At 36.7% G+C, this 62,249-nt stretch overlaps 5 protein-coding genes and 2 long non-coding RNA genes across 11 annotated transcripts in view; 3 read left to right on the top strand and 4 right to left on the bottom strand.

The window, feature by feature from the left end:
* LOC140851695 (uncharacterized) overlaps positions 1–794 on the bottom strand; it is a 1,776-nt gene extending 982 nt beyond the window's left edge. The window contains exons 1-2 of the long non-coding RNA XR_012134445.1: positions 329–794; positions 114–226 (exon numbers count right to left, since the gene is read on the bottom strand). This is a non-coding gene — a long non-coding RNA (uncharacterized lncRNA). The remainder of the gene's footprint in view (positions 1–113; positions 227–328) is intronic.
* Positions 795–2,697: 1,903 nt separating this feature from the next.
* LOC140851676 (uncharacterized) lies at positions 2,698–4,738 on the bottom strand. The gene is made up of 3 exons (XR_012134397.1): positions 4,237–4,738; positions 4,022–4,134; positions 2,698–3,171 (listed from the first exon to the last, which is right to left on the bottom strand). It is a non-coding gene; the product is annotated as an uncharacterized lncRNA (long non-coding RNA).
* Positions 4,739–5,851: 1,113 nt separating this feature from the next.
* On the top strand, positions 5,852–8,540 carry LOC105052013 (actin-101). Of its 2 annotated transcripts, none has more exons than XM_010932692.4 (5): positions 5,852–5,991; positions 6,847–6,920; positions 7,011–7,404; positions 7,487–8,100; positions 8,282–8,540. In XM_010932692.4, exons 2-5 carry the CDS (start codon positions 6,861–6,863, stop codon positions 8,345–8,347), a joined length of 1,134 nt encoding a protein of 377 aa, XP_010930994.1. In that variant the 5' UTR covers positions 5,852–5,991; positions 6,847–6,860; the 3' UTR covers positions 8,348–8,540. The 2 variants fall into 2 exon arrangements, with proteins under 2 accessions (XP_010930994.1, XP_010930993.1); XM_010932691.4 differs by having other exon boundaries at positions 5,853–5,991; positions 6,850–6,920.
* A 9,019-nt stretch (positions 8,541–17,559) lies between these two features.
* On the top strand, positions 17,560–18,241 carry LOC105052012 (histone H3.2). The gene has a single exon (XM_010932690.4). It carries the CDS (start codon positions 17,639–17,641, stop codon positions 18,047–18,049), a length of 411 nt encoding a protein of 136 aa, XP_010930992.1. The 5' UTR covers positions 17,560–17,638; the 3' UTR covers positions 18,050–18,241.
* A 2,555-nt stretch (positions 18,242–20,796) lies between these two features.
* LOC105052011 (VAMP-like protein YKT61) lies at positions 20,797–34,332 on the top strand. Its single transcript, XM_010932689.3, has 6 exons — positions 20,797–21,223; positions 24,670–24,767; positions 27,926–28,030; positions 28,624–28,689; positions 33,194–33,280; positions 33,875–34,332. Exons 1-6 carry the CDS (start codon positions 21,010–21,012, stop codon positions 33,923–33,925), a joined length of 621 nt encoding a protein of 206 aa, XP_010930991.1. The 5' UTR covers positions 20,797–21,009; the 3' UTR covers positions 33,926–34,332.
* Positions 34,333–34,624: 292 nt separating this feature from the next.
* Positions 34,625–55,358, bottom strand: LOC105052010 (uncharacterized). Of its 4 annotated transcripts, none has more exons than XM_010932685.4 (7): positions 54,587–55,357; positions 52,293–52,371; positions 50,836–50,990; positions 49,013–49,136; positions 48,721–48,918; positions 36,963–37,034; positions 34,625–35,729 (listed from the first exon to the last, which is right to left on the bottom strand). In XM_010932685.4, exons 1-7 carry the CDS (start codon positions 55,045–55,047, stop codon positions 34,917–34,919), a joined length of 1,902 nt encoding a protein of 633 aa, XP_010930987.1. In that variant the 5' UTR covers positions 55,048–55,357; the 3' UTR covers positions 34,625–34,916. The 4 variants fall into 4 exon arrangements, with proteins under 4 accessions (XP_010930987.1, XP_010930988.1, XP_010930989.1 ...); XM_010932686.4 differs by having other exon boundaries at positions 48,733–48,918; positions 54,587–55,354; XM_010932687.4 differs by lacking the exon at positions 48,721–48,918 and having other exon boundaries at positions 54,587–55,358.
* Positions 55,359–57,389: 2,031 nt separating this feature from the next.
* LOC140851755 (soluble inorganic pyrophosphatase) lies at positions 57,390–60,667 on the bottom strand. Its single transcript, XM_073243867.1, has 9 exons — positions 60,507–60,667; positions 59,478–59,605; positions 59,353–59,381; positions 58,976–59,041; positions 58,648–58,755; positions 58,384–58,449; positions 58,180–58,300; positions 57,911–57,992; positions 57,390–57,696 (listed from the first exon to the last, which is right to left on the bottom strand). The coding sequence occupies exons 2-9, from the start codon at positions 59,599–59,601 to the stop codon at positions 57,654–57,656; spliced, it is 639 nt and encodes a 212-aa protein (XP_073099968.1). The 5' UTR covers positions 59,602–59,605; positions 60,507–60,667; the 3' UTR covers positions 57,390–57,653.
* Between the last annotated feature and the right edge of the window lie 1,582 nt (positions 60,668–62,249).

Genomic DNA, 62,249 nt, shown 5'->3' on the forward strand with positions numbered 1-62,249 from the left:
ATCTCAGGTATAATAAATTCATCAATCTTAAATCCGACGATGCAAAACCAACGATGCAAGACCAACAGCAAAATAGCATATATATAATAGTGATCATGTACAGAGATTCTTACCTTTACCGGTGACTGATCCAAACACAGAAATCGATGTTCTTCTTTGATTTATGAATTTCTTTAACAAAATATTCCACTCGATATCATATGCAGACAATCATCTCTTCATAACCCTGATCAATATAAAGATCACATATATGGAGAAAATTATCGATAATCGACCTGATAACACAAATCTAGGATCTCTCTTAGGATTAACCAAAATTAGGATTTACCTAAGTATCTGGATCCTCCACTGATCCATAAGACTTCTAGAGAGAGAAAATCCATGAAGAGAGAGAAAATTCTAGAGAGAGAAAGTAGAGAGAGAAAGTGAAGAGAGAAACTGGAGAGAGAAACTTTCGTATCCTTCCGATGAGGCATTCATGATCGAGATCATCAGAGGTCCTATCAGGGTAACTCAATATGAATCAAGTGTTACAAATTTCGAATAGGATCGAACTGGGATCAGATCTACTGCACGAATTTCGGAGCAACCTCAGATCATCTTATTTTCATCTTCAAGTTTATTCTAGGATTCATGATGCAATCAGAGAGAAAGAAAAGATCCTAGAGAGACAAAATCCGTAAAGAGAGAGAAAAGTCTAGAGAGAGAATCTAGAGAGAGAAAATATAGAGAGAGAAGGTAGAGAGAGGAGAGAGAAAAGAGAGAGAAAGAAGAGAGAAAGGAGAGAGAGGAAAATTCTCTCCTTCTTCTTCTTTTTATTTTATTTTATTTTATTTTTATTTTTATTTTTCTCTTTCTCTTTTTCTTTTTTTTTTTCTTTTCTTTTTCTTTTTCCTTTTTCTTTTCTTTTTCTTTTTCCTTTTTCTTTTCTTTTTCTTTTCTTCTTCTTCTTCCTTTCTTCTTTTCTTCCCGCGGCCTCCCTTGGCTGAAACAGGGGAGGACCGTGAGGTCCCACCCCGGTGGCTCGGGCTCCGATGGCTTGGCCGGAGATCCGGCAACAGGTGGAGGCGGCGGTGAGCAATGGACGGCCGGCGGCAAGGTTCGGCCGGCAAAAATCAAAAAGAGATCGGAAAAACAGGGGATTTCTTGTTCATGGATTTTTCGGCGAAGACGGTGGCCGACGGCGAGGCTTTGGGCCAGGGGAGAAAGGGAAGAGGGAGAGGAAGAAGGGGAGGGGCTTACCTCGAGCTCCGGCAGCCGAGAAGAACTCCGACAATCTTTTTCTTTTCCATCTAAGAACCCGCGGATCCTTTTGAAAAAAAATCCCTCAATCTCTCAAAATCCCGTGATAAAAACCTAAAGGAAGGGGAAAGGGGATTTTATAGAGGAGGAATCCGGTTTTTACTCGGATTCCCCACTCCTTTTCACGGTGGGAAGAAGACTCTCAACGGGAGTCTTCTTCCTCCCGATTCCTCTGTTTTTTTTTTTTTTTTCTGGGTCGTTACATTCTCCCCTCCTTAAAATAATTTCGTCCTCGAAATTAGGTTATGTCGTTTGAGATATCTATTTCAAAGTATACATTCTTCATGTCATTCTCAAGCTTACAATAATGTCTTTTATTTCTCATGATCTTGTTATAACAAAATTATTTAAAATTTCAAACTCATCCCTTCTTATTGATTTCTCAACTTTTTGAAGAACTGTAACATTTTAAACTTGTATTAATATACCACCGTTATTTGTCTAATACATTTCACTCGAAATTCATAATTATCTCATACTACCCCTGATAAATAAAGATCAAACATCGAGCACTCTTTACCATCATCGATTTCTTTCTTCACTTGACCTTCTAACAAATTTTATATGTAGACTCTCATCTTAAGAAAAATCTCAATCTTCTATATCAGTTCGAGTAACAATATTAAATTTTTAAAAAAAATATGAGATCTATGTCAGGACATTCTAAATTTGAACTAATATCAGAACTATCAAGCTATTAATAAACTTGAGATATCTAAAATTTTTTTGGCATTATCTATAATGAAACAACCTACTAACAAAAATTATCCGACTATGATCAGATTAAAAATTATTCTTTATTAACAACTAATGTATTCCATAATATCTTCAGAATCAAAGAATTAATATTTCTAATCAATTTAACCCACCATGCTTTTGCTGCGCACTTTGATCTTAATTTATCAATTTATATAATTATATCAAAGATAAAAATATCTTTATATGTTAGATCAATCCAGAATAGATCCAACCTTCAAATTTCATATAAGACTTAGGGCAAAATTTTAAGTTTCTTCATCTTTACTACCTTTGGGCATAGCATATAAAAATTAAATCTTGATCTACTTCCTATATTTGAAATTATTGTATAAGTTTCATCACTCTTCAAGAATCCAACATATCTAGAATCAATTGGAGTTAACCTTAGATTTACCTTACAATCATTTAGATATATATATATATATTTTTTTTCAAACCAATCTTTAATGATCAAAATCTTAAACTCTAATATTATCAATCATACTTTAGTGATTATAATCCCAAAATTTTGATATCACTTATATGACAATCCCTAGTGACCTTAAACTTGGCTCTAGTACTATTCTGTCATATCCTAATCACTTATATCATTGTCTTCAAATGAACGTAACCTAAGCTCTAAGCTCAGATGCCACTCTGTCACATCCTACTGATCTTACATAAAGTTTTAATATCTCTTCATAATCTCTAGTGATCTTAAACCTAAGCTTTGATATTATTCTATCACATCCAAATCATTTATATTGTAATCTCCAATGATCATAACCTAAGCTCTGATATTACTCTGTAATATTCTAATCACTCATATCATAATCCCTAACGATCATATCCTATGCTCTGATACCATTCTGTCACGCCCCGAACCCAACACCCGGGTCGGATACGTGATGGCCGCACACTCCTTAGAGCAAGCCCTAAAGAATATGCAAGGCCAAAATAAATCATTACAATCTTATCAACCATAATATTTAATTTCAACAGTAATTCATAAAACTTGCATAATAACAATTAACATTCCTCCAATTCTCTGATCAGATACTATGACACTCTATTTATCCTTCTGCTCACCCGTAAATCCAAGCCATAGCCAATCTAAGTCATCCTGCAACTCTGAGAAGAAAAAGAAAGATGAAGGGGTGTGAGCTTTACAGCCCAGTAAGAATTCCCATATCACACTGATATAGTAATATAGTCTGAAAATAAGGATAAGCAATAAAATATAAAATCTCATGTTCAATGTCCAGAATAATGCAAACATTCATAAATTTTCTGTCTTGTCAAAATAGATGCATCATCATATGTTAACCGGTGAAACACTTTTGTTCAACAATTGTTTCATATCTTATCTTTCATTTCTCCTTTCATAATCATATGATTTTTAACCTTTTCTTGCTGGCTCTGGACTATCCAAGTCTATACCTCAGTCATCATCCTGATCGAATCCACTTAAAAAGTCTTTCAAGACTGTCCCAGGATGAGCTCCTGGCCGGCTGTCCCACGTACCAAAGCCCGTGAGAGGCTGTCCCAGGCATAAGCTCCTGGCGGGCTGTCCCAGGCATGAGCTCCTGGCCGGCTGATCCACCTGTAAGCCAGTGGGGGCTGTCCCAGGCATAAGCTCCTGGCGGGCTGTCCCAGGCATAAGCTCCTGGCCGGCTGTTCCACATGACAAGGCTAGTCCATACCATATATCTCTTTCTTTTCATTTAATCATTATGTGTTGCTTTCATCAATCAATTCTGTCTTGCATTATGATCAATTCAGATATGTCATATCCATATAATCATGCCATCAATCTCTGATACATATATATTGACATAACATACTCATGCTCAAAATCAAATAACAGTATCTCAGGTATAATAAATTCATCAATCTTAAATCCGACGATGCAAAACCAACGATGCAAGACCAACAGCAAAATAGCATATATATAATAGTGATCATGTACAGAGATTCTTACCTTTACCGGTGACTGATCCAAACACAGAAATCGATGTTCTTCTTTGATTTATGAATTTCTTTAACAAAATATTCCACTCGATATCATATGCAGACAATCATCTCTTCATAACCCTGATCAATATAAAGATCACATATATGGAGAAAATTATCGATAATCGACCTGATAACACAAATCTAGGATCTCTCTTAGGATTAACCAAAATTAGGATTTACCTAAGTATCTGGATCCTCCACTGATCCATAAGACTTCTAGAGAGAGAAAATCCATGAAGAGAGAGAAAATTCTAGAGAGAGAAAGTAGAGAGAGAAAGTGAAGAGAGAAACTGGAGAGAGAAACTTTCGTATCCTTCCGATGAGGCATTCATGATCGAGATCATCAGAGGTCCTATCAGGGTAACTCAATATGAATCAAGTGTTACAAATTTCGAATAGGATCGAACTGGGATCAGATCTACTGCACGAATTTCGGAGCAACCTCAGATCATCTTATTTTCATCTTCAAGTTTATTCTAGGATTCATGATGCAATCAGAGAGAAAGAAAAGATCCTAGAGAGACAAAATCCGTAAAGAGAGAGAAAAGTCTAGAGAGAGAATCTAGAGAGAGAAAATGTAGAGAGAGAAGGTAGAGAGAGGAGAGAGAAAAGAGAGAGAAAGAAGAGAGAAAGGAGAGAGAGGAAAATTCTCTCCTTCTTCTTCTTTTTTATTTTATTTTATTTTATTTTTATTTTTATTTTTCTCTTTCTCTTTTTATTTTTTTTTTTTCTTTTCTTTTTCTTTTTCCTTTTTCTTTTCTTTTTCTTTTTCCTTTTTCTTTTCTTTTTCTTTTCTTCTTCTTCTTCCTTTCTTCTTTTCTTCCCGCGGCCTCCCTTGGCTGAAACAGGGGAGGACCGTGAGGTCCCACCCCGGTGGCTCGGGCTCCGACGGCTTGGCCGGAGATCCGGCAACAGGTGGAGGCGGCGGTGAGCAATGGACGGCCGGCGGCAAGGTTCGGCCGGCAAAAATCAAAAAGAGATCGGAAAAACAGGGGATTTCTTGTTCATGGATTTTTCGGCGAAGACGGTGGCCGACGGCGAGGCTTTGGGCCAGGGGAGAAAGGGAAGAGGGAGAGGAAGAAGGGGAGGGGCTTACCTCGAGCTCCGGCAGCCGAGAAGAACTCCGACAATCTTTTTCTTTTCCATCTAAGAACCCGCGGATCCTTTTGAAAAAAAATCCCTCAATCTCTCAAAATCCCGTGATAAAAACCTAAAGGAAGAGGAAAGGGGATTTTATAGAGGAGGAATTCGGTTTTTACTCGGATTCTCCACTCCTTTTCACGGTGGGAAGAAGACTCTCAACGGGAGTCTTCTTCCTCCCGATTCCTCTGTTTTTTTTTTTTTTTTTCTGGGTCGTTACACCAAAACAAAAGCTAACCATGAAAGATGCTCTAGGGCATCCATTTCATGCATACCAGGGTGTAAACGAGCTGAGTGGAGCCGAGTGCCAGGCTCGAGTTAGAAAATAAATAGGCTGGTCTCTGCCAGCGATGAAGGGGTTGTTGTTGACTGGTCGGCGTGACCGCACGGCTTTTCCCTCGTCGACCGCACGTTCCCCCGGGCCCAACCCCAGGCTGACGTGCGAAGAAAATCCAACGGCCAATATCCTCCCGATCGCATCCCATCCAACGGCCACCAATCCCTAATGCGCGTCCGTGCCAGGTAATCCACACTCTGTCCACTCCTTTTTTTATGGCTGCGCCGATGATTTCCCACAAATTTAGTGGAAGAAAATTTTGGCGTAATTTCATTCGAAATTTTCTCCACGCCGTCCAGCTCTCTATAAAAGCCATCGCCTCTCTTTCCTCTTTCGTGTCGTCATCCCTTCGGCCTTGCGAGAGAGAGAGACAGCGCTCTGTGACCTTCGCCCTTCGAAGCGGAGGCAGCGGAGAGAAATCTGTGCCTGAATCGCCTCCATTTTTCTTCGGAACAAAGGTCAGTCGATCTCTTCTCTTCTATCTCGATCTCTCCATTTGATGGAGAACATCTTCGATCTGAGAGGCTCTGTAGCTCTTTCTAGAGTTTCGTAATGGATCGCTGGAATAATGGGGAATCGGTGGCTTTTTTGGATCGAGAGATTGGAGATCGAGCTCCAATTCAAAAGGATGTTAGGTTGTCAGGACTTTCTTTAATTTTAATTATTTTCTTGGATCTGCTACCTAGATCGAGTGAACTGGAAGCAAGATCTGGAGAAATGTTGATGATCCATTGATTTGGGATGCCTTTTTGTTCGAAGATCTGGGGGATTTAGTGGTTTGTTTGACGGATCCTTGAAAGTTGTTCTTTTGTTTTTTAAATACTTTGTTTGTTGCCATGCTTTTATCTGATTTCTTTATGCATGAAGTTTTTCTTTTGAGGGACAATTTCTGCTTATTTGAGGCGGCATGCTCCCGCTATACTGTTTTGATTTGGGTGAAGTCGATCGATCTGTTGTTTCCTGTAACATGGATGTGGCTGGGTAGATGTCCTAAGACTTGCTTTTTTTGAACGCTATATTGATCGCCGCACGTTGTTACGTTCTATGATCTTTTGGTCCCAGCAGGAAATTAATTGGTGCGGAATTTTAGGTCGCCATTGAATATTAATTTGAAATATTTGACATTTAACATCAGAATAAGATCAGCATTTCTTGTTTCCAACAGAAATTTGCTTATAAATGTCTAAATGTGTTTTCAACTAATGTTTACAAGTGCTTGTAGCAAAAGACGAGTTTTTTATGTTTCAATTTACCAATGAAATAGAAGGTTTATATCCATCCCTGACAATGGTATTTGCGCAATGCTTGTTTAGCAGATATTTAGAAGATGGCTGATGCCGAGGATATCCAGCCTCTTGTCTGTGACAATGGCACTGGAATGGTCAAGGTCAGGCAATTAGTCCCATCTCTATATTATTCCCATAGGATTGTTATCAACTGCCTGGGTACATAGCCATGTATATTATTCATCCTGCAGGCTGGTTTTGCTGGAGATGATGCACCCAGGGCAGTTTTTCCTAGCATTGTAGGCCGACCTCGGCACACTGGTGTTATGGTTGGAATGGGCCAGAAAGATGCCTATGTAGGTGATGAGGCCCAGTCCAAAAGAGGTATTCTCACCTTGAAGTACCCGATCGAGCACGGCATTGTTAGCAACTGGGATGACATGGAGAAGATCTGGCATCACACCTTCTACAATGAGCTCCGTGTTGCCCCTGAGGAGCACCCTGTGCTGCTCACTGAAGCTCCTCTCAACCCCAAGGCAAACAGAGAGAAAATGACCCAGATAATGTTTGAAACCTTCAATGTGCCTGCCATGTATGTGGCTATCCAGGCTGTTCTCTCCCTCTATGCCAGTGGCCGTACAACTGGTAAGCGTAGTTGGTCATGAGTGAATTATTCTGCCTCGAATGTCCTTATCTATCTGAGTTAATTAAACTCTTATGCTTTCAGGTATTGTGCTGGATTCTGGTGATGGTGTGAGTCACACTGTCCCAATTTATGAAGGATATGCCCTCCCACATGCCATCCTTCGTTTGGATCTGGCTGGTCGTGATCTCACTGATGCCTTGATGAAGATCCTTACTGAGAGAGGTTATTCCTTCACTACCACTGCAGAACGGGAAATTGTCAGGGACATGAAGGAGAAGCTTGCCTATGTTGCCCTTGACTATGAGCAAGAGCTGGAGACAGCTAAGAGCAGCTCCTCTGTGGAAAAGAGTTATGAACTGCCTGATGGGCAGGTGATTACTATTGGTGCAGAGAGATTCAGGTGCCCAGAGGTTCTCTTCCAGCCATCCTTGATTGGTATGGAAGCTGCCGGAATCCATGAGACCACTTACAACTCCATCATGAAGTGTGATGTGGATATCAGAAAGGATCTGTATGGCAACATTGTTCTCAGTGGTGGTTCAACAATGTTCCCTGGCATTGCTGATCGTATGAGCAAGGAAATCACAGCCCTTGCCCCAAGTAGCATGAAGATTAAGGTGGTTGCCCCACCTGAGAGGAAGTACAGTGTCTGGATTGGAGGTTCTATCCTTGCTTCTCTTAGCACTTTCCAGCAGGTAAATACCGATACCTTCCCCACATGGGACTTCTCCGTTGTTATAAAGCAACCGAATTACCATTTCATCAGATGTCTGTGTCCTTTTTATCTATATTTTTTCCTTTGCATATTAAAATTGTCATGCATATCTGTTTCCAACTTATGTTACACTAATTTGTCTGTTCATTATGGATCAACAGATGTGGATATCCAAGGGAGAATATGATGAATCTGGTCCTTCAATTGTTCACCGGAAATGCTTCTAAATTTTCAGGGTTGGCTGGTTGTCTCCTCTCTTCGGACGGTTTTTGAGTTTGAGTCATGTAAACTTTTCTAGTTGTGATTGTTGTGTCTTTCTCGTGTCTTTCTCGAGGGTCTTTTAAATTTGCTTCGGTCATGTGTACTTTTGACACCATCAATATATTCAGTGGATGCTATAAGATCACGACTTCATTCTCATTTTGTTGCAGCCATGTAGGATGCTGTGGTTTGATAGTACTAGCAGAGTATTTAATTACTGGACTTGGTTTTTGGTTTTTAGATGTAGCAGCTTGTTGTACCCTTCAATTTGATTTTGCTTGCATGTTAATATATTGTATGCTGAAATTTGGTGCTTTCAGCTTTGAGGCAGTGAATTTATATTTTACACCTAGAAATATATTTGTGATAGCTTGTATAAGTTGTACATGAAGGGCAAGATATATGTTGATTGAACCCTATTTTTGCCAATGATCCTGTCTGGAACATGTTTGCCTACCCTACTTGAAGGTGTTATTCATGAATTTCGGATAGATTGGAATGTTGATCATTAACATAACAGTTGGTGTTTTGAAATAACCGTGGAATGTCCATGATGTAGCGTATTGCAACTGTTGCATTAGGATGTGGCAGGCGGTGTTTTTGCTCCCTTGCCCATCTGATCTAGTGAATGAAAAATGTCTTTTGCCGTAGAGGGACCATTTGGCAGCACATCTTTGGTAATGAAAGGTATGGTTTGCTTGGTCTAAAATTGCGGGACCACAAGGGCGTCATCCATTTGGCAGTACATCTTTGATAAGCGGTGGCATGGATTGCTTAGTCTAGAATCATGGACCACAAGGGCATCATCCATTTGGCAGCACATCTTTGATAAGCGATGGCATGGATTGCTTAGCCTGGTATTCTTTGTTTGGGAATCCATTTGATTGCTCTATGTGGGGTCATGTTGTGACTGCTTTCAAGCAAGGAGAACGTTGTGTACTCTTCAGCGGACCGTAACCCGGCTTTCTTGAACCACTACTATGCCAGTGGCAAAACAGATATTAAAGACTTTGATGAACCACCCATACCCTGCATGGCGTACGAAAACCGGCGGTACCCTTCAAATGATATGCAGTGGCGACAACAAGTTTTTCTATTCCCTACGGTTCTGGACGCATGTGGAACGATCAAGAAAATGCTTGCCGTGGTATTCATGATGCTTATTTGAGATGCAAGCACGTGCCAGAAGCACGTGACATCATCAGGCATCACCTGAGGCTTAGAGATAAAAAGGTAATCTTAGTTTTGGCAACGTGGAAGGCTTAGATACAATCCGAACCTCCACCATACCTAATTGTCGGCAAATAATGCCCCTTCTGGATTGGGATTTGGGAGTTGGGTCACAAGTCTGAATCTGAAAAAACAGAACCATCCAAAGTCGCAGCTTGCGGTTCATCTTTCACCACCGGCCTTCCAAATCATCCACTCTGCCGTTGCGGGTCGGCTTGTCTTTTGCTTCAAGAATTCATCCTGGGGTGTGAAACCCATCATCTGGTCTTTGACCTACTCATTTGGTACAGGGCCGGCCCTAAGGTGGGTTGAATTGGGCAACCGTTCTAGGCCCTAATTTTTTTAATTTTTGAATAAATAGATCCATTAATTATCTCAAACATTTTTTTTTTTTTGGGAGGGATAAGCCAAACGCCTTTTTCTCTTCGGGCTTCTCATTCTCCCAATTTATCTCAAACCACCATGGTACCAGCACATCTCGGGCTCCCAGCAAACAGTTTTTCCTCTTCTCAATAGTCAACACTAATCTTTTTTATCCCAAATTTCATTCTCTAATTCTTTATTATCTTTTGATCCCAAACATCCAAACCCAATCTCTCTTATTTCTTGATATTTCTCACACTCTCTCTCATTCTTTCTTTCTTGTTTGATCTCTCTTGAGACTCGATTTTTTTTTATCGTATACAAATAATCGAATCTCACTTATGGTAAATTATCTTCTTTAAATCTAAGATCTTCTCATTTCTACATTTTCTAAGTCATTCTCATTGAATTTTTTATTCTCTTATGTGAACATCATAGATTTATCTTCTATCTGAATAAGTTTTTTTTATTTTATTTTGAAGTGAAAATTTTGTTAAAAATAGTTGAGAAAAAAAAAATCTAAAGGAAGAATGGATTTCTACGTTTTTTTTTTTTATATCTTTTTTTGGTCTATTTTAGAGTATTTGAATTTTTGACTTATGCACATTTTTATTGTTCAAGAGTTGGAGTCTTTGAATATTTTGGGTAGGAACCTAACTTTGGTTCTAAAGGAGTTTGTTAATATTTATGGTTATAAAGAGAATATTATTTGCATAATTATTTTTAAAGTGATTGATTAATTATCATATTTTATTTTTCAGATTTAAATTTTTATTACGATTACAGTAACTCAAACTCAAATTTTATTCCATCAAAAAGGTCCTCAAGCAAGTTCTATTATTCTATCAAAAGGCTTTAAATCAGATTCTATTGTTCCAAACTTCAGATTTATTGATTACTAATTTTATCTAATATTTATTATTTTATTTATGAAAATGATGCCTAGAAAATATTCTTTGGGTCATGAAAAATTTAAGAAAAAAAGAAAACAAGAACAATTGACTCAATCGTTAAAAAGAGATTTTGATAAATTTATTATAAGTAAAAAATATGATGTAGTTGAAAATTCAAATAATGTTGCTAGTGAATTTGTCAATGAAAATATAAATATTACTTGTGAATTGGATAATGATAATAATATTATTAATAATGATAATAATACTAATGATAATACTAATAGCACAGATGATCTCATTAGTGGTGATAAAAATTTAATGAATAAAAAATTAAGTGAATCCAATACTTTTGACATTTATGATCCTAGGATATGGGATAATCTTGATACAAATTTTAAAGATTTACTAGTTAAAAATGATCTCAAAAGAGATATTAATATAAAATTTTTTCTTGATCAATATAATAGAGATATCTTCTTAATACATTACAACCGAACTTTACCAAATGAAGAGCAACATGACCAAGAATGGTTAGTGTATTCAAAAGAGTTAGATGAATTATTTTATTTTTGTTGTAAGCTATTTAAATCAAATGATAATATTAGTAGAAGTCAATTAGCAAGTGATAGCTTTAGAGATTGGAAACACCTTAGTGAAAAATTTAAAACTCATGAAATTAGTAATGATCACATTTATAATATGACCACTTGGATTGATTTGCAGAATAGATTTAAAAAAAATCAAATAATTAACAAACAAATTCAAGAGCAAATTAATAAAGAAAAAAATATTAAAAAAAATACTATAAAGAATAGTAGCTGCTGTTAAATTTCTTACTCAAAGTCCTCTAGCTTTTTGTGGAATAAATGAAAAGATTTATCTAAATAGTAATGATAATTTTTATGATTAATTGAAATGATTGTGGTTTTTGATCCAATTATGTAAGAACATCTTAAATGTATTCAAAATAATGAAATTCAATATCATTATTTTAATCACACAATTCAAGATAAGTTAATAATTGTATTAGCATCTAATATAAAAATAATAATAATTAAAAAAATTAAAAAAATAAAAAAATTCTATTATATTTGATTGTATTTCAGATGCAAGTCATCAAGAATAAATATCTTTAATTATACGATGTGTGAATATTTTAAAAAGATCAATAACAATAGAATAATATTTTTTAGAATTTTTAAAAGTGGATAATATATTAGGATTAGGTCTTTTTTTAATGAATTATAATTTATGGTAGAAACTCTTAATTTAAAAATTGATGATATAAGAGGACAAAGACATGACAATGGATCTAATATAAAAAGAAAAAAATCAAAAAGTATAAAAAAAATTATTAAAAATAAATTCTAAAGTATTTTATACATCATGTGCTTGTCATAGTCTTAACTTAATATTTTGTGATATGGCTTCATCTTGCAGTAAAGCTAAATTTTTTTTCGACGTGATACAACGTATATATAATGCATTTTATGATTTTATAAAGAGATGAAAAATTTTACTTGATAATATATCTAATTTAATATTAAAACCATTGACACAAATATGTTGGAAAAGTTGTATTGAGAGTATCAAAGCAATAAGATTTCAAACTCCACAAATAAGAGAAGCTTTATATCAAATAGTTAAAATTTGTTAGGATCCAAAAACAAAGAGTGAAACTGAATCTCTAACGACACACAGGCTTGAAAATTTTAAATTTTTATTAGAAATAATTATTTGATATAATATACTATTTATTATTAATTTAATTAATAAAAATTTACAATCTAAGGCTAAGTGTATAGATGTTGCCATTGATCAGTTAAAAGAATTAGTTTTATTTTTTGAAAGATATAGAGAAATTGGCTTTATTTTTACCATGATTTCAGCTAAGAAAATTACAAATAAGATGAAAATTGATCATATATTTCGTATAAAATGTCAGGTAAAAAAAAGATAATTTGATAAAAATAATAATGTAGATATTGAACAATCATTAGAATAATCATTTAGAGTTAATTATTTTTTATATTTAGTAGATCAAGCTATCTTTTCATTAAAAAATAGGTTTGAATAATTTTAATTATATGAAAATAATTTTGAATTTTTGTTTGATTTCAAAATATTAATTTCATTGGATGAAAAAAGTTTGAAAAAATTTTATCTTAATTTTTAAAATATTTTAACAAATAATAATCATTATGGTCTCGATGGAATTGATTTATTTTCATAATTAAAAGTTCTAAAAGCGGTTATGCCAAAAGAAAAAAATACTGCTACGGATATACTTAATTACATTAATGAAATGAATTGTTATCCAAATGCATCAATTGTATATAGAGTATTATTGACCATATATGTCATTATTGTCTCCGTTGAAAAAAAATTAAAATTAAAATTATTAAAATTATATTTACGATCAATGATGTTATAAGAAAGATTAAATGATTTAACTATGCTGTCTATTGAGAAAAAATTATTATTAAATATTAATTATAAAAAAATTATAAAAATTTTTACATCACAAATGTACGTAGATTAATTTTTTAGTAATTATTAATATTTAAAATATATTAATTTTTAATAAAAAATATTTTATTAATTTTTTTATTTGGCCCCAAAACTAAAAGATGTCAGGACGGACCCTGATTTGGTAGTAGAGTGCAGTCTGATTATTGCACGCTAATTGCATGTAGAAAAGGTACGCTCGCTTGGCTCTACGCTGCAACCTGCGGGGATTGTGTTGCGTGGGGGATGCATGCCCTATGAGCTTCTTGTACCGTCTGTACCCTTATATGACTCAGCACTGTAATATTGAGGAGTGAACCTAGAAATGAGCGTCTAAAGTTCTCGATGCAAGTATGGTGGTCTGCAATGTACTGCAACCAATACCAATTCCACTCCATTGCGAAACTAAATATTACGTCCACCATGCTGAAACACCTGATTCCCCAATCTTTTACGGATCATGTTTGTTATATTCATTGATTCTTGACAGAGTTTACCAGCCCTACAGATACTAACTTGACAGCTCCACAATCAACTGACCCGCTACATTGGACAAGAAATGTGTGGGGTGCACCGACTCCTCTGCCGTATGGCTGGAGGATTGTTCGTTGAGCGCTCTACTGATCATCTCCTAATAATTAGTTTTAGTTCAGAGGGGACATGGCAGTTGGGTCTAGTGCCAGCAGTGTGGGGACAAACTTTATATCCCATTCTTTTTAGCTAATTGAACCAAATCGATTGTAATTCTATAAAATTCAGGTGAGATTCCTTTTTTAGTTAGCAGAGAAACACACTTTATCAAGATAACTATAATTACTGAAAATAATCATGAAAGAGCTACAATCATATATCAATTTTATCTTCGAGCAATTTTTTTTTCTTAAGTTGTGGGATATTTTTGATCAAAACCTTACTATAATTTTTTTAAAAAAATATTTAACTTTCGCCAACTCATCTCAAAATTCGAACATCGTTGCAGGCTTTGTACACCGTATCTAACAAACTTTTTAGGAACAATTGCATTGTTATAATACTCTTCACGAACTTATATGCCAATTGGCACATCAAAAATAGACATTGGATAAGAATGTTATGGCCATCGAAATTTGAAGCTTGCAATTGAGTCATGGATGTGGTATATACAACCCCAAAATGTTGTTGGATCCCATTTGGGACAGAGATACTATTTGGATGGCTAAGGTTGGGTTGAGAGTAAATTCTGATTCATCCAGCATTTATATTCCAACTCTAATTCATCTTGATTGGAATTTGTCTAACCTAACCCAATACTAAGTAAAATCGAACTTAATTAGAGTGGTCGAATTGAGTTGAGCAGTGTTAGACCATTTTAATTTGGTTACATTAGGTTGAACAATGAACTTAATATAGGAAAAAAAATATTTGAAATGATTTTGTTATATCAATAGTTGATGGTTGAGGTCTTAATTAATTATTAATTCTAATGACATGTTTTTATATAATTTAATAAGGCTAAGAATATGATTATATATATATAGAGAATATTTATTAATTTATTGGGTTGAGCTATGGTAATGCTAGCTAGATTCGAGTGTTAGGTTGAAGGTTAACCCGACCCAACTTATTAATAGCCGAGAATTTTGAGCCCCAACCCAACTCACATTTATAAAATCTCAACCCACCCTATCCAATGAATCTGTTAGGTAGGCAAGTTTTAGTTGAGCCCAAACAAAATTGCACCCTTAATCATTAGTTATCAGATTGATCCATGATAACCTTAATGATCCTCTTGAATCAACTAAATGAAAGAAATTAAACCTATATCTCTTGTGCCAACCCGAAAAAAAAAAAAAAAAACTCAGGCAATTGGCATTTTTGAAATTCTCAATTTTTTTTTTCAAATTCTCAAGGCTTAACTTAAAACAAATATTTTTTTAACAATAGATCTCAATAGCTTGTGAGGATGTGGCTATAAGGGTATGTTTAGAAAAGACATTAAGTGTGGTCTTGCAGCAGCAATATAATACTTGTTGTTGGGTATAAAATAATCCCAGCCGAAGTTCGTAAGAGGCCAACCCTCCCAAAACTTTCTGGCTTCCAATCTTGTGCGGCATCTTTCTGAACTCTCCCAACTGTCCGAGCTTCTATAGTACCATTCGGACTCCTCCAACTGTCGACTTTCTACAGTGTCCTCCAGATTCCTCCAACGGACGAACTCTTATCGTACCCTTCGGACTTCTCCAATAATGAGCTCCTTCAGTAGTCTATCGGACTGCTCCAAATGCTCTCTGGGCTTCACTATCAGCCGATTTTCTACAGTGATCGACTACTCTCCGAATCTCTTCCAGACTTCCTCCTGTCATGATCGACTTTACTCCAAGTTTCTTCTGGACTTCGTCAATGTTCGGGCTTCTCCAGCAGCAGGACTTCTACAGTAACCATACTCCATCCAAATTTCTACAGTGGTCGACCGTCTTCCGAATTTCATCCGAGCTTCTACAGTAAGCGAATTCCGTCCGAACTTCTATTGCAAGTGGACTTCAGCCGAGCTTCTACAATAAGCGATCTCCATATGGACTTCCACGGCAACCGGTCTCCATTCGAGCTAATACAGTAAGCGGCCTCCTTCTGGACTTCTGCAAGAATCGGACTCCATCCGAATTTCTACAGCGGATGGATTCCAGATGAACTTCTACAACGGATGGGCTCCAGCAGCCGGATTTCTACAGTGACCGACTGTCTCCGGTGTCTTCCATACCTCTCCAGCCATCAACCTTCAACAGCGCCAGCCGAACTTCAACAGTGCCAACCAGACCCATCCAACGGACAAATTCCCTCCGGACCCCTCCAGCAGTCGACCTTCCACAGTGTCCTCCAGACTCCTCTAGCGGACGAACTTCCACAACGCCTTCCGAACTCTTCTATCGGTCAACCTTCTATAGTGCCTTCCGAATTTCGCTATCGGTCGACCTTTTGTCAGATTTCTCATGCAACCGGACCTCTCCAGCGGATAGTCTTCAGACAAGCTTCTACATCAGATAAATTCCAGACGTACTTCTCTAGTAATCGGACTCTAGTCGAATTTCTCCAATAGAAAGTTTCCGTCCGAACTTCTACAGCAGATGACTTTCATCTGCAGCATCAACGCCTAAGGCACCCAACAACAGTTAACCGTCAGCAACCTCGGAAACATCCAAGCTTCTCTTAGATTGCTGAGACAGAGAGCTTTTCCGCTCCACAAACGTCCCAACCGAGCTTCAGCCGTTTGGCTCGAACTCCCCGGCAAGTCGCGACAACGGACACCACTTCACTCTCTGTAACAAACTCTACGTGATCCCACCACTCTTCGGCAAGTCGCGACAACGGATACCACTACTCTCCGTAACAAACTCCACGTGGCCCTGAACAGCCCACTACCAAGCAGTTACGGATGTCGCTGTCAATCAGTTATGCTCTCCGTCTAAAAAGAGACTCCCCAGATACGTTCTCCTCGAAGCTCTAAGCATTATCTCTAAACTCTGCTAAAATCCCATTCGAGTGCTCTATTTTTATTGAAGCAGAGTACTGACTCGAGCATCGGAGGGTCTTGTCGGAGCACCCCCAATTCCGATTTAGACTTTTTTACAGGTTCCGACGGCGATCGTGATCTCCTCGACTCTAGTTTCTCCGATATCGATGAAATTCTACATCAATACCTATAAAAAGAATAAGAATGCGACTTATATATCTTGTAACTTGGCAAATCACATAGCACACGAGCACAACGCAGATATTTATCAGATGTACAGAAATTAATGGTAGTATCTTGTAGATTATCAGCTATCATACAAGTCCTTTTTTTGCATTACAATATAATCCTACATTCGATAACACAAAAACTAATTAAAAATTGCGTAAAGGAATTATTATCACCGGCTCTCCCGCCGTTTCTTCGGGCTAACGCGCTGGAATTTAATGTATTTTTTTGATATAACGCGCCAGAATTTAAGAAATCAGAAGACAAAGCATCCGAAAACAGAGCCGCGCCACGGATCGCGATCCGCGTGCTCCAAGTAAACGAGCCCTCCACCGTTCACCGCAGACTAATCCAACGATCCAAATCAACGCGCGCCAACTCCCCCGAAAGTCCCGAATTTCGAATCCCCACGGATCTCCGCCTCCCCGTTCCACCGCGTCTACAAATATCCCCTTCGCCTCCCCGTAGTCCTTCCATATCTTCTCCAAATACCAAATCCCTAATCTTCGAATTCGAAACCCTAACCTTCTCTCTCATTGGTGGAGATGGCAAGAACCAAGCAGACAGCCAGGAAGTCGACCGGAGGCAAGGCCCCCCGGAAGCAGCTGGCGACCAAGGCGGCCCGGAAGTCGGCTCCGGCTACCGGCGGTGTGAAGAAGCCCCACCGCTTCCGCCCCGGCACGGTGGCGCTCCGGGAGATCCGGAAGTACCAGAAGAGCACGGAGCTTCTCATCCGCAAGCTCCCGTTCCAGCGCCTCGTCCGGGAAATCGCCCAGGACTTCAAGACCGACCTCCGCTTCCAGAGCTCCGCCGTCGCTGCCCTCCAGGAGGCCGCCGAGGCCTACCTTGTTGGTCTCTTCGAGGATACCAACCTCTGCGCCATCCACGCCAAGCGCGTCACCATCATGCCCAAGGATATCCAGCTTGCCCGTCGGATCCGTGGTGAGCGGGCTTGATCTCCGTTCCCACTTGATGCTCTCTAGCTTTTTAGGTCTCTTTCCATGTAATTTTTCTTTCACTTCTTATTGTTTCCTTCTGGGTTGCTTAAAATGTGAACTGGCGGTGATCTGTTTGTAGAAATGATGCGAAGGAAGTGGGTGTATGTTCAGTTCTGACGAAATCTTAAAGCAACGGATGCTTACTGTCAAGTTTTTGTTTGTTTGAATCTTTTTAGATTTTTGAGCTTTTTGAGTTTCCTCCACCGCTTCTCAAAGGAAAGAAAATAAAAGAGAGATCAAACCACAGAGAGAAAAATAGCAACCCAACAGAGCCCATACAGTTGCAAGACATATCACAGATATTACAATCGTATAGCAAAAGATGAAGCTGGCACCTTGAGTGGGAAAACAGCAATCAACTCTGAGACACAGTAAATAGCGATAGGAAGCGGGAACGGTGAAAAGAACCGTATGCCAACCATTCGGAGTCCATAACAAGCTGCAACGATAACCACCGTTAGCGAGAAACGAACGGTCCCCCGGAAGAGTATCGTAGTAGTGAAAGTAAACCATTAGTACGAAGAACTGAAACAATGTATAGGTGTCAAAAAATTTGTTATGGAGACGGATGCATTCCCAAATAGCCTGACCCATGAGAAGATGGTAACAAAGGGCAAACAATATAAGATAGACCAGCTGCATGTCCTGAGAACTCATTGCACTGCAGTTTCACAAAATATACAAATCTACTGAATGCATGAGACACGCGGAGAAAACCAGCAAGGAAACATAAGTGGCACAATGGGTGATGCCAACAAGAAGAAACTAACGACGTGAAGGTTTGACTGTAAGTAATCATACAAGTGAACTGTTCCTGGATCAGCTTCAGAAAACCTAGGAAAACCAGTGATAGGACACGAAAGAACCATATCCCGAAAACAATATAATTGCGAATAGAATCCCAATAGCCACTCCAACAAAGACAGAGCAAAGGATAAGAGGCCCTTATCCGAGTGTGGGTTGTATTTTTCGTGTGAAAGAATAATTGATCTTCTTCCACAGCATAAACTGTTGGATCATGCTTTGCACACTTTTCAAAGCATATATTGATTTTTGTGATATGTGCTTTTGGATGGAAGGAAGAAGTTGGCATGCTTTAAAGGATGTGTAAAGTAGGATGTGTAAAGTGTAATCTAATGATTCATATTATAAAAGAAAATCAACTATTCTTTCACATGAGAGATATATGTTATATGTTTGTTATCCCAACAATGTTCGGAGAAGCATAAACCTTGAAAAGTTGGATTCTCGTCTCTCATTCAATGCACAAATTATGCTTTTTGTCAATTCGTGGATGGTTCCATAATATGTTAAATATCATGCATAAATAATTAGTAACATGCGTCATGTTAAAATTATTTTATCAATTATATTTTGGATCATCCAATAAAATATTATCATATCATTTATTATTGAAAAAAATTATTATTATTTAAGTTTGATTAGAATTTTTGAATAGAAAAATATTGACTTTAATCGCTAGCAGATAATTTTTGTTGGTTTGAATAAAAAATATTCATTTTTTTGGATGATGTGGTATTTTTTTATTATATTATCCAATATACATATAGTATAATGATTCTAACTAATAATCTATATAATAATAATAATAAAACGATATATGAGTATTAAAAGTAACATTCTGTGTTGACATATAAGATTATATGATAATTTCTCGCAACGTCACGTATCAAATTTTATTTTTTATATTTTTTTAAAATAAAAAATATAAATATAAATAGTATGATAAAAAAATTCGTATAATAATAGCAAAGAGATATATGGATATTAAAGGTGGTATTTTGTATTTATTTTTTATATTTTTTAAATAAGAAATAAAAGTATAATCAATATGATAAAAAAATCTATCTATATAATTTACATAATAATAATAAAGTGATACACAGGTATTAGGAGTGGCATTCCACATTGACACATAAGATTATAGAATAATCTCTTACAACACCACATATTAAGTTTTATTTTTTTATTTTTTATATATTTTTAAAATAAAAAAATATAAATATAAATAGTATAATAAAAAAATAAAAATCTATATAATATCTATATAATTATATAATAATAGTAAAACAATATACGGGTATTAGAGGTGGCATTCTGTTGTTGATACATAAAATTATAAGATAATTTCTCATAATATTGTGTCAAATTTTATTTTTTATATTTTTTAAAATAAAAAATATAAATATAAATAATATGATAAAAAAATCTATCAATTTATATAATAATAGTAAAACGACATACGGGTATTAAGAATGTCATTTCATATTGATACATGAGATTATAGGATAATCTTTCGCAATGTCACATGTCAAATTTTATTTTTTAAGATTAGAAGATTATTTCAATCTAACCACCATCTCAAGCTTTTTTTGACAAAACGAGGTATGATTTTATTATTTCATGTCATAAAAAAATATTATTATTATTGATATCAATTAAACCACCCCCACAACATGGGGATTGAATGCTAGTTTCTTCGGTATGTCCATAGTTCTACGTGCGTGTACATTATCATACTAATTGTTAGTTGTTACCGACCAACATCAAGGTCATGGACACAGCAACGAATAGTTGGAACGAGAGAATTAGCACACATTGTTCTTTCACTTGCTAACATGTGAATGACCCTGTTTAGCAAAGCCTCGTCGCAATTATTGTACGTCTGGAAGTGATTTCATAAAACCGTCGTTCGAATGATCCACGAAACGGTTCGATACAGCGCCGTAGCGCACCACTCTGAAGATACCAAATCCCCCAAATTCCTCAACGCCACCGACGAAATCAGATAAGAAGCACAGTGCGTATTTTTCCCCCCAAGTTCCCGGTAACAGCTCTCGCTCTCTCGTCGCTCCGACGAGACCGGAGAGGTTACCGCCTCCGATCCGTCGACGCCAATGAAGATTACCGCCCTGCTCGTCCTCCGATGCGCCATCTCCGGTGGCGACTCCTCCTCGGGGCCGTCGGATCCAGTGGTGCTGGCCAACGCCTCCGATGTGAGTCATTTCGGCTACTTCCAACGGGCCGCCGCCAAGGAGTTCATTCTCTTCGTCGGCCGCACCGTCGCCAAGAGGACGCCCCCCGGCCAGCGTCAGTCCGTCCAACATGAAGGTTTTCTCTCTAGATCTCTTTCTCCCCCTCTACTAGGATTTCGTTCTTGTTAGATTGTTATCTAAAGCACATGTAATTCTGTTCTTATATCTGTTTCGAATTGCTGCCGCAGTTTATTCTTGTCTAAATCTTGCAAGGTCGTGCTGAGGAACGAGGATCTTGTATTTTTTTTTTTTTTTTTTTCAAAAATTATTCTGCTGATCCACGGTTTCCTATTGATGTAGAGCTGAATCTTGAACACGTATAGCTCCTCTCTTCTCCAAAGTTGATGTAATTTTATGGGCCTTGCTTTTCTGTTCTTTTCCCCTTCTTTTCATTGGCTGATGCCGTTTCCCCCAAAAAGTTGGCCGCTACCATGATTAGGTGGAAGATACGGCTTAAGATGTGCTTCATCAATTAGCTATGTCTGATCAATGCCATTATTCACTGAAAAAGCAAAGTGAGGTTGGTGGAAATTCTGTTGTTTCCAGTGGTGCGTGTGACTTGGGATGATGTAAACGATGGACAGTAAGAATGACGTTTTACATGGATATATGGAAACATGCATACTAAAAGTGTATGTTGGTGGCATTGAATGCATGTATTGTGAGGGAATAATACAAACTAGTTACTTGCTTGCGGCAGTAGGCATTTATTGAGGGTCAGTTCTAAGCCCTGACTTTAACTGTTGTTAAGGATGTTCCTCTAGGCATATTATCTTTATCAGTAGTAAGAACTTATTGCGATCAAGGACCATATGAATGTTAAGTTGGAATTATGAAAGGAATTTCTGATATAAGATCATGATCCTTTTGGGTCATAGATTTCTTATCTTGATTGTGACGTGAATGTGTTCTGGCCTGCAATTATAATCAAGGAATGGGAGATTTCACCAATAAATTTCCCATATCTTTTCTTGCAATCTCTATCCATGTAGCATCCTACATCTTTCATACATTTCATACATACATTAAACCACCTCTCTTTATTGGAGCCTCCTTTTGGATCTTGTTGTGTTCTCTATCATTTTTCTTCAATTTGTGCAACTCCTACATTCTCTATAGAAGGAAGTTATGCAAAAAAAGAATGCTATTTGGATATAGGTTTCTGGATTTTAAAAAGGATGAATTAATTACCAAGGGGGAGTTGAACCTAAAAGCTGAAGTGTGAAAAATGTCAAGGGGGCAATGTTATGTTGATATCTGGTCTAAAAGGAAGCTGAAATTTGAAATCCTAATAGAAGGTAATTGGTAGGTATTAAGAAAGAAAGGTATCCATGATGACAAGCATCAGTTGTTATGGAGAGAGAAGTGCATCCCAACTCAAAATAGGTCTGTCTTCGGTATCAAATTTTTCTTTGGACCAGCCAGAGATGAAATATTGCTAATGTCTGAGAAAATGTGCTTTCATGCATATGTTTTGTAAATATTATCGTCTTGATTAATGAGTAAAAGGTTAAATGCAATAGTGGACTCATGGAAGAAAACCTTAAGGGTGTAGAAAGAGGAAGCAAAAACATAAATTAGCACCTATAGAAGTTGTAAGAAAGGGTTTAGAAAATGCTTACCATAACACCAAAGTTACCTATTACAATTATAAGCACTGGTTTCAGGCACTTGTGCTTGTGTTTCATTCAAGAGAAGAGTGGATTTGATGGACGTACATGATCCCACCAACCAATGTTGGTTTAACACTTGAACTTTGAAGTTGGTTTGATACATACACTTCATTATGGTTTTTTTTCTTTCTTTTCTTATTTCTTTAAAGAATGAAATAGAGTGTGTCTATCATAAGCAAGATGTGATTAAAAACAAAGAAAGAGAAGACATTGAAGGAATTGGTGCTTGAGAAGTCACTAGGGTGAGATGAATTATGTGACCAGACTTGAAAAGATAAGGGGCAGAGACTTGTTGCCCATAACCTTTTTTTGCATTATAATGTAAACAAAAGTTGGCAAATGACAATTCATGAGGGTAATCCAAATAGCTGGGACAAGGCTTGGTATTTATTGATGTAGGACATTCGAGGGAAGGGGATCTAGAAGGGTTTAGGATATGATTGAAACCTAAAAGGTGCTGGAATTTCAATTGCAGATCTGAGTTTTCAATAAAACTGAACTAGAAAGATAATATTTTTGAAGAGACCAGATAATGGATTTAGGATTATAGAGCTTAAATTTAGATTTTAAGGGTTTATGCAATTAAATATCTGAAATCAAGTGCTTGCTGGAATATTCTGAAAGAAAATCAGAAGTTTATATGATCAAAATATAATGAAGTGAACTCAAAAGACAGATCATTAAGAGATGAATAAGAGATAAGGGAGCAAGACCAAAGAAGTCTCTATGTCATTAAACACAGAAAAAACTGAAGGTAAAGGGAAGGGAAAAGATAATACCGGACTTGCTCTGAATCCCACCTAGGGTTTGAAAGCCCACACTTTTATTGCAGTATCACACTGCAAGAGTAAGGCAAACTGAAGACTCCATTATTTCATTCATAATCTGCATAAAGTCTGAGCACATCAAACCCTAAGAGTCCCTTTTTATAACAAAACAGAAACCCTAATTCATCTCTATTTTCATATCAACCCTAGAATCCAAAACAATCCATTAAAACCAAATTTTAACCAGAAAATAAAAGATATAGAAAAAGATAACTAAACTAAATCTAATAAAATATTTAAGTCACAGCACTGTGATGCAACATGGCATGAGCTTGGATCTCCATCACTTATGTTTGTAACTTTATTTGAAGTGTGTGGTTTGTGGACGATCTGTGCTTTATTAGGTAGAGATGGTTCTTGGCTCAGGTTTTCAGGTCTGAATTAGTGAATGAGCTTTAGTAACTCATGTATTAGGTTGTGTACTTGTCCGTGCCAGGTCATGTTAAATTTTTTGAAGATCTAGTTTGCTCTAACAGATATTTTTAACACATTTCACTGTAGACCTATAAGCATTTTCCATGATTTTATACTTAGCTTAATGGAATACTTGAGAATGTCTCTTAAAAATTAAGGGTGTTGACATGGATTGAATGTTATGATGTGAATAGTTATATAGACCACTTATCATGTCTTCCTCTTTTTTTTTCTTCCTCCTTTTAGGATTCAGGCCGGCCACTTCAAGGTTCCTAGGTATTTGGGAATATAAGTTTAGCCCAAGCTGATATTTCCTAGTTGCACTAGCCTGACCCACGAATCCCATGGTATTTTTGGCCTAATCATCCAAATTGGCCCCTCGAGTTCTAATTTTACAATTGAGGAATCCAAAAAAGGTTGAATGATATTTAATTTTTTTCAAATGTTTGGTTTTTGTATTTGTTGAGTTTTCAAGCATTTGAGATTAACATATGAATTCTGTAAGCTTTACTGGATTTTTGTGGGGGATGACATTGGCAGACTTGTAAAATTGCTAACCACAGTTGAGGGATTATTTTAAAATTGCTTTTGTTTGACTTTCCTTGTAGAGTATAAGGTGCATTCTTACAACAGAAATGGTCTATGTGCATTGGCATTTATGGATGATCATTATCCTGTGCGAAGTGCATTTTCTCTCCTCAACACGGTAAATACCTGATGCTCTTACTCACTGTATCTATATCTGTTTTGTTATCGGGAAATGGTGAAATTTTAGCTTTGCAATAGATTACTTCAGGAATAATATTGATTAGCTGGAACTGGTAAAATTTTAGTTGCAAAATTGTTTTTGGATTATGTTGAAACTGTAGCATTTGATGGTAATGGTATTACTTTCACCTTCCTTTTAATTCTTTTTTGTACTTTTGGTTTTATTAGTTTTATGTTAGTTTTCAGATTTGTGATTCTTCATTTCAGTTTGATCGACTATACTTAAATTGAGTTTTCTGTATGGAGATATTCTTAATAAGTTTTCTATTCTTGGTGATCTGAGCCCGATATAGCATATATTTTTTTGTTGATCATGGTAGAAATTATAAAGGATTTATAAAGTGAAAAATGTGTACTTCTCAATTGAATATGTGGCCATGGGTAGGCTTCCTGGAGCACGATCTCCCTACCAGCATCTTGGTGTTAAAGATTATAGGTGATATAACACTTCCTATGCCATTCAATCGAGACAAGTTATCTTGAAGCATAATGAATATATTGTTATCATATATCTCGGAACAGCTAAAAACCTTAAAAAAGGATTATAGTGATTAATCTGTCATTAAGCAAGCCTTATCTCAACAAATTTGGGGTCCACTGTCAAGTGCAACTCAAAGTTGAGGAGGCTTCATGGAAGGATTAATCAAATTTTACAACTCATTGTCAGCTTGATATCAACCCTCTTATATTTAGTAAGTGTATGAGTGAAAATTTTCGGAGGGGGAGGGAGGATGATGTTTGATCCACACTCACTGCAATTTGTTTTATTTTCTTCTATCAAGGGAGGATGCAGAACATTGGTGAAAGTTACCGCGGAAAGAATGAAGATTGTTTGTGTTGTGGTTTGAATTTATCCATGCTGAAGTGAACAAAGAATGAAGTCACATACGTACATTTAGGGTGGAAGGAGGAAAGGAGGAAGAATTTTCTATGAGGAATGTAAATTTCAATTAAAGAATGCGGTGCATTTATGTATCCTCTTAAGTTCTTAGCAATCAGAGCAAGTTGTGGATCTATGCTTGCTTCAGCATTAGTTCCATTTGATTATTCTGTCAATTTGATTAATATGTATGCTGGTTATTTAGGCACTTATTTTGCAATTATGCTGCTTGACATTTCAGCAGTTAACACACCTTCAGTAGGAATAGGAGGAATTTTTTGCAGGCTAGCTGTGCACCTAAGCACCAAAGCTTCTAACTGACTGCATGATGGAATATCAGATTAAAGTGGACTCTGAGTGGGCAAATTTATTTGATATTTAGAATGCAGTACTATTTTGTTTGAGACTTGTGCCTTGCTAGCTTCTCCAGTTGCCTGCCCCATTTCTTTCCTGGATAGGTCTTCCTAGAAACAACACTACAGTTGATATCTTAATAGTTGTGTTCAATATCTTTAACCTTGATTTTTCCATTCTACTAGCTACTGGAATATATTGCATCATTACAACCAGTTTTTTTTTTTTTTATTACAATTACCTATATCTTACTGTAAATTTCTCTCTATTTGCCCATCTTGTATCTTCTGCCTCTTACCATCTTGCTAAGAGATTGATGCAATCCTGGTGGTGTGGCTTTTTGCTTTATTAACTTTTTAAACATAAATCTTATATTGTGCAGAAGAGCATGTGCTTGAGTCTTGTTTCCCACATTCCAACCTCGGTGCATAGTTTCTTGTTCCCTCCCCCTGGCCAGATCAAGCTCATTATATGCTCTTTGCAGCCACAATCCACTTAAGGACTTAAAATTAACAATCACACCTAAATATTTCTTAAGAAACATTAAATCCAGACAACCTTTCAATGCCAGCCTGAAGATGTGAGTCATGATAAGGGAAAATTGGAGTGCTATCTGACCAAATATGAAATATTTTCACAGATTACCAAAGTATATGTGATGTCGAAGGTTTACTGCTGCTTGCCCTTGATATGGTTGTGATTTAAGGTCGTCCATTAGTAAGGATTCAAAAGCACAGTTCAGCTCAATGTGTTTATTGATCCTCATTCTCTTAATTCTTATCAACATTAAAATTTTTTACGGCAACCTTGATTTATTGAATATAGCTCAGATTAGAAGACTTGTCTTGATGTTACTTTTTGATTTCCCCACTTTAGGGTCTTGATGTTACTTTTTGATTTTCCCCAATTTAGGCTTTCTCGTGGATAATAAATCGAGCCTTTATGAAGCATTTTCGCAAGATTAAATTTAAATTCTAGAAGTGTTGACTATTGAGTAGATTTTGATATCATATGCTCCACTACCTTTACTTTTGTTTCTTTACTTTTTACTGAACTTTAACTTTTTTGGAAGGCATGACAATGCTGAGACTGTACACCCAAAAGTTTCAACTTTTAGATACAATATACCCTAAATGGCACAATTATTAACTTCTTTCCCTTTTTCTCTGTTTGTTTTGTAATTTTGCTGACTTTTCATTGTTTTCTGACTGGAACTTTGATCTTGGAAAAAACAGCCGAAACTGTAGAACATGAAGCTTACTTGCCCCAACTGGATTTCGCATTGCTTCAGAGTAGGAAGTCATGTGCAGTAAAGTTTTGATTCAAAGTTTGTTTCTCATGGAAGGGACCTCAGCTTCATGAACTGCCTCTGCACAGACACATGCATGAACATACATACAAACACAAACACACACACTCGGGGGTGGGCCCCTCCGTGGGGGGGGGGGGGGTGGTGCGCGTTGTTGGGGTGGGGAGTGGGGAGAGAGATGGTCCTTAAGTTTCTTCTTATGATATGACAACAAAACAATATAAGCTTGGCGTGTCGTCTTGAAAGGTTCAGTAAGTTGCAAATTTTGCCCATGGTGGTGAAAATTTTATTGTTAGTTTTTCGTTGACAAACCCAAAGTGGAAGAATGACAAGACAATATATCTTGAATATGATTTTTTTTTATTGGATTAACACCTGCCAGCATAGGTGCTTCTGTGCCTCTGTGTTATTTATGCCTGCAGGACTTTGCCAGTATCTGTAGTTGCATGCGGCTACCTAAAGATTTTTCATATGGATCATCTGATTTGCAATGCTCTGTTGCAAATAACTTTGAACTTTATGAGGCTTATGAAGTTATGGAACTGCTACTTAGGTACTAGATGAATATCAGAAGACTTTTGGGGATTCATGGAGATCGGTACAGACAGATGCTGCTCAATCATGGCCGTACTTAAATGAAGCGCTGACAAAATTTCAGGTTTGTGTCATTTCTTTGACATTTTCACTTACAAGTAGTCAATTGCAGATTGGAATAAATTCTGTACCCGTTCTGAAAAGAGTTTTTATCAGTTATGTGAACTCCCAAATACCTGTACCCTTAGTGGAGGTGGAGAATAGGGTCTTGTTAATTTTTTATTTTTTTAATTTATTTTTTTATGTCATAGGGGACTTGAGACTTGTGCCTCTAAATTTCCTCTTACATATTTCTGGAACTTGTGAAAAATTTTACTTCCTATCAAAACAGTGGCCTGATCCTGAGTTTTTGGTTTTAGCTGAAACAGAATTTTCTTTGCTATCAAGTTTGGGGACTTATTCCTCTGTATTTCCTCCGCAATCTTCTGAAGAGTGTGAAAGCTTTTACATTTACCCCAATCAGTGGTCTTGGTTTATACAAGATTATCTTTGTCTTTCATTTCAATCATTTCTGTTGTATGCGCGGCATACATAAAATATGAGTTAAATATGAGTCTTACATATTGTTCTGATAAATTTGCTTCTTGACATTAAAAGATTGAGGTTTTTAAATAATATGTAACTGTTTTTACTGTATGTGCATTGTGTCTTCCTTAGGACCCTGCAGAGGCCGACAAGTTGCTGAAAATTCAGAGGGATTTGGATGAAACCAAAATCATCCTTGTAAGTATTAATTATGAACTGCATGGATCAAAGCATGATGTGTATTTTTTTTATTTTTTTTCCAAGAAGGAAAGGAAGCAGCCATTTTCTTATTGACTAACCATGTAAGGAAGAAAGTAGGAAATAACTGCTCCTCTGCTCTTATTCCCTGAAGTATGTGAATAAAGAAATAAATGGGACACAAATATTGCTGGCCAGAATACTATAACTTGGGTTGTGTGTTCATGATTAGTCACATTCTTATAATTTTATTCATGAGAATGCATTCATATATAAAATATAGTTTATACTTTATACATCTTTTAATGTTTCTTTTTATTCTCATTTTTGAGGGAAAAGTTGCTGATGCTGTTAGAAAAATACTTCTAGAGTCTTCATAAACGGGGACCTATTTGTATGAAAAGATGCCAAGGAAACTGATGTTATTACAATTTCTTGACTTCTGTATTAAGAGGTTGTTTAGAGCTTTGTAGTCGAAGTTGCACTGGAATTCAAGTTGCTACAACTCAAGTTGTAGTAGTTGGCTTACAAGCAAGCTCACTTCTTATGTTTGGAAGAAAGTTTGGGGACGAGGGAAGTCTTTGATAAAACTTCTGTCAAACACCTTGCAAGTAGATATTGGTTGAAGCACTCAATGTACATGGAGGTGAGGGTGTTCTAGACAAAGTCTGTAGAAGAGAGGCGAAACAAAAGCTCGATGGGAGGTAAGGTTGGGATGGGGCACCGGAGAGGAGGGAGACGATGATGTGAGGTGGGGTGCCAAGGCTTTGATAGAGATGGAATAGAGAGTTATTGTTTTTTAAAAATTAAGATACCTACTCAAGCGGCTGCAACTCATCCCACGGCTATTTTGACTGCAAATCAACTTACCACAAGTCAGTCCTCAGTTGCAGTTGAATGAGTAACTCAATTTATTATGCAATTGTTGCCCGCAACCAAATAACCAGGCTGGTCCACATCTGCAACTTGAGTTACATACAGCTCCCCTTATAGAAATCCAGATGGCCCCTAAGTACAAGGGCTTGGTACATGCTGAAGTGGTGATAGAAGAAAGTGCTATTCTAGAAGAAAAAACTTTGATATATCATCCTTGTATGAAAAAACTATAGTAGGGTGGTTTTCTTCAAAGACAATACCCAGTTAGGTGTCCTTATTTGATCAAAAAAATAATGCGCTGTCCCAATGATGCACTTGAGCACAAATAGAAGCATACGGAAGGACACATATATACCAATACAGATTTTCTTTTGCTTTAAGCTGAGAAAGGCACTTGGTTAAAATAAGGGAATTAGGAGGGGCCTGAAAAAAGTTAGAATGAGAGGCTCATGGAATGGAGGAGCAGGTTGCAATTGTGATTTGTTGGGCAAAGCTTTTCTATACAGCTTGTTAACTGAAGAAAACCCTTTAAATAGATCAAACAGCCATGTCATGACTCCTTGTTATGACTCAGCTCTTTCATCACTGCCCAAATCATTAAGCCAATATGTCTTTCCTGCTATCCAAAGAAGAAAGAAAAGAGTTAGAAGCTAAATGAACTAGAAATATTCTTTGCAAATGGTGATAAATTGAAAATTTTCACTAAAATCTATCCCCTGCACTGAATCCACCACGACTGATGAAAACAAAACCAGAATATGAATTGAAATTTTTCTCAGTCATCTTTTGTCACTTGAGTATTGTGTTAGTACTATTTACAGTGATTTGAAACCATAGAACCTAAATTCAGTTTAGGTTAATCTAATCACAAGCAAATTTATGAGAAGCATTAAAGAGTACTTGGGCCTTAATCCCTCACAACTCTGTTAATACATGATTAATTGGTCCAATGACTTGTTTTGTCTATATGCTACTATCATCGCCTTATACTTGTCATGCTCACCCAGAATCATATGATAAAGCTAAAATGGTGATATGCTTGGATCTCAAGTTATGACCATTAGAGATTCTGTTTTTGTGATACACAAGAAGATAAAAAGAAACTCTAATTGGAATAAAATCCCAAGCCTTATATGACATTTTAAATCTAGTCATATAAATGTTCACAGAGCCCATCTTTAAGGTAGATGGATTTTGGGCAATGTTATGTTGGTGTATCAATGCTTCCTTTGTCGAGATTGTGAATGTATTGGTATGATCTGTAAATAAATTTGGAAAAAGGATGCAGTTATCATCAATGATTTTAGTTCATTACTGTTGATGATTTAAGGATGAGATATAGGGAGTAGTAATACTCAGAAGTTCAAGTTGCATCTCTGTCATCCTTCTCCAAACTTTGAGGGGGTTTCTATTCAATAAATCTGAAGGTCCTTCATAGTGTTCCAATTCCCCTTTCTTGCTCACTTGTACATGATGCTTTTAAAAGTTTGTTATTCATGACTTGGTCATATATGTGGCAAATGATATCTGAGCCATTCATGATCAATATCTCCAGCACGTATCTTGTAAAGAGTTTCAGGGATCTAGGCCTCCATAAATAATCCATCTTCAGAACACTCTTTACAACATCTCCTTGGAGGAGTGGGGAATAGGCCAAATGAAGTGGTCATAACAATGACTAGAGACTAAAAGTTAAAGAAACAGAGCTAGGGACTGGACTTATCATTAATTGCCATCAAACAAAGGACCTGAAGGTGATTTCTAGAATAAGATCACAATTTGACTGGATGGCAGATGAGCACTAGGCTTTTTTTTTTTTTTTTGGGAGAAAAAAAGGTGGTTGTTTTCCTGTTGGGCATTTCATAGAGAATCCTAGTTTTGTGTTACTTGGACTCTTGCATCTGGCTCCAAAAATTCATGTCAGATATGTACCTGAGTTAGATTCGTATCATGCACTTGGATACTTATGAAGTTCTTAGGTTGCTGCTTTCAAAAATGAGTGAAGAGTTGAACTCTTCCAACAATGAAGTTCAGCCTCTACTTTCATGTTAGAGATGAGTATTAATTTTTCTTTTTTAGTGGTTGACAATAACGGTGCAAAATATTATTTTTCTTATATATTTAAATGAACTAGGATGTTTGAATAAGAGACATGTATACTGAGAGGCTTTAACAAACATTATCTCGTAATGCTTCTTTGTAATGTTTAAACAAACAATTTTAAAGGTATAAACATAATTTAGTTAAAATTATAGTTTATCCTACATCTCCCATTATCTCTTTTTCACTCTTGTTGAGTTAGACACTTGGGCACACGTCCAAGTCTGATTCTTATTAGTTGCATCAGTGCAACACTGAGTTTTTGAGCTTGGAACCTCACCAATTTGGGTTGGACCTGGTAGGTCCAATCTCCTCATCATGGCTGTTTGTGTATTACATGATGGTCGTGATGGAGTAGGTTCCACATAGTATGAGGGAACATGTGTTGCATGGGGCCCTACATGGTCATCCTGCAATACATGGACAGCCATAATCCACAGACTGGATCTCTCCAGTTCAATCCCATATATAGAGAGGATCCTGATTCATAACTTTTTTTGTTGATATCATCATATTTGACTTCTGCACCTAAGTACCATGGTGTCATACACCTTTACATTGACAATGGTCTCCTCAATGTTTTAATAAATAAAGCTTTTGCAGTCAGCATGTCTTCGTAGAATTCTTGTCTTTTGTCTGCTTCCGAACTCCCCCTTCTCCTTTTGTCTCTGTGTGTGTGTGCGAGAGAGAGAGAGAGAGGATTTTCTTCACTCAAAATCTTTAAAATCCTTATGGATGTTGATTGTCCAGGGCCCAGGCACTGCTTCAAGAAAGAGAACATCATGCTTTGTCCCTGTTAATTCAAGTTTCTTGTGTTTGTTTAGCAAGGTTCTCAAACTTCAAGGCACGGTTTTATTTTTGCTGGTAGGCATGAGTAGAGAGAAAAGCACACACTGTCTTTTCGGTTTTGGATATCCTGGAACTTTCTTAGATATGTCTCACTTCATTTTAGTTTGCAAGCCTGATGGCTACAGTAGGAAGCCATTACTCATGGCCAAGGCTTGTTAGCTAATGGTTTTTTGTGATCAAAGTTTTTTTTCTTTGGAATATCTCTTGTTAAGTTTGTGGTATGTAAAAGTTAGCACCAAGACCTATTTGTCACATATAATTGCAGTGTTGATATTTGTTGGTTTTGGTTAAATCCATGCTACTTTTCATCTGTCTTTTGCTCTGATTCTGGCTTTTCTTGCAGCAAATTTTGTTTTGTTTTTTGTTTTTTTTTTAAAAACGTTTTTAAAGTTCCTCTAAAGAGAGAAAGAAGACTAATTAAACAAATGGGCAATTTACTGTGATGGATATGAAAACTGAAGGATGCACGCCAATTACATGTACAAGGGGTATAGAAGGATGTTGAATGGTTGTTTATCGTCCATTCCCTATTTTGATTCGAGATTACACAACAAAACAAGAGATGTTGACATTTTGTGAGAGCCCACTCTGAGATATTCATATGTCCATTGGATATAATGACCATATTATGTCATTCTGGTTAATTGGTTCTCATTCAGGTCCATTGAAATTTATGCAGCACAAGACCATTGATAGCGTGCTTGCACGAGGGGAGAAATTGGATAGCTTAGTGGAGAAAAGTTCAGATTTGAGTGCTGCTTCTCAGGTATGTATGCATATGGGCACTAGCTTCTGTACTTTTTTATTCAAGTGCCTATAGATATAAACAGGAATTAATGGTAACAGGATGCTCCATGCCTCCCTGTTTCTTGGATCACATGCCTCGAAGTTACCTTAAACTTCAGGTCATCCGGATGTATATCCATCCAATTGTCTGATCACCACTGATGTGATCCTCACAAAATTATCTTAGGATTTATGGCGTCATGCACACCGTAATTGTGGGAAGAAAACTTGACAGAGTGTATGGGTGGATGGTGAGGGTGTTTTGAGCGTAAACAGATGTCAAGTCAGTCACTTGAGGTTTACTCCAAGTCAGTCTAGCCCTTGTCATTTCATTGTTGCGTCGATGCACAATGATTTTATATACTCTTGTACTTGCACAAAGCTTACTGATCAACATAATAGAATTTATAGGAACATGCATTGCAGAGCAAGGCAGTACATTTTCTTTCAGTGCTTGTACTCATCCTTTATCATAAACACATTAATATGTTCCAAACAGCACAAAAGATCCACATAAGAATCACACTCTTAGTGTTTTTCTGATGGTATGGTTACTTTTTGTTGCCTTCCACAGATGTTCTACAAGCAAGCCAGGAAAACTAACCAGTGCTGTACGATCCTTTAACATCATTGAAAGGCCACGAATTTTGTTAAATTACGACTGATGAAGGGTCTAATCTATTTCTTGGGAGTCAAATCCTGATAAAATGAGTGTTGTATTCCTGATATCATTTATAGAATTGCCTGTGGATAAATTTATGGCCTTGAATATTCTTTCAAAAATTTATTCTTTTTACGTAAATATGGAAAGACCTGTAGAAGCTCCCATCCAATGAGAACGTAGCTCATGTCTGGATGTACCATGTTCTTGAATTCTATATGTATTTTCTTATGAATCTTCGTTGCCTTTTTAGTAGCTGTATTACTTCTTTGAGTAGAATATGAAATGTTCTTGTAAAAAGCAAGGATTCTGTGTAAAATCATTTAAAAAAAATGTCGGGTACAATATTACAGGTGTCCCGTTCGCCTCAATGGAGCTGCGAGTTGGCTGATTTTTTTTTTTTTTTTTTTTTCTGTTTATTTTTATCCCTTTTTTTTTTTTTTTTTGGTTGCTTGTTGTTCTAGATTTATTGCTAGCTACATGGAAAACAGTGAGTCTAAAGATTTATGCCTCAGTCGCCCTAACGATTCAATGATAGCTTTTGACATTGTAAGATTTCATTCTCTGCAGTTCTTAAAGAGTTGGTCTTGAGATTATCAAATTACAGTAACTCATTGTAGCCGTGGGAAGATGCCAGCTCAAAAGCACCTGCAACAACAATCATACGAAAGGTATATCTGAGGCTTCCATCCCAATTGAATTGATATTTCACTAAATTAGGTATAACATTTAGCAAGAAGAAAACTGATGTTCAGATGCACCACAAAACAAACAAATAACCTGAAGCTCTTACAAACAATCAGACATTTTGCATGCGAACGTCAAAAGCTGGAATAGCCTGAATCACATAATACGGCATCCAAGCTGCAGATACCAATCCCAAATGCACGTGTTTATGATGGGAAGAAAAAAAAAAGCATGCATCGTGGGACTGCATTCATGGGCTTGCGGCCTCCTACACAATACTGGGAGCATCTCCCACCCAGCTACAAATGGCACGGGGCCACCGGGTTCTGATACAGTCTACCAGCGGGGCATGCTGAGAAGGTTGCTTTAGCTCAAGCTCGGTCTCTTTCCCGGCGGGCTCGCTGCTTGAAGCGGTGACCACATCGGCCAGATACTCTTCCTGGGTCCACCTTGGAGGCACCGACACGCTCAATTTACAGAGCCTCGGTCTCTGCAGCGGACTCTCACCTCCTGCCGCTATGTTTCCATTCAACACCGACTTAGCAATGCCATTGAAATGGTAGATATCAAAAATCTTCTTTCCCATTAACCCAGTTGAGTCCTTAAAACCTCCCATGCTTTTATCCAGATCCAGCAAGGCCTGCCAGAACTCACTCCATACGATATACCCTATACAGCAGAGGTTTTCAAGCTTTTCAGGTGGCATTTTTATGTTGGTCTCCCTGAGAACTTGATGAAATCCTTCCACACTGATGAAGCCTCCCCCTCCACTCTGGTCCTGGGCATCAAATGCTCTTCTGATCTTCGACTCCCATTCTTCCAGCTCATTCTCTTCTTGCACAGAGGGGTCGAGTGCAAAAAGAACGGTGTAGTGGGACTCACTTCCCACCACCCAGATTGGCCACTTTGGGCATTTTAGAAACCGACCAACCTTGCAGAAATTAAGGGATTCCAAAAGGGAGAGGAATCCAACCTCCACATTTGTAGGTATGCCTTTGAGGAACATGCCACCACCAAGATCCATCCTGCCATCAAACACATTCGGGACAGCCCGTCCGCAAAGCAGTAGATTCACAATTTCCTGAGGAAAACAGGATTTGTCGGCAATTAAACTGATCTACCATAAGATCATAGATATGCTTTGCAACCAATGCACATAGCAGAATATTATTTTGCTCGGAAAATCATTTTCATAGGGATATAAACTTCAGGACTCTGCACAGGATCGTTGTTGATAGGGCACACATTTTCTTTAAATATTACATTCGAGCTATCTAGCATTCAAAGCATTTTGTGATGCATTATTAACTAGGATTTTTTTTTTATGGTACAATAAAATTCCACAAAATCCCTGAAATCATGGACATTCTAGATTTATGAGTCTCTATCATCTTACTACCATTTTGAACTTATTGTGACCACCAAACGGCTACTGAAAAATCTCAAGTATCAAAATCTAAAAATTTGAATAACAAAATAAAAAAAGATCATGATTTTGAAATCTAAGATGATCTAACACAGCCACGAGAGTTGAAGTCAAAAATGGGATAGCAAAAAACAACAGACAAACCAGGAGTTGACCTAAAATACCAAGACTAGGTAACTATAGAAGAAAACAAGCACTTCTAGGAACAGATATCTGAATGCAGGAAAGAAGAAACGTCCTATTGAGGTAGTGTTGACAGTAGTTAGGAAGAGAAATGCAGCAAATGCCAGCTCCTCAACACAGGATGAATTATATCCACTTGCAACATGCAGCTTCCATTTTGATATCAATGATAACACTTGCCTCTTCTATCAAATTTGTACGCAAAGATTTTAAAGGAACACTAACTGACAGTAAAAATAATCAAATACAACAAAGACAGATCAAGAGCTTAGCATTGCCATGAGGGATTTTGTGTCTACCAGCAATATTAATTCATACAAAACTGAGCAACAGGACTTAACAGCAAATGGGAGAACATCCATTTGCCAGTCATAGTGTTAATTTTGTATTACTATAATATAGTATGATGCAAGGTTCACATCCATACTGACACCAAACTGACTTGGTATGCTGAACTAATACCTGTAAGGGGTGTAGCAACACAGTACCAGCATAGCACCGGTAATAAGGTCCGGTGCCGAGATGGTGAACCTTAATTATGATGTACCCCCAATAGTTAGGAAAGGCTAAATGGTTTATGTAGCATCATCATGTGATTCCTTTTTTACTTTCCTTTTTCTACATAATGAACTTCACCATTTATCCAAAGAAAAGCAATTTGATAAAATATTTATCCAACAATAGATTTCAAGTCACATAATATACCTGTGAGGCATGCCCAAATGGAGCCGTGACTAGTGGTAAGCTAGGATCATCCCTATCTGCTTGAATGGATTCCTACATCATGATAAGGTCAATAAAGCTTCAGCAACAGCCACCTTTAAACAACAGGTTCTTCATATTCAAACTCATAAATTACTGATTTCTGAGCATTGGTTTTATATATATATAAAGAAATTTTAGGATTGTTGCTTTTAAAAAGACGTTATGGCAACAATGACAGACTTCTTAGTGAAAGTGATGGCAAATGTACAACTAGCTTCACCAAAACTATCCATAAGAAAGCGAGTTTGCATATGAATTATTGACCGCATATGTTAATCAGGCTCAGAACACCCATTTTCTACAAACTCCTCTCATATTCCCCAAAAAATTTCAAGTTCAAGCAAGAAGTTACATGATATCATTGAAAACTGAGTTTTTCTTTTAGCACATCTAGAGTAAGTAGCTTCCAAAGGCCCAAAAATTGCTGGCTACAGAACAGTATCTTCCTGATGTTATTTTCCTTGGTAAATGTACACTGAACAATCGAAAGCAATTGAAAATTTTCTATTACCACTAAGAATATAGTTCGAAGATGGTCATCACAATCCTGAAGTTAAAAATTTTATCATTTGAGAATGATACAGCCTCCACTGAAGTCTGAAAATAGTAGAGAAATTCCCATTAACCGAGCCATCATCTCGAAGCACTGAAAATGGTGGTTCAAAAGTTTGACTCAGATTCTGCTTGCAAAATAAATTAGGGCTGCAATTCTCTTTGCATAGTCGATGCTACCTATCAAGCATTTTCTAAAGAGTGAAGGACCCTCAATTAGATTTTGCTGTGTTTCCCCTCTCCCTAGTAAACCCCCCTTCAAATCAGTCAATTAGATTCCACATCATTTTTTTTTTCCCACTTCCCTTCAACCTTTGGATCTGAGCCATCTCCTTCATTCCTTGGATTCCTAGTATTTCCAAATCTAACCCAAATTAAATTGTTTCAAATAATTAGAAGGCTAGTTTGCACATTTATCCCAAGTATTTCAGTGGGATGTTTTTGTTGGATGTATGCCCTAGAAGTCAATCTTGACTGACACATTTCATATCTCTAGGACATGATTTTGTACTTATTGGACAGTTATATTACCATTCATATCTATGTGTCCATGAATCATCCAAGGGATTAAGACACATATTCTCAAAAAGTTAAGAATTTGAGGCATATATCATTGATGGTTGATTCTTAAATTGCTCCTGATCATAGAATCATCATGGGGATGGTGATTGATCCCGATAGACCAATGCACAGATCGCTTCTTTCGGATAGATGGATCTCGAGTCTGCAGTGTAGAGACACTGGAGCGAGAGTGCAGGTGGTTGTTGGAGAACAACTAGCACTGAGCGTGACTAACACGAGAAGTCACATGGATGTCTGTTCACTCGTTAGTGACTTTTTCGATACTGCAGTTGTATGACTGGTCCTTTGACCTGAGATGACATTATTGCTCGCAGTGAGACTGCTGGAATTTGACTGACACATCAACATGGATCTCAAAGAGCCCTTGTAGTGGATGTTGGTAACAGTTGGTCCATTGTAAGAGTGGGGTGTGCATCAAAATGGGATCTATCGACTCTAGCAGAAGGAAATAGTCCTATGGGATTTAAGAGGCTGAATCCTTAAGTCTATGGCCATAGCAGTTTGATTGATGGAAAAGAGTTTTCATAGAATCACATATGGACTTAAGCTGATTGAATCTATCATATGACCGATGTTGAGGTTTGACGATTTATCCATGACCTGCCATCTAGTCGGGACTCACGATAGAGGGACTGAATCACACGTTAACTACACCTAGAGGTTTATTTCAGTGCTACTGAGTTGCCACTATATACTGTTAGGTGTCACTAGTGGATTGTGAGAGTTCACTAGGATTGTTTTGGATCAACAATCCTTGTTGAGTTAGAGTGGAATTATTTCGATCCATTGAAAAGAGTTACAATGATACGATGATAGAGATCATTGTATGTCTCACTACCAGATAGAATTGAACTTATGAGGTCACATAACAAAAGGATTAGGTCTGGAATAAGTAATTGAGCTTATGAAGTGTCAATTGGGTTTAGAAAAACTCATTGGGTTCATGATAACCTTGCTAGCACATGGTTGGACTCAATTTCTCTTTCCGTTGGGATTACTTATTTGATAAGATAATTCTAACTTAATTATCTGCTAATAACCTACATGAATAAGATTCATGAGACTCCAATTGTTGGGTGTCTAAGGTTATGGATCACATAAATTAAGGGTGCAAGTCCCTTATGAATCTCCTTGATAGTTATTATGGGGCACCACTTTGATTTGATCAATTTGGACGTGTCCATTAATTAGAGGGCCTTTGATTTTTATATGGGGTGTCTCTTGGGTGCAAAAGAGGGTATCTAATTATGGGTGCAAGGGCTCCAATAGTTGGCGCCTAATGGACTTCCTAATGTAAGTTGGATAACTTAAGTTAATAAGAATCCTGATGCAAGTAGGACTTATATTATGAGATTGAATAGGATTCAATTCTTATGCCTATTTAAAGGACCTCCCCTAAGGTCTCTAGAGGATCAAAACCAGCAGCTCCTCACACCCAAAGGCTCTCCCCACGCCCTCTTCCTCCCCTTTTCTCTTCTCTTCTCTTGGGCGTTCTACACGCCCTTCCCTTGGGATGCGCATCCCAAGGAGTTTCATGTCCAAAGAAGTTTAGGTGCCTCTTTCTTACTGGTTTCTAACATCTAGTAGCAGCACATAGAAAGTAGAAACTCTAGAGAAGAGAAGAAGAAGATCAAGGAGAAAGATTAAATATTGATCGCGATCCAGGCTTCGTTCAAATTCAACGGGCTGAATTTTGGAGAACCAAAATTCAGATTAAAGAGGATTGTTCCAGGCTGATCCCGAGTGGATACTTGTAGATGCCGGACACTTGTGCGGCTAAGAGAGAGCCTCTTCTCTTTTAGATCCAGTTTTGAAGAAAGAGATTGCGAAACAGGTATGTGATTTGATCACAATCTGAATTTCAGCATATATCAATTTCAGCATATGAAATAGATCATGTGATTTTATATTTTTATGCATGCAAAATTAAGATTAAAATTATTTTAATCTTATTCTCCGCTGCGGTATTTAGAAAACAAAATTTTTGAAACACATATGCATGCATCAAACCCCAAAATTCAATAGTGGTATTAGAGCCATGAATTTTCATATTCTAAATTTTTAATATATATGTTTTTGAAAAGATTTCAAAATCAATTTTTTTTCTTAATACATGAGATGTATGGATGGATCTTCAAATCTAGAATTTGATTTTAGATTTAATTCTAGAATATATAATTGATATATTGATGCATGCATAGATCTGAAAATTGATCTAGAAAGAGTTCTAGTTCATGTGAAATAGATACATGCATGGAACCTGAATTTTTTTGTGATCTGAATTTTGATTCATATGTATGATATATGATTGCATATTTAGATCATAAATTTTACTTTAATCTGATTTATGATTAGTATATGATATATATGATATCATGTTTAAATCTGAAATTTTGTTTAAAATCTGATTTTACATGCGCATATGTGATATATGTTTGTATGTTAGAACTTGAAAATTGTTTTCATTTTAATACTTACTTTCATGCAAAGTATTTAGATCTGAAATATGATTTTAAAATCTGAAATTTGTGTTTGTGTACGAGGGTTTTGGTCATGGAAAAATCAAAAATTAGATCATGTAATAGGATTACATCTAAGATTTTTGATTTGAGACATATGGGTTTAATTTGATTAAGTAATTGATTAAACCGAGTCAAATGTTGAATTGAGTTAAATCACTTAAGTTAATGATCATACAATTGTTGTTGATCAAATCGATTGAGTCCCATATGTAGAATCGATTAACTTAAAGACCTAATTTGGCTTGTTGATTTGAACCTGATTCACTTGAGCTAACCAATTCTGATCAATTATCCAATTGGTGTCTAAGGCAAGTAATTGAAAGGTGGTTATTTAATTGGTTTCGTTCGCTTATCTGGCCAATTTATTGGTATCTAAAGAAAGCAATGGGGGGACCCCCACTAATCTCCACTTACCTGGCCAATTTGAAAAATTGAGTCACAAATATAGTTGCTTGGTGGTTTGATTTAGCCGATGCCAATTACATCAGTCATATGATGACTGACTAAATGAGACCTAAATCCAAATCTCTCTACAAAATATTAAGTCCAAGATCTTCTACCGTTGTAGATGTACGGGCGTACTACCGGCGTTGATTGTTCTCGGCTGGTCACAGTAGTTCAGTTGCATCGGGAACACGCAACCACTCTATTAGCAAAGAGTTGCTGCGAGGTAAAGATGGGGTTGAACCCAATAACTGTTAGGTGAAGAATCCAATGATGGCTTTACACTTGCTTGTGAACGATGGGTCTGACTTAACTAAGAAGTGCAGATAATAACTGTTAGGTGAGCCCACATGACTTAGAGACCAAGTGGCTGCAATATGCTTAGAAAAGTATCTAGACAAAGAGTTGTCCACGCATCGATGTTTATTCGTACTACCAATAACTGTTAGGTGAGATGCACGACATCGATGGGACCGCAGCATCCACTAGAAATTCAATTATCGCGTTATGGTTTTCGTTTCTCCACTCGGAGAGTGTGGAAGTTCTGATAAAATAGTGTGAGTCTCTTTTTGCATATAAAAGTCCCTAGAGCAAAATTATAAAATAAATACAAATATCCAATTAGAATCTTTGCTCTCTGCTGTTCATTATGTCAGCTTCTAACTCTTTAGCTTGAATCCTAGATATCAACCGATTAATCAAAATCGAGTACATAGACTGGCTTACAAACTTAAAAATTATTCTTAATTTTAAAAAATTAAGCAATGTTCTCTACTAGATTATTCTAATATTAACAACCCATCCAACCCATAGTCAACGAGCTATACCTGATGAGTGGATGGACAATGATAATAAAAATAGGTGCTATGCATGAGTACATGTACACTGCCAACGACATGTTGATTCATCCACAAATGTTGTAAGGCGATCAGAGTCGCACAGCGCATGTAATACATAATGGACAGTCAGTCTATGATCGTTATTTGATAATGATCGAGGACATTAAAGAGCTTAAAAGACTCGACATGACCATGCATAAGGAATTGCTTATGGATTTGATCCTGCGATCCTTGATTAGTTTATATGGATAGTTTATGGTAAACTACCATATGAAAGACCATCATGGCACTTTATCTGAATTGATCAAAGTGTTGATAACAAAAGAACATTGAAAGAGTTCAGAAGTAAATACCTGGAGAGCCTAAAGAAACAAAGACACACCTAGAGTAGGTATGTCGAAATTACTCAATACTGTCCTTACGATTTTTTCTTCTCCTAATTGAGCTACAGACTCTAGTGTAGAGTCGATGAAAAGATAGAAGACTGAGGAAGTAACCCTTGAATTGGCTATAGGGCAATAGTTGCTGCTACAGCCATGAGTATCTGTTCTTTACGATCATCGTTTGGATTTAGTTCTTAGAGACAGTCTCCATTATTTGCATGTTGATGCATATGTGAACTTAATTAAGCAATCAGTAAATGCCATTGGATCTGAGAGATCCAAAATTGAAATAAAATTTAAAGTATATGTGGAACCTATAGCTAAGTCATATTGAAAAAGAAATGATTAACAAACTGAAAAAATATGGACTTGGGCTCATTGACTGTTGAGTCAAATCTAGTTTGTGTATCATTTCTTTGAGGAAATATGACCGAGTTACTCTTGTGGGATAAGAGAAAAAGGACCACTGAGATACTTATCCTTGTACACATTTGATGTGTGTAGCCCATGTGATGTACTAATCAAGGAGTTGTCTCTACTTTATATATGAGATATAAATCTGAATTTTTTGAAAGATTCAAAAAATTCAGATGTAAGTAAAAAAATAAATTGAAAAATTTTTGAAGGTACTTCGATCGGATCGAGGATGCAATATCATTGAAAGAAATTTCTCGATTATCTCATAAAATGACATTGTTTCATATTGGACCCCTCTTAGTAAATCTCAGCTCAATGAGATAAAAAGAGTCATTGGACTATATGAGATATGATCTGATCCATAATGAAATTCACTAATTTATTTATATTTTTTTAGGGACATGCTTTATTTCTATGAAATTGGGTTCTCTCAAAATCTGTTCCTATCACACCATATAAGATATGACATAGTGAGAACTGAATCTTGATTATTTTGAGATTCAAGAATGTCCAGTCGGTGTCTAGAACAGCAGGTGGATATGTTAGAGGATAGGTCTATAAAGTTCTTCCTAAAAGAGTTTAAGATAGTACTTTTCAATGGGATTACAATGTGATTGTGACTCAATGCTATCTTCTTGAAAAACTGTTTAACCAAGATAAAGCAGTGGGAGGAAAATTAAGTTCTAAGAGTGTCTCTGAAAAGCAGAGAGCCTTGGGACCTTAAGAATATATTAATCATGAGCCAGTATACGTGTATTCCTCCTCTACCTCATACACATGGTAGGATCTCCAATCCTCTCGAAAGATACTTGAGTATGCTTAACAGAGGATGTAGAGAAAATCGTTTCTCATGGAAGATGGGGAACATAGAGATGATCCCAGAATCTACAACGAGACGATGTAAGACATCGACTCCAAGAAAAGATGTGAAATAGCTTTTCTGAGTAGAGATCTTTTGAAAATTTCTATATGAAATAGCCTATAAATTTTACTTCATGTGATAGGTGATCACAAAGACCACAATATCCTTGGAGTTGGAATATTCATTTCAATGATATGATCAAATTGTTTGATCAGATATGAGGAATTATGGATTTCAAAAAGATCAGTGGGAGTATCCAATATTGACATCGGTTAAAATATGATTGAATATAGATTTCTCCATGAAAGACATAAAGTGAGCATCCTAAAGATCTATAGAGATATATATAATTGGATGCTTGTATTTTCACAGATAAAGTACAGAGACTGGATGCTGAAAGCGTTCAGCATAGAAATCTCAGAGAGGGGTCTGCTCCCCTCTTGGACATAGTCGTATGCTATAAAGTACTTGAATTGATTATACTGTGATTATCACAAGTAGATATCAGTTGTATCTATACTGTGAGTGCTGGATTGCTGTGAAATCATTCTTAAGCTCTTAAGAAAAACTAAGGACATGTTCGGAGAAGGATCAAAGCTAGGAGTGGGAGGATACACCAATTCAGACTTTATGTCTGATGTTGATGGTAGAATGTCTACATCATGGATGTGTTCCTATGTCGATATCTTGGAAGGATTCCAAATAATCGATCAATGGAAGCTGAGTACACTGTAGATGTGTAGGATGCATTCTGGTTGTAACGTTAATTGCAGAATTAGTTGTCATACCATCAGATACCGTGACACTATACTGCAAAGATAATGACTCCATACTCTTGCTAAGGAGCCTAGGTCTCACCAGATATCCAAGCACATAGAACAGCAGAACACGCGACTACCTCAAGTAGAAATATGTAGAGGTGTAAAGAGTAAACTCCACATGTGATGTGGATGATCCACTAGTAAGTCACTTGGCTAGCCTAAGACTATAGCCTGTCTTGCGAAGATAAGGCTTGGTATATGGTAGATTGATTTTAGTGCAAGTGGAAGATTATTGGATATATGTCCTAGAAGCCAATCTTGATTGACACATTTCATAACTTTAGGACATGATTGTGTACTTATTAGGCAGTTATATTACCATTCATGTCTATGTGTCTATGAATCATCCAAGGGATTAACAAGATGATGATACATATTCTCAAAAAGTTAAGAATTTGAAGCATATGTCACTGATGATTGATTTCTAAATTACTTCTAATCATAGGATCATTATGGGAATGATGATTAATCCAAATAGACCAGTGCACGGATTGCTTTCTTCGGACAGATGGATCTCGAGTCTGCATTGTAGAGACACTGAAGCGAGAGTGCAGATGGTTGTTAGAGAACTAGCACTGAGCGTGACCAACACGAGAAGTCACATGGATGTCTGCTCACTCGATAATGACCTTCTCGATGCTGCAGTTATATGACTGATCTTTTAACCTGAGATGACACTACTGCTCGCAGTGAAGCTACTGGAGTTTGACTGACATATCAACATGGATCTCGAGGAGCCCTTGTAGTGGATGTTGACGACAGTTGATCTACTGTAGGAGTGGGGTGTGCATCAAAATGGGATCTATCGATCCTAACAGAAGGAAATAGTCCTATAAAATTTAAGAAGCTGAGTCCTTAAGTTTATGACCATAGCAATTTGATTGATGGAAAAGAATTTTCATAGAATTACATATGGACTTAAGCAGATTGAATCTATCATATGACCGATGTTGAGGTTTGACGATTTATTCATGACCTGCCATCTAGTCGGGACTCACGATAGAGGAATTGAATCACACGTTAACTACACCTAGAGGTTCATTTCAGTTCTACTGGGTTGTCACTACATACTGCTAGGTGTCACTAGTGGATTGTGAAAGCTCACTAGGATTGTTCTAGATCGACAATCCTTGTTGAGTTAGAGTGAAATTATTTTGACCCATTGAAAAGAGTTTCAACGATACGATGATAGAGATCATTGTATGTCTCACTACCAGATAGAATTAAACTTATGAGGACACACAACAAAGAGATTAGACTTGGAATAAATAATTGAGCTTATGAAGTATCAATTGGGATTAGAGAAACCTATTGGATTCATGGTAACCTTGCTAGCACATGATTGGACCCAATTTCTCTTTCCGTTGGGATTACTTATTTGAAAAGATAATTCTAACTTAATTATCTGCTAATATCCTACATGAATAAGATTCATGAGACTCCAATTGTTGGGTGTCTAAAGTTATGGATCACATAAATTAAGGGTGCAAGTCCCTTATGAATCTTCTTGATAGTTATTATAGGGCGCCACTTTGATTTGATCAATTTGGACGTGTCCATTAATTAGAGGGCCTTTGATTTTTATATGGGGTGTGTCTTGGGTGCAAAAGAGGGTATCTAATTATAGGTGCAAGGGCTCCAATAGTTAGCGCCTAATGGGCTTCCTAATGTAAGTTGGATAACTTAAGTTAATAGGAATCCTAATGCAAGTAGAACTTATATTACGAGATTGAATAGGATTCAATCCTTATGCCTATTTAAAGGGACCTCCCCTAAGGTCCCTAGAGGATCAAAACCAGCAGCCCCTCACACCCAAAGGCTCTCCCCACGCCTTCTCTTCCTCCCCTTTTCTCTTCTCTTAGGCATTCTACACACCCTTTCCTTGGGACGCCCTTACCTTGGGACACGCATCCCAATGAGTTTCACGCTCAAAGGAGTTTGGGTGCCTCTTCCTTGCTGGTTTCTAACATCTGATAGCAGCACATAGCAAGGAGGCACTCTAGAGAAGAGGAGAAGAAGAAGATCAAGGAGAAAAATTAAGTGTTGATTGCGATCCAGGCTTCGTTCAGATTCAGCAGGCTGAATTTTGGAGAACCAAAATTCAGATTAAAGAGGACTGTTCCAGGCTGATCCCGAGTGGATACTCGTAGAGGCCGGACACTTGTGCAGCTAAGAGAGAGCCTCTTCTCTTTCAGATCCAGTTTTGAAGAAAGGGATTGCGAAACAGATATGTGATTTGATTACAATCTGAATTTCATCATATATTAATTTCAGCATATGAAATACATCACGTAATTTTATGTTTTTATGCATGCAAAATTAAGATTAAAATTATTTTCATCTTATTCTCCGCTGTAGTATTTAGAAAATAAAATTTTTGAAACACATATGCATGCATCAAACTCCAAAATCCAACATTTTTAACTTTAGTTAGATTTATGCCCTTGGCATTTCATCCATGCAGTTTGGACTCTCCTTTGGGCATGCCAAGTGTTCAATATTTGTACTCCTTAAGATTCTCATTTTTTTCTTTTTTCCCATTTGACTCTAGTATCTTGATTGTTCTATACTATAATTCAGATCTTCATTTCTCCTCACAATTGGATTTACTGATCTTCTTTAAAATAATATTGGCTTTGGCTTCTTTCTTGATGACTAGTTTCATTTTCCCATTCTCAAATGGCCACAATACTTTCAAGGACATACCACATAATTTTATAATTTTTACATCATTCTATATTTTATGATCTATTTATTTTCATCTTCAACACTTCAATATGAATCCATTACTTGAGCTGACAAAAAAAAATCATATTCTTTTGCTTCTATTTAATAGACAATCCTCTCTTTGGCTTCAAGGCAAGATTTGAATCCTTCTATTGTCTTTCAACAGATTCATGAACCAAGGACCCTCCTCCTCCTTCCTTAGATGAATTTCATAAAGACAGCTGGCCCTTCTTGCAAATTCCTTGCTTAATTTCTTTTTGTTGCATTATAGATAATCTAGATGTGGTCTCCTAGCAGGCACCTTTGCTATTGTCTCATCTCCTAGCAGGCCCTGCTGCTATTCTCTGCTGTTTGTCACATCACTCTCCTTTTTTGAAGCTTTTGCTAACTCTGTGTTTAGAAAAAATGATGTGGAGAGCCCCATTTCACTTTGCTTAGAGACCTTGAGACTTGAGCATCATTATATGTTCTCTCATCATACATGCACTAGGTTTTTGACCTTTTCTATCTTGTATACGATGAAACCCCTTAGATTTTTAAATATTTATATGATGAATATCTAGTTGGAGTGATTGCTTTAACAATTTATGAAATTGATAAAACCTTTTCTAAATGTTATGTTAGACTAGATACCTTATATGAAGTTGTGTTAGAAGTATATATATAATGATGATGACAACTTATTCAATAGTTTTAAGTGTGAAGGTGACATATGAAGTTTCCAAAGTGTCCTAGGAGCTGAATGTCAAGGAACCCAAAACCTGGGAGTATCAGGTAACAAGCTGCCAGAATTTCCATGTCAGAGATATCATCATATCTTAAAGTTCTTTAGCTGTTCATATCAACAAAACCTTCCAAAGCTCAAAATCTATATAGCAATTATTTCAGTGCTATCATTTCTGTTGTCACCCAATCATGATGCAATAAGCTTCTTCCATATCATGTCAGCTTGCCTTTTCCCCTTCTTCACCCGCATCATATTATCACAACCTCTGCACATCAGTAACTTTGGGGTCGCTTAACACTTTTAAGAACTCAATTCATGACCATTTGAAGTCATCCCTTGATACGATGCCTTTATATCCAATACTTGTACAACTGTCACTATGCTACCTCTCTAAAATTTTCTTTTCCCTTTTAGTGGATTTACCATATAGTACAAACTTAATTATCATCCTCAAGGTGAAATTTTTAGCTGTTTAATTCAAAAAGATGGTTCTTCCAGAGGTACTCATCTATCCCCTGCATGAAAAACCATAAATGGATTGTATGTACTGAAGTCCATAACTAGGTTCTACATATGTGTCCCATATGGCAAACGGGCAAAGTATTATATGGCGAGCCTAATCTATGTATTTTGTATTAATTCCCAAAAGAGAGATTGCAATTGCAAGATTTAGTAAGTAAATAAGCCAATAAAACAAAATGAAGTGAATATAAATGCCAAATAACAAAGTCCAAAAAATAAAGTTATGAAATATACTTCTTAAACAAGGAAAAACAGTGGTATTAAATTCATATGCTGGTATTATAATGCAAAGTCATAGACCGTTATGCACACCAGTCCTCGTGAAAGCAGAGCAGATATAAGAAATAGTATTGCCCCCATACGACTTCGAAATACAGGAAGCATTGCCATAAGCTGACTAAAAGCAGCTGTCCATGAAGCATATGTTTTGACTCTTAGAACTTTCTGCAAATCTGAAGCTGACTCAATTGAAAGACCTTCTAAGGCTTTAGTTACCATCTGTTTAAATGTCATCAATAGCATTATAAAATTGAAACAACCGCAAGTTAGTAGGCTGAAAATGACTGTTAGAAAATTTATCTATCATCATCACCTCATTCTGATCAAATTCAGATCCATCATCTGCATGATGGCTTGAAAATCCTAGGGTTGCAACCACAGCTTTCTTTCCGCTCCCACATAAAAATAATATTTCAACCATACTATGAACCAACGCTCTGAAAAACAAACTTGTGGTCAGCATTTGATATTCAAAAATAAAAGATATTGACTAAGAAAAGCCATCCAACTGGAAAGAACAAAAAGAATCCCACAATGATAAATAAATATATAAATAAGTAAACTTGCCATCCTACATACCATTGATCTTGGCAGAAAAGTTTAAATTCTAGATGAATCCCAAGCACGTGCGCGCGCGCACACACGCACACAAAAAAAAAAAGAGATCTGTTGTAACCTCCACCATGTCTGCTTTCACATCTCATGAGACCATACATTTCAGTCATTTAACCGATACCTTCTAAGATATAACTAACATAACATCAAAACCAATATAGGGCATTAGACGGGAATCTGGGCACTCTCAGCATCCAGAGGTCAGCTCAATGATCAAAAATTAGTAAATCCTGCCAACCCACACAATCAGCTTCCTATCACCGTTTCTCCCCTTCAACAATTGCTAAATGAATGTATAAAATGTAAAAGAGCTTCTCATGAGGTTGTGTGAGGGTATGAATCCCTTTATTATATGTAGTCCCAAATTCATAGCCTTTCTATTTAATCAAAATTCATTGTTTGTTCCATTGTCACAAGAAAAATAAAGAACTTCTTTCAAAACTGACAGTTGCATCAATTTAGATGGAAGCAAATGTCAAAACTGACACCTCATACAGTTGTTGTCTTATGGCTAGCAGCATACCATGCGATAGTATGGAGAGTCCCATACCATCCTGACCCATATTGGTAAGCTGCCAGAATGGGGTCTGATATCAAGGCTGGAAACCTTAGTTTGGGACATCCAAGCAACAATTTATGGTCAAAAATAAACAATATGTAATTTGCTAGATAAAATGAGATCATCCAATCCTACTTTTATTTCAAAGAAAATCATTGACTCTAGGCGTCTCCCTTCCATTTCTGCTATCCCTTCTTTTTTTTTTTTTTTAACATTACCTCCTTATAGACACATGCACTCATTTCCTTTCTGCCATCACTTGTTTTCTCCTTCCCTCTTTTTGAGTATGGTGCTCTTTCCTTTTTTTTCCTAGCTGAACATACCTTCCCTTCTCACTTAGTGGTCCCCTCATTCTTTCTTCCCCGTAGTCCCCTCCATGACCATATCACAGCTAAGCAGGAAGAAAACAGATGAGTCATATTTGTCTTCTTTCACCCTCTTTTTCCTTAGATGTTTCCACCATGCATGTTATTCGTGTTTCCAGATCAGGCCAAACAAAACTATACAAAATTATCTTGATAAACTTTCAGCATTCTCATTCCCTTGTCATGAATCCAAATGGCGAAGCATAAGGGATAAATTGTTACAAGTATGACAGAGAATGTTACTGCAATCATTTCGAGTCAAAAGGTATCTTCCAAAATCAGCATCATTTTGCTGAAGTTAGCAGTGATATTGCTAAGCAAATAAACTTGTATTTTTCAGAATCAGCATGTCAAAGGAAATTATCATTTGCAACAAGAGATCAAAGTTATTATATGGTATAAACAAGACAAATTGATATGTCTAAAGAATCCGCAAAGACATAAAAATGCCCTTAATGGCAAAACATAACAAGTTCAAAGAAGAATACAATAACCAATTGGCAACATTTTGTTTTCAGCAAGCACAAATATGATCCATAAAAAACAAAGGAGATACATTTACAGCTAGATGAGAGTTATTATGGGCAGAGTAATCACCTTTGTTTTCTATCATCAGTTATAGATGCAAAATTATCAGTTGCTGCAAATGGACTTTGACAAAATCTCCTTTGAACTAAACTATACAGTGGACTATTTGCTTCAAGTTTACCCAACTCATCTGGAAAAAATAAAAGATATTTGAGGACATAGGCCTGCAGGACAAAGAAAAAAAAAATAATGTCAGAAAAGAAAAATTAATGTCAGAAAAGATCTTAGGAAAAAAATGAATAACAATGCTTAAGGCCAGTATTGCAATATAGAAGGGTTGGTGTATATAATAATATCAATTCAGCACATCCATAGTCACTGCCATAAAATGTTCTACACTTAACCTGCAAATAGCAACATTTGGAAGTACAATTTATTATGTTATAAGCATGTAATCCACTAAAAATGCATATAAATTTTTCATGAGATTGTCTCACAACAACAAATTGCAACAGATTGTTAACAATTGAGACATCTGCTTGCCAGCCAAATCTTTAGAGAAACTGAATACTTATGCAAATATGGAACATGATAGACCTTTTTTTCCTTTCATATATTACCCCCTTTATCAGCTTGATACAAGTTCACCTTACCATTTCATATCATGTTCCTGTACATGCCTGAGCTAGTCCAGTGAATGGCAAAAGGAAATGAGAAAGTAAACATAAAATGGCAATAGGACTACTTGATTGGGAAACACCATATAGAGAACTTGCACACATTTCTAACAACAGCTATGATCTTAATAAGCACTGAAAACAAATAACAGAAGGCTATGAAACAAGTCAAGACCCAGCTGATAATCGAGGCAGCATACTATGAGAATTTCATAACAATTCAGTTATTGATGCTATCTAAGAGCAACACTTGATAACATAAAGGTGGGAAAAAGGTTCAAAACAGTTCGATCAACATGTTCTCTTAGCAAGAAGGACAAGAGAATTATGCCGAAAAATCAAAAGGTAAAAAATGTGATAGGAGAAATGAAGGTTTATGTAAAGGTGAAAATGCATACAGAGAGTATCTTTACCAGAATCAATACAAAACAAGGAAGAGGGGAAATACAAGTAAGAAATAAAATAAGCTTTGCATGAATATACACAATCAAACCTGCCAATTGTAAATGCAACCATTATTCCAACTATATGGTCAATCTTAGAAGTTACTAAGCAAGAGATATGTGTTTTGGTATCCACAACAAATGAATTTGAATTAAAATGAATTTTGACTTTTTCCAAGCAATAAGGTCTTATAAATTCAGGGTCTACCATCTTTTGCAAATTCGCTGTAAAGAAATCTCAAAGGCTAAGCATTCTAAGGACATCAATGAATTGGGAAATACAAAATTACTGAAAGTCAAAACAATCACAAGATAACAATAAAACACAGCAAGATTGGATGAAAAAATTGATTGTGAGGCAGAAATGAAGCATGGAATGTAAAATGACAAGCAGAGAGTGTGCTACCTGTATGGTTGCCAAGACACCACAAGGACCTCCCTCATGCTGGACCAGACCCATGCATGTTGCTGGATCAGAGCTAAACCTATATGCATTAGTTCATAGAAAATCAGCAAGACAGAGGAAATAAAAGACAGGGAGTCTGTTAGTACTGCAATCAAATTTTCAGAACTTGGTTATTTAAGCATTACTAAAAAAGTCACTTTTTATTTGGAAGTTTTAAAGCACTTGGAAAAGGTTGAATAAATCAGAGAGGTTACAGTTTCAATAACAAAGGGCTCTTGGTTGGTATTGGTACTTGTTGATATGATGTCATAGCAGCAAACCCAGGTAATTATTAGCCCTGCAGAGATAGGTAATGATAGGTGTGACCAGGGCCATAGAGCTGTAAAGGCAGAGGACTAATTGATGGTACAACAGCACTGGTGGGACATGTGCATTAGAAGAATAAAAGTAACAAGCATATCATAAGAACAGTTATTACCTGTTTTTTTATTACCAAAATCAACACAAATGCCTAGTCATTGTCAACACAGCTTTGAGAAAAAAAGAACTATTTTCCAATAGAGATTCAGAGAATCAAGGATCCAAGTCCCCCATGAATCCAAACTTCATGCGTGAAGAACATGATTGTATCATCCAAACACGATATAAAATGCGAAGCAAGTATTTTGGTGACGAATCAACAACACCCTAAAATCAATACTTCCAACAGTGCCTTAGCAAAAGCAAGTCAAAAGCCAAATCAACAACCTTTAGGCTTAAGCATCCCTTAAAATTTGCACTAAGCAATATTAATCTTACAATTTGTATTGTGGTGCACTCTAATGACTGCATCTTTCTATCTTAATCATGTTGAAATTCCAGAAGTGAAATGAGATCCCCAGCATTTAAATATCGAGTTCTATGTGCAAGCTTCAACCTTGGATACCAATCAATGCCACACAGGTTGTAGCTCAATTTTAAAAGCATTGATTTTCATGAAACACCTTTATCAGCAATAAACACTGAATATTAGATTATTTTTTGGAAAGAGCTATACAGATGCAGCATTTTTTTAGGATATTTTGAATTCTGATGTTTACCAAAAAGATCCTGCACTGTCAGCATTGAACCAGTTTGTGCTAGAAACTAGAAAGTGCCCACAAGGAGATATGCATTAAAAGAAGGGAAATCTCTGGTCACGGACTACTCAATGTTGACTCAAGATTTTATCCAAAGCCCGAAAGCTTAATGGGAAACCTTCACGATTTCACCCATATGACTTTAGACAACAATTATTAGGCCCAGTTGCTAAACACAAAGCGCTCCACTCTTCAAATCATGGCATTCTCTCTTAAGTCAGAACCAATATGTTGCACTACTAACTGACAAACAACCTGCCTTGATTATTCAGCAAGATCTAAAGATCCACCTCTATGACCTCATAATTTCCTTAAACATATCCCAAACCTTGTGTCAGACAGGATACAGCATCAGTAAAAAAAAAAGATACTTCCTCTGCAAATAAATGATGATATTTTTGACAGCTGTTAACTCTCCATTAAAAAGTGTTTTCCCAATGTCTCTCCAAATCTAAATGACAAGTAAATATTTCTCTACTGAACTGAATTTGTACTCTCTCCAGCCTTCAGACACACATACCTTTTTGCCCAGTTCAAGGTTTGCAGCACATCCAAGTCCCCTCATCTTCAACACTCTATGGAAGCCAGACAATCCAAAAGGAGCTAAGCATCCTATATTTACTGGTGGGCAGTTGATGGATTGACATACCATTTAGTTTAAATTTTAAAGAACTGAAGTTAGGAAACAGGTATTCATACTGAGTTAAGCTGTTCACTATTCATCATAAGCAGTTGCAAAGTTCATGAGAAGTCCATAATCAGCTATTGTTAAAATCATCAAGGAATATCTTTAATTTATGAAATTCTCAATAATACATATAGACAGCAGAAGCTAAGGTCATCCATCACCAATTTCTTTTTTCACCCGAAAGCCTTCCAACAGAATGTGGACCTTAGTGCAGCGACATCATAAAACTATATAACTTTGAAATGTTCATAGTGCAGATAATGGCCCTCTAGGTTTCATTTAACACCAACGACAGTGTAAAAATATAAATAAAAACAAAGAAGAAAACTTTCGTATATATGGTTCCTGGTTAACGAAAAACTGCTGAAAGCATCAAAAAGCCATGAAAAAAATATAATCAAACGGGCAAAAAGGAAAAAAAAAAAAAAAAAAGAGTAGAAACCAAAAAAAGACTGGGAAATTCCAACAGGTAGACCAGTCATACTCACCTGATACCCTGATTGCTCCATTGTGCCAGCACATCCCTCGACACGCCATTCCCGAACACCATCAAAAACAGCTGGTCGACGTCCGAGGACGATAGCTCCTCCCCAGAATCCAAACCCCTGCGCTCCCCCTCCTCCACCTTTCCTCCTTGCGGAGCACCCACTTCGGCTTTCGCCGCCGAGGGCCCCACGGCCGCGGCAGCGCTCTTGCCCACCACCTCCTCCCTCGCGCCCACCGGCCGTGCAGAGCTGGCGCTCTTGTTCTCCATTGCCCTGATCCGCTTCTCGGCCGTGATCCGCTTCTCCGCCGCCGACGCCAGAAGCTCCCTCTGCAACCTCCGGTTCCGCGCCTCCACCGACTCCTCCCCGCTCTCTCTCGGCTTGCTCCGCTTCGCCTCCGGCATCGAGCTCTGGAGGCTCATCCGCAGTGCCATCTGAAGCTCCTCGTCCTCGCGATCCGCCATGGGAAGAGATACCACCGACAAAATCCCAAAATCACAGCCGAACCCTACGGAACAGAAATCTAGGGTTTCGATCGATCGAATTAGAACACCACGAGAGATCGAACCAGCGGGAGAATAATTTTGGTATCGATCGGATGGTATCTAACATGGAATTCGATTCGATAAAAGATTCAGTTGGGGAATTCAGATTGGAAACCCTAGAGGCTAGGGGCATTCGGCAGCGAGGGTTCGTCGAGGCGGAGACGGCCGGTCGACGGGAGGCGGAGAAGGAAGCGAGACGGGATCGCAAAGTAAAAATACCGTCCGCTTCCCTACCACCCGCGGCCGGATAGATTTACCAAAATGCCCTTGCACGTGCATCAGTTGTAGGGATCTCCGGCCGTCCATCTGGTCCATACGTGCAAAGAAGCAGATTACGGCCGTCTGATGCTGTTCGGGATCTCGATAATTTAGTTTAACTTGGTGGTGAAGTTGGGAGAGTGTCTTCCGAAACGTTACTGGTTTGAGGCGGCTTCATTCAAGTGAAGCAGGCAAGGAGTGCACCCAGCGTCGGGACGGGGTTGCATCTTTCGCGCCAAAGAAGAATTAACATTACTTCGCACGAATTCACCGTTGGATCGCGTATCGATCTGCGCAGCAAATTGTGGAAAAGTTTGGGGTGCTTTGACAGCTGCGCATAACGCGATCCCACGCTGTGCTGTCTGAAGAATTGGCGAGGTCGGAACGACTTTGGTAGCGAAATGGCCGCGTCTGAAGAATTGGCGGGGATATGACCCTACAGAACGCAGACAAGATCACCAAATGGCATGGCGCCTCTGCCCTTTGTCATGTTGGGTCGGAACGAGTTTGGTAGCGAAATGGCCGCGTGGTGACATTCAAATTAGGATGCCAATGGAAATGAGAGATTAATACATAATCGCGGGTTCTGATCACGGCATTATTCCATTAGTAAATTTGAAAGGAATCATTATTTACCATTATAAAGATTATAACTTATAACAATTAATATGTACTTTACAATGTATAATTTAATAGTAAAATAATAACTGTTATAAGAGTGTTGTGGTGAAAATTAATAAATAACAGAAAATTAATATTTTCAAATCATTATTCACTTAATATAAATTTTATCACCTTTGAATGGTGAAAAACGTGTTTAAAATAACAGAAAAATTATAAATTGTTGTTACTTGGAGACTTTGGTTGGTGGGTCTCGCTCCTTTTATTCAAAAATATATTATTTATTTGAAAGAACAATAAAAATGCAAATAACAACTACTGCTTTTTGCTACGATTGCCCATTCTAGCACCAAATAATCCATTGTAGCTCTCATTATCTTTTTATTTATAATACTATGGAGGTGTCTGAAATTATTATAAGTCATTCTAATATCGTAATGGCTGTCATTTTAATCATCGTTTCAAAACTAGAGGCTAGATAACTGTGTTGCTGTTAAGTGGAAGAATGAAAGGCTTTGATCATAAGAGAGGAAATATCAACTGCTTCTATCTCTATATATGATATAAGCACATCAGCTATTAGTTCGTGCACTCCTCGTTTTAGGAGTTTGGCAAATTGGAACATATTGGTGTATCCAGTGTCTAAGCCATACTAACTGGCATCCATTTCATCCATTCTAGTTCAAGAAACTAAATACTATATTGGACTAAAAAATGACTAAATCTTGCCAAGACTATTATTGATTAGAACTTAATCAAGAACAAGATTTGTCATTTTGATGACAGATCTTGTATTGATACCATCCTATTATAATGTTAGTACGCTAATCGATACAGCATATGATAGTATCGGTATAATATACCATATCGATATAATATAATATGTTCTGTAACAGATAGTATAAGATGGTATAACAAATCTTGGTCAAGAGTTTTCCAGACCCATTTAATTCAGATCAGGTGTGGAGTTTTCATAAAAAAGAGAAGGATGCATGGCCCAAGAGTCACTTTTTCCTATTTTTGTATGACATGGTAGTCACCATGTGGAGATCCTGCTAACATTGACAGCACGTAAAAACTTATGATAATTGATGTAACTTCAGTTTCCATGAAGTCATTTGGAGTTCTGACTGGATGTCTTAACATAGTGAATCGCATTCAAAGACTGGTAGCTAAAATACTTGAAGAATATAGCTTCCATGGAAACATGTATGGCCTCTTCTTGAAAGACCACATTAGAACAATTATTAACTCTCACTTTGAAATGATCCAATCCCTTGGCACACAATGACATATTTACCGAAAGGGTTTTATCAAACAACTTCAGTTTGTTGCTATGTTAACCTGCACCTTGAAAAAGTCCAAAACAAAATCCTAATCAGTAAGAGAAGTTTATGAATATGATTTCCAATTATAATTCATACATACTTTAGCCATAAATGGATCGACGATGTCATTCCAGACAGCTTAAAATTAATAGCTGATATCATAAAACAATCAAGCAACAGAGTACATCATTGAACGACCAACGAATAAATAGTCTTCTTAGCATGAACAACTACTACATGCAACAAAACTCAAAATCACTGAATTAGAAAAAGTAACAGATGCATCTCCATTCTTGATTATAGCCAGACAAAACGAGTCTACCGCCTTAGGCTCTGCATGATGTACTGAGCATAGAGATCCCTGCAACCATACCCATCAAAGAATATAATCAGAAGAGGAATATTGCAAAAACACATACATAGATATTTCGTGAATCACAACCATCACTAAACACTAGCGTATATAATGCGTTGCATTAGGACCGATATGTAGTTCTGGCACATTAATATTCATGACAAATATGTATGTTTATGTTTCAGAAATCACATGCATGTGATGGTTGAAACCAACTTACATGGAGTGCTGGATGGCCTCAACAGCAGTATTTGCAGGCAAGAACTCATTGACAGCAACCTCTTTGTTCTCATTCTTTTTGTCTGAACTCAGTCAAGGTTTCTGTTGACGATTTGTAGATTTATTATATCCTCCTAGAGAAACTGGGCCACAGCACAGCAGTGCCCCCAGCATTACTGCCATCCAGTAAATATTACAAAAAAAAAAAAAAATCATATCTTCATAAGTTGAGCAACATGAAAGCTTCAAGCAGAAAGTAAAACAGGATACAATCTTCAAAGAAGCGCTTTATTTCAGCAAGCCGATGAGGAGAGAGCTCTGAGATGTCATTGTAGTGGCGGTACTCAGGATCATCAGCACACACTGCAATGATTTTATCATCTTTCTCTCCCTGTTTAACAAAACCAAAAAGCATGGTCCTCAGAGTAGGAAAATAAGTAAATGAATAAAAAACTTCATGTTACGAGATAATACTTGGTCAATCATGGGCATCAGTCCAATGGCCCTGGCTCGAAGAAAGCAACCAGGAAGGACTGGTTCCTGTTCAAAGTATTGAAAGGGAACCTTATTAGTACTTATTAGTACTTTTGACCTTCTGCTTAAAGATCCTCTTATTGTTACTTAGAATCATCTTGAGGTGAGGAATACAAAGCAAACAATGCATTAAAACCATGTATTTATCTTATGCTCCACAAAAGCAAGTCGTCAAGTAGTATAGATTAGAAGTTATTGGGTCACCTGCATGAGGACCAAAACATCCATTGGATCATTGTCTTCGCAAAGTGTTCGAGGAATAAAACCATAATTATGAGGATACACCACTGATGAATACAAGACCCTATCAACCTGAGGCCAATGTCAAAAATTGTAAGATCATCATCAGGGAAAAAGAAAAAGGAATGATGAATGACACGTACAGCATAATAATGAAGTATACGATTAGAAAATTCTAATGATTCACAGATATTCCAGCAGCAAGAAAGAACCACTGTTATTATGCCTGCTACTCTATTATGCCTTGCTGATCTCAGGAAAATTAAATGATGTAAATGCAGCATTTACGCACCTTAATCAGTCCAGTCTTCTTGTCAAGTTCATATTTAACTTTACTTCCTTTTGTTATCTCCACAACCTATACCAGATGAACAGGAAAAAAGAACCATGAAGCGTTCACTCTCTTTCAGACAACTGATTTAGAAGAGCCGCGAAACCAACACATGTTTGTCTTGTCATACTATGCATTTAAAATTTAATTGAGGGATCTAGCTTCATCAAACTCTAGTTTTTAGTGACTTAGAATTTGGAACATTCTTAACTGGAAATGGTGGTGATTTTGCTCCAAGAAGCTTTTCTCAGGGCATGAAATTAAAAATGGTTTATGTCACAATGCTGGAGGTCTCCAAATATCTAGATCATAAAAAGCTTATAAAAAAAAACACTTACCACATTAAAAATAGAAGGAGCTCCCGGACCTGCATGCAAACCATGTGGTCACTTAGCTGCTGTTGGCTGATCAGATGCCATTGAAATCAAATCGCAGGTAAACAAGAATATGTTGAGGTGAGTACCTATTTCAAGATCATGCCAAGGATGTGCGGCGACTGATCTCCTTGACAAGGATGAGAGAATCCTTTCATTCAACCGTGGAACAGGGCGCTTCTCAGCAGCAGCGCTCCCATTTTCGTCACTCATATTTCTAATAGCAAAAAAACATTAAGAGAAAACTAAAAAGTGGATGTCCAAGAGATGCATAGACCAACAACCAAACAATAAACACATGAATCTAATCAGAGAATCATAGCATTTATATTTATCTATCAATGGTAGCTCCTAAATCAACTAAAATTCGATTGGAAAGTACCGATAAAAATCACAAATGGAAGAGTACACTAGAAGATATTTCAATTTTCTTTTTCAGCCCCCGTCCTAAGAGAACTTATTGTTTGCATCTCAAGTGCAGACTCACTAAAGTAATAGGTGAATCTATTATTACTACATTAAAAGGTACATAATGAAGTTCGTACAAAATATGAATCCTACAGCATAAGATCTTTTTTCGTATTTGCAAATGGTATGGAACAACAAAGTACACACGTCAAAGATCTGATGCAATAATCGTATGCATTATCGCACCAGAAAAAGAGGAGATCCAATAATACAATCCACACAACTAATCCTAGGGATTTGCACTAAATTCAAGTAAATCAAAAAAAAAAAAATCCTTCAACCAAAAAATTAAACGACAGATAGATTCCTAAAGCTTCCTATTCAGAATAACAATTCTGAGGATAAGTAATCAAAGAAAAAAAAAACTAACTCTAGGAGAAATGCTTAACTTTTAGAAGATTTATAAAATAATATTGCAGCAAGAAATCTGGATCTTTCAAATAAGAAACAAAAAAAAAAAAAAAGAAGAGGGAAACTATTAACCTTTGAGCTCCAAGAATCTAAAAGCAACATCAAAATGTAACAAAAAGACAAAGGAAAAAAAAAAAAGTTCAAGACCTTGATATCAAACAAAAAGTTGCATCAGTAAGCAAAGGATTGACGAATTGATCCAAGAAAAATTATAGAAAGGGGAAAGAAAAGATCAATACCTTTAATGAGAGAAATCTGAGTCGAGGGAGAGGAGGAGAAGAGGAGTGTTCTGCTCTCCGATTTGTTTGGTGGAATCGGCCCCCTGGTCTTTCTTTTATATAAAAACTCGGAGTGGGAGTTGAGGTGCACGAATGGCACGTTCGCGGCTGCTGACCTTCTCGCGAGAGAACCGGCGGTTCTTCTTCTCCCTGACCCTACTTGCTTACGGTCACCAACGGGTGAGCAAATGACCATCGAAGGCCTTGAATAATTCTAACCAAAATATTTCAAATAATTTTATTTCAATTAATAGTCATTCCTCTTCGCTCACGTAAATTTATTCAATCTCTTTCCCAGATAAGTTCGATCGGATTAAAAACCGAATATCCTTTTGGTTTTATGAAATGCAAACTATATCTTTGGTGCTTTATTTAAATACTCAAAAAAATTATTTGACTGAATCAATTGGGAAAACAAAAAAAAATCCAGATTTGCCATAGAACCATACAAATCGTAAAAGCCAATACTATCTTTGGTTCACTGAATGGAGCATTGAAATGAAAACGAGATTACAACTTTGGCCTGATTGCTATATGTGTTATGATAATAAAAAGTAGGATTACATTTTTTTTTGAAATCATAATTCTTTCATTCTCAAAGAAATGGCATTTCTGCTTTTTACGTAAGGGAATGGCTACTCCCGAATGCTTTATTTGATATAATTTTTAAAAAATATTTTATTTTTAAAATATAATATTATAATTTATACTAGTAGCATGCAATGTAATATTATATCAATTGTTACCTAAAAATTTACGATGTACTCTAAATCAGCAAACAAACTTGGTGCAATGGATTTTAAAGAAAGAAAATACAAATTAAACTATAATTATCTAATAGTATTGAGTAATATATCAAAGTAAGAATTAAAACATAACTAAAATAAATACTTAAAATAAAATATATAATAAAATATGTCAATTAAAAATTAAAAATTAAAAAACTAAGAGGTAAAAGTATAACAAAACATAAATCATATTAAAATTGACATAAAACTTAGTACTTAAATAAATAAAAGGTCAAAATAAAATACTGAAAAGAATTATAGCAATCTTTTTTTATAAGATACTTCTATTACTTAGTTAATAATATTTTAAAATAATAACAAACTGATTATGTTCTAATATATAAGTAGTTCAATTAAATATTGAAATTGAAATGCTATTTTTCATGCACTCCTCTGTATTGTCTCCAAACATTGGAATGGGAATCATGATTTTTATTCCCCATCTTACAATTTCCACTCTATTTTAAAAACTCCGCCGATTTCTTTGATTCCTGGACTGTAGGAGTCATGAATTAAGATATCAGAAATTCTGGCATTTCAAAATTTAAACATCCATAAAATTGAAAAGTAAAAAATGTACAGATTTGAGCATTTTGAAGATAAATATATACAGAAAGCTTGTCAGTCATCTGCTGGCTGCCTGACTTTTCTCAAAATATCCTCAGTGTTTAGCAATCCCAGATAGAGGAAGTAAGCGAATCTTCCTAATTGCTCAACTTTTCAGGGAAAGGGGTACGTTGCGCACTTTTATTTATACAATGGCAACTATTTTTTGAAGAAAGTTGTTAGAGACACGTTGTGGAAGACATGGTTGCAGTTTCATGGGAATAAAACGTGCAAGCATTTTTTGATTTCTAGGCAGTGTTCTCGGATTCTATCACCAGTACTTGAAAACTTCTTTCAATATACCACTAAG

Source organism: Elaeis guineensis, chromosome 9, assembly GCF_000442705.2.
Source record: "Elaeis guineensis isolate ETL-2024a chromosome 9, EG11, whole genome shotgun sequence".
NCBI lineage: Eukaryota > Viridiplantae > Streptophyta > Magnoliopsida > Arecales > Arecaceae > Elaeis > Elaeis guineensis.

Coding starts and splice junctions, on each gene's coding strand:
- LOC105052013 (XM_010932692.4), top strand. CDS start 6,861: ATGGCTGATGCCGAGGATATCCAGCCTCTTGTCTGTGACAATGGCACT. Junction 6,921..7,010: donor ATGGCACTGGAATGGTCAAG/GTCAGGCAATTA, acceptor TTCATCCTGCAG/GCTGGTTTTGCTGGAGATGA. Junction 7,405..7,486: donor TGCCAGTGGCCGTACAACTG/GTAAGCGTAGTT, acceptor TTATGCTTTCAG/GTATTGTGCTGGATTCTGGT.
- LOC105052012 (XM_010932690.4), top strand. CDS start 17,639: ATGGCAAGAACCAAGCAGACAGCCAGGAAGTCGACCGGAGGCAAGGCC.
- LOC105052011 (XM_010932689.3), top strand. CDS start 21,010: ATGAAGATTACCGCCCTGCTCGTCCTCCGATGCGCCATCTCCGGTGGC. Junction 24,768..27,925: donor CATTTTCTCTCCTCAACACG/GTAAATACCTGA, acceptor ACTGCTACTTAG/GTACTAGATGAATATCAGAA. Junction 28,031..28,623: donor AAGCGCTGACAAAATTTCAG/GTTTGTGTCATT, acceptor TGTCTTCCTTAG/GACCCTGCAGAGGCCGACAA.
- LOC105052010 (XM_010932685.4), bottom strand. CDS start 55,047: ATGGCGGATCGCGAGGACGAGGAGCTTCAGATGGCACTGCGGATGAGC. Junction 52,372..54,586: donor TGGAGCAATCAGGGTATCAG/GTGAGTATGACT, acceptor TAATGCATATAG/GTTTAGCTCTGATCCAGCAA. Junction 35,730..36,962: donor CATTTGGGCATGCCTCACAG/GTATATTATGTG, acceptor TGTTTTCCTCAG/GAAATTGTGAATCTACTGCT.
- LOC140851755 (XM_073243867.1), bottom strand. CDS start 59,601: ATGAGTGACGAAAATGGGAGCGCTGCTGCTGAGAAGCGCCCTGTTCCA. Junction 59,382..59,477: donor TTGGCATGATCTTGAAATAG/GTACTCACCTCA, acceptor GTTTGCATGCAG/GTCCGGGAGCTCCTTCTATT. Junction 58,301..58,383: donor TGATGCCCATGATTGACCAA/GTATTATCTCGT, acceptor TTTGTTAAACAG/GGAGAGAAAGATGATAAAAT.